The sequence below is a fragment of the Megascapheus bottae genome, chromosome 6, assembly GCF_031878675.1.
Source record: "Megascapheus bottae isolate mThoBot1 chromosome 6, mThoBot2.hap1, whole genome shotgun sequence".
Lineage (NCBI taxonomy): Eukaryota > Metazoa > Chordata > Mammalia > Rodentia > Geomyidae > Megascapheus > Megascapheus bottae.
Genome location: NC_143514.1, coordinates 41,678,939 through 41,751,027, shown reverse-complemented (window position 1 = coordinate 41,751,027; position 72,089 = coordinate 41,678,939). Strand labels below are relative to the sequence as shown.

Here is a 72,089-nt window from a genome sequence, read left to right as displayed (position 1 = left end):
CCTAAGCAATATAGCATGAAGCTGTACACATCTATCCTCTTGTGGATAATAAATTCCAGGGACAGTCTTTGGTTTCACTCTGTTTTCTTTATTATTTCTGAGGTGCTATTCTGTGCATGCCAAAGGTCTGGAATGCTTGGCCAGGCTAGTCTCTCGAGGGCCAGTCCTCCTGTGAGAAGGCGCATGTGGTTTGACAGTCATGTTGCCAAGGAGCTAAAGTCCCTGCAATCGTAAAACAAAAACAGTGAGCATAGGAGAAATTCTTCCCCCATCTCTTTTGATTTCTTTTTTTTTTAATGCCAGTGCAGGGCCTTGAACTCTGGGCCTATGCTTTCACTCATATTTTGCCCCAGGACTTGTACCCTGTCACTCTAGTCATGCCTCCAGTTCCAGTATTGTGCTGGTTGATTGGAGGTAAAACTCATGAATTTGTCTGCCTGGGCTGGCTTCCCACCATGATTTTCAGACCTCAACCTCCTGAATAGCTAGGATTACAAGTATGAGCCAATGATATCCAATTATGATCCTAGAATCATAATAATAATTGTCAGAATACTGTTATTGTATGGCCTTTTTTGTAGCAGGCATTATAGAAAGGACTTTACATGTTACCTCATTTAATTTTTTTGGGTCGGTCATGGGGCTTGAACTCAAGGCTTAGGCACTATCCCTGAGCTCTTTTGCTCAATGTTCTATCAGTTTGAGCCACAGCTCTACTACTGGTTATTGAATGGTTAACTGGAGATAAGAGTCTCAGTGGGACTTTTCAGCTCAGGCTGACTTCGAGCCTCAGTCCTCAGATCTCAGCTTCCTTAGAAGCTAGGATTACAGGTGTGAACCACCAACACCTGGCTACCTCATTTAATTTTCCAAATAACCTATGCAAGTTGTCTCCTTTGTACCACTGAGAGAAGTAAAGCATGGGATGTGCATAACAGCTCTCATATGCTTAGTAAGGAGCAGAGCCAGCATGTGAAAAGAGTCTGGGGCTTCGAAGACCTGCATTCCCTTAGCCACAAAGCTCTCTTCAGAGTGCTTTTATTTGGGCATCATATTTTCACCATCTTTTTACTATTGAGACCCTTTACTATAAGCAGTAACTCACAAAACATGAGGTTACCATGATTAGAAAAACCTTAAATAGAACATTCAAATGACTGCATTTGTAGGACAGGGTTAAGAGGAAAGCTGATGAGGGCTCATAATCCTCATCTGTGTTCTGGAGACAGGCTGAGAAGGACAGGAGGATACTGTTTGACAACTCCCATCCATTGTTAAAGATGTTGCTTTACAGGGTTATTTATGCGCAGCAATAAATTAATTGTTAAGCAGTGTATTTTGAGTCAGGCATTATCAGTGGCTTGGGCCTGAAACCCTAATAACTTAGGAGGCTCACATTTGGAGGATTGCAATTTGAAGCCACCCCAAGCATACACTACAAGACCCCTTCTCAACTCACAGTGGCATGTGTTTATCTTCATGAGATGCTGAGACTGGTAGGATCCCATTTCTTTGCCAGCCTGGGCATAAACCCAGGAGACCCCTCTCAACAAATGGCTAGGTGCAGTGGTATGGGGTTTTCATTACATCTGTATGAAAGAGCAAGACCAAGCTATAGCAGGAAGCAAAACAATAGGAGGATCATGGTCCAGGCACATGCCCAGGCTGGAAGCAAGAGTCTATCTCACAATGGCTGGTATTAAAAAAAAAGACCAGAAGTGTTTCTCAGCTGTTGAGTGCCTACCTAGCAAACATGAGGAGGCCCTGAAGTCAAACCCCAGAACCCATTCTTCACAAAATAATTGTTTTATACTGCAGCTTGACCCTACTGAATCCCAATCTCAGGTAGAAAAGTTTGGACTCAAAATGCAAAATTCCAAAAGAAAAGAAAAGAAAAGTTTTGACTCAGTACTCTTTTTTTGAGGCAGAGTTTCACTCTACTTCATTCTACCCAGTGCTGGGATGACAGATATGTGCCACCATCCATGGCATTTTTTAACGAAATTTGACTTCGAATCCCTACGTTGAAGAGTTCATGCATGGGACCTTTATGTTTCTTTCACATCAAGGATCTCCTGTGAGCTATAGAAAAGTGTCCTGAGTTGGGCAAATCATGATTGTCTCCATTGTGAAAGGATAGAATCGTGTCATCAGGAGATTGAGTTCCCCAATCAGGAACTCCACAGTGAACCATTGCAGATAAACAGCTAGAGGATCTACAATAGCCACAGCTAGGAAAGTATAATTCCACCTCATTCATTTATTTGTTCATTGTAATACTGAAAATGGAACCCAAGGACCTGGGTCTCGTAAGTATATACTCTACCACTTGAATCATGTGCCTAGCCTTTTTCAGTTTTCCTTTTGGTTTGGGCACAAGGTCTTGATAGCTTTGACCAAGCTGACCTCAAACTTGACATCCTCCTATCTTTTCCTCCTGTGTATCTGTGATTAAGCAGAAAGAAAAATCCACTGCTAGAACAATGGGTTTTATTCTCTACTTTCTGTCATGTGCCATGCATTGTGGTAAACACAATGGGAGGTAGGAATTCAGGCAGGATCCTATCAAAAGGCTTTACATTCTATCTCCAGTAAGTCATAATCAAGTCGAAAGCAGACTTCAGACATTTTAGAAAAATTAAAAATATATTTAAGCTAATGTTTAACTTAAACAGTTCCCTACATTGCTCATTTCTTTCTAGGAAAGTGTAAGATAGATGCCTCCTTTCAGTCATCCATCAGTATCTTACAGTATCTCATGTGTAAAGCATTGCAGTACATACAGACAACTCCCCTCTCTCCAGGACTGGATCACATGCTTAAGCAGCGAACTGTCAGTAGTGTTGGGAATGTGTGACATTTTATGAAAGTGATTTCTTGATAGGGAAACTTTTTCCTATCTCAAATCTCTGCAGCATTCTAGATTTCCCAGTAAGCAAATAGGAAAGAGTATAAAATTATATGTGTGTGTGTGTGTGTGTGTGTGTGTGTGTAGTAAGAGTCATCACATGAGAAAGCAGAGCTTTGTAGAACTTGCCTGCCTGCCTGCCTTCCTCCCCCTTGTCCTGTTTCCTTCCCTTTCTGCCTGTGCTTCTCCTTTCTTACCTTCATCTTCTCCCTTACTGCCTAGTTTCTCCCTTCTTCTCTCCCTCCTTCCCTTCATTCTCTGCCTGTCCTTCCTTCCTTCCTTGCTTCCTTCCTTCCTTCCTTCCTTTCTCTCTTCCTTTTTCCTTTTACATGGTAAGGTTGTTTTCCAAGGCTCTTAATACTCCAACCCTACTGGGCAATGTAACTCAGACCAGAGCTAAAGGCTTGGTTTAGATGGCTTGTGATTTTTGCCCAGAGAAAATTCTTTCCTCCAAAATGGCTACTAAGATATTTGGGAGGCAGAGTTCTTGCAAGGAAAGGAGACAGACAATGATGCCATTCAGAAACTTCTTCTGAGCCTCGTCTTCTATCGGGAATCTTCGGTTGCCAGTTGCTGCCATTCCCTAATGACTTCTTTACCACAAACCTTCTTGTGTTTTTACTAAAAACTTCTCTCCCATAAGAGAATGTTTCGTTTTTTAAGAAGTAAACTTAAGGAAGCAAATGAGCGTAGAAATACATTTGGTTGTAATTTTTGTCTGCGCTGTCATTTGACAGGATTGGAGGATCCTTCCATTTCTCCTGGGCTAATAGCTTTTCTATCTGCTGAGATCTGCAAGAGCTGGAACAACACTAGAAGCCTGCAGCTCAACCCTTGCTCTACATTTAGCTTGTGCAGTACCTAAAACTGGGTTTACAAAAGGAAAATAACTTCAGGCTATTCCAGTTGACTTCTAAGTAAATTTACTGTTCCCAGGTTCTCATTCTCACTGTCTAAATGAACTCAAGACAGCTTGAATCATTTCCCACACTTCTCTGGGATATTCATGAGTATGTGAGCCTCGACAGTGGTGTACTGGTACCTTGCAAACCCTTAACTGTGGTTCACAGACTGGGATTCTTGCAGCCTTGGCACACTGTTCATAGCCCATTGTGACAGGTCAGGCCTGGAAATAGGTGCTGAGAAAGTAGCCTGGGGCAGATCATCATTCATTCCTCTCTCTCCATCTGTAAAACACTGGAAGAAATGAGGTGCCGCATGGAGGAGGAAAAGTAGAATTAAATTCTCCGAACAGAAACCCTGCGGAATAAAAACCTGTGATTAAAAGTAACCAAATCTTTGTATGTTCTTTTTTTCCCCTTTTGTTACCATGTGCTTGATCTGGGATCATTTTCCACAGCTTACTAACTAGTCACATGTGTTGGGTTTCATGATGTGTTTACAGTAGTTAACCCAAAGCTCATCAATGAAAACTCCTTAGATTTTCCAAAACTGGTCAATTTTAAAGCAAGAGCCCTGGATTGTGTGCGTCCCACAATGCACCTTACCAGGAATGGCAGCCTTGAGCAAGATTTTCATCATGAAGCTGTTAGTATCCTGTATGAACAGGAGCTTGGCAGTGAGGAAGAAAGGCTGCTCCAACCTGTGGGCCTCCGTTCAAGGGCCATGAGTTTCGAAAACGCATTTTCTATGGTGAAATTTTCAGTGTGTGATAGTTCAGCTGTAATGAGAGCTTTGCTTCAAGTACCCTTGTAAGTGCTTCTGTATTGCATTTATCGGCTTCTCCAGTCATGTAAGGCTGTACAGGTTTTATCACCCACTAAGTCCCTGAAAGAAAACCTCGGTTGACCAAGTTACGTGGCTACCAAGTGGGAGACCTGGAATCCTCACACAAGGAGGGAGGGAGGAGAATCATGGTTTCTAGTAGCCAAGAATCACATGGTTAAAGTGCTGACTCAACACACTGCCCAGAAACTCTCCTTGATCAGTCCAGAGCTTTCTTCTCAGTCACCACCATGTTTTATAAGTGGACCACTGCTGATTTCCCTGTCATCGCTCACATTTTTCATTCCTTCTCCACCTCTATCTTTTTAATGTGCCTTTAATGGCTTCTCTTCCTATATAAACCTTGTATTTGTGGATTCTTCACCATTTATTATCATTCATGTACCTGGGCAAGCTCATCCATCCCTATAGTGCCAGCTATGGGAGTATGACCAGTTTGTCAGCCAGCCCTTCTATCTTCCTGAACTGAAGACTGACATTCTTGGCCTCCTACCAGACCTAGTCACATTAACCCAGTTACCTGGCACAGTACCCAACACAAAACAGGCCTGGGAGAAATAGCTACTGGGTGAGAAATGACAAAAATAATGAAGCGGTTGTTTCCTTTCAATTGCTTTTTCCTAATTTACCCTCTGCTATTTTCTTAGGTTCTCTTACTTTTCTCTCAGAGCCCATTGGGTTGCTTTTATTAGGATGCCTTTTTAGTTTCCTCTACTTACTAGTGGTTATTCATGCTAATACCTTTTTCAAGAATGTACATACCGTGGCTCATGTCTAAATCTTAGCTATTCAGGAGGCTGAGAACTGATGATTGCAGTTCAGAGCCTGCCCTGGCAAGAAAGTCGATGAGACTCTCATCACCATCTAACCATCTAAAAACTGGATATGGTGCTATGACAAACAGTGATAGAGTGCTAGCCTGGAGCAAAAAAGCTTAGGGACAGAGCCCAAACCCTGAGTTCAAGCCCCAGAACTGACAAAAGAAGGGGGAGGGGGAGGAGGAGGGGGAGGTATATTAAAGCAAAGATTTCATTTTCTTCATCTGTATCCACTAAATGATATTCACAACAGACTTGCAAAGTGGGTAGAATGTGGACTCATTTTCCCCATTTCACAGATGAAGCAGCTAAAGCCTTATGTAGGGTAAGAATCCAGAGCCTCACCATTTAAAGTCACTGAGTCATTCTTAAGATCCTAAGCTGAAGACAGATTAGCCATCTCATCAGTGGCCCCCTTCTCCTCATGGATCCTATACTACCAATTGGGAGAAACAGAAGAGAACTTTGAAGAGAAAGCTGGCATTTGGGACAATTATAAATACGCCCAATTTGTTATCCAGAATTTATAACCATTCACCCCATTCCATGACATGTCAAGGACCCTACCGCTTGTGAGAGTAACTTACTAACTTCAGAAGAGATCTAGCTAGCAATTTATTCTGGGGAGTTCTGAGTTTCAGTTGCCAGAGTGAAGATACTGAGGCTTAAAAAGATCCAAGGATTTTTCTTTTGGGATCTGACAGATCTGATTTAGAGGCCCATCTTCAGTGCTTAATAACCACCCTTCCTCCCATCCATAAAATGGAAATACCGTGACTCTCAGCACAAGGAAGTCTACCCATTTTCTTCCTGTGTCCCAGTACTGTGCCTTGGCCTTTAATTGTTTCCACATATGGGATCCTGACAGTAAAACTTGGCCAAAATGAGTCTCACCTACTTGGGGAAGAGAGAGGAAATACCAAACTGACGGCTGAAGCTGAGAAACGTGAGCTGCTTCTTACCCAGTCACTGCCCTAATTAAGCCACTTCAGACCATCTCCAACTTGCAGGGTGATTGCCACACTGTCATTTATCTCAGACTGTTAGAATTCTTTGGCCTGATATGCCATTTGTTCATCGGTTCCCACCCATGTGATTCTCTCCATGCAAAATGTTGAGAAGCAAGAGCTTAAGGGCTTAATTTGAGAGGAGAAGGAGCCATTTCCAAAGGAGAAGATGATGGAGAGGGTCTTACTCTGTGAGAGTGTGAAGGTGTCCATGCAGGTGTGAACAACACAGCTGATTTCTTCAGATAGCTTAAAAGAATGCCCTGCAGGACCCTAAAGAAAGGGTGAGGGAGACATGCTTAAGTAGACTTTTCTCTATACAGCAGGGCTCAGGGTGTTGACAGTGCTGACAGACTCATTGAGAAGTTGTTTGGAATGGCATTAACAAAACTGGCATGTTTCCCATTCTGATTGACAAAATTCGAATGGGTATCCACAGCTTTTCAGCACCACTGAGAGGTGGTGAATGATGGCAGGCTCGTAGAAGTGTCCAAGTGAATTCCTGTAGGAACCATGATTCATCTTCATCTTATCCCACCTCCTTTTTTCAGAGATAGGAAATAAATGTCTCCCACATCTTGAGATGGCTGATGGATTCCCTAATTACCAGAATATTGGTTAACCAGAATTGTTTGCCTCTTATACTCCAATTTCTGTTAATAGGTGTAAATCAAGTGAAAATAAGATGGTTAGGATTTTTTAAGTAACTGAGATATGCAGCTTTTTATCTGGTTCCTTGATCCAACATTTAGCTGAAAAGACTGTCCTGAACAATTTTTTATTGTATTTTATTGTCGGGATGATGTATAGAGGGGTTACCCTTACATTTGTCAGGTTGTCGGTACGTTACTTCTCGAACCTTGTCACACTTTCTCATGTTTTTGTCCCACTTTCCCTTCCCCCTCCCACCCTAGTCGCCTTGTTTTCCCTTTCCCTTCCCTACTTCAAATAAACAAATAAGTATATATACAGTATAGCAGTATAAAAATTAAGATACAAATGAGGGACGCAATGGAGCTTATGCTCCTTTGGTCTTGCCTACTTCACTTAACATGGTTTTTTCTAAGTCTTTCCATTTCTTTCCGATGGCAGCATTCCATTGTGTACAAGTACCACATCTTCTTGATCCATTCATCTACTGAGGGGCATCTGGGTTGGTTCCATATGGTAAATAGTGCTGCAGTGAACATCGTTGTGCTGGTGGCTTTAGTATGTTCTTGTTTTTTGGACATTTGAGTAAATGCCAAGGAGTGAAATAGCTGGATCATAGCAGAGCTCTATGTTTAGTCTTTTGAGGAATCGTAATACTGCTTTCCATAGTGATTGAACAAGTTTTACACTCCCACCAACAGTGTAGTAGTGATCTCTTCTGGCCACATGCCTGCCAGCATCTGTTGTTAGATTTCTTGATCATGGCCATTCTAACTGGAGTAAAATGGAATCTTCAAGTTGTTTTGATTTGCATTTCTTTTATGGCCAGAGATGTCAAGCATTTCTTCATGTATCTATGGGCCATTTTTATTTCCTCTTCAGAGAAGTCTCTCTCTAAATCTTTAGCCCCCCTTTTAAGAGGGTGATTGTTTCTTTGAGGATTTGTTTTGGAGATTCAATTTTTTCAGCTGTAGGTATATTTTAGATATGTTTGGCTAGTGAAGATCTTCTCCCTCTCTGTGGGCTATTTAACTTGCAGGTATGTCCTTTGCCATACAGAAGCTCTGCAGTTTAATGCAGTCCCATTTGTTGGACAATTTTTATAACTTCTACTGGTAACAGAGATTAAATTTAGAGCCTCATGTTACCCAAATTGCTTGTCTGAGTGGAGCTCTACCACTTGAGCCACATCTCCAGCCCTGCAAGCAATTTTGAAGATGGATTCTCAAGAATTTTCCTGCCAAGACGATCTCTGAACTGTGATTTCCCAGATCTCAATCTCTTGAGTAGCAAGGGTTACAAATATGAGCTACTACTACCTATGATATTTTATAATTTCTTCTGTGGATCTCAGTTTAATAATCCATGTAAGGAAATCATAATGGAATGAAAATTTTGCTGTGTTCTTATCATCCTTTTCTGTGTTGCTTAATAAACATTAAAGTTGAGGGTCAGGAGTTTGGCCTAGTGGTAGAGTGCTTGCCTAGCATGCACAAAGACCCGGGTTCGATTCCTCGGTACCCCACATACATAGCAAAAAGCCGGAAGTAGTGCTGAGGCTCAAGTGGTAGAGTGCTAGCCTTGAGAAAGTCCAAGGACAGTACTCAAGCCCTGAGCTCAAGCCCAGGACTGGGAAAAATAAAAATAAAAAAATAAACATTAAAGTTGAGTAGTTTTATTAACTGAGGATGACAATTTGAGCCCAGGTATTATGTGCACCGGGGTGCAAACTTGGAGAATTGCTTTATTTCTTTAAGTATCCATTGCTGAATAGAAATGATGGTGGTTGATCCTGGCTGTCAACTTGATTGAGTTGAGAAGTGCCTAAGAGATTTTTAAAGCATACCTCTGAGTGAGCCTTTGAGGGAATCCGGAGATGACTGACTATGAAGGGAAGACCAGCTTCATCCCATAAACTGGATGGAATAAGAGGGGCAAGGAGAAAGCTTGTTAGTCCAGACATTTTGTGTGTATCTGTATCTGTATGTTTCCTGGTCCCTGGGTTTTGTGTTGCTCTTCCACATTCTAGCTTTTCCAATATGATAGACTATAACATCTGAAACAATGAGTAAAGATACATCCTCCCATCTTTAAGTTGTTTACTTGATCATTTTGTTATAGTGATGATAAAGAAATAGCAGAATGATATGTGTCTTTCACAGTTCCTGTTATGATGCAAATAAGACTGAACTTGTAACACACACATGCCAGTAAATGGTCAACATTATCATGTTTACAGTGAGAATTCTGCAAACATGCTGGGTGCTGGTGTTCACTCCTGTAATCTTAGCTTTTCAAGTAGCTGAGATCTGAGTATCACAGCTCAGTCAGCCCAAGTAAGAGAGTCCATGAAACTTGTATCCCCAGTTAACCACTTAACCACCAAAACACCAGAAGTATAGCTGTGGCTCAAGTGGTAACATACTAGCCTTGAGCACAAAGTTTAAAACAGTACCCAGGCCCTGATTTCAAAGCCCCAGAATCAGCACAAGAGAGATGGGGGCGGGGGCAGAGAAGGAAGGAAGGAAGGAAGGAAGGAAGGAAGGAAGGAAGGAAGGAAGGAAGAAGGAAGGAAGGAAGGAAGGAAAGAAGGAAGGAATCTTATATTCTCAAAACACTAGAAAATAAGAGCTCATCAAAGTCATCATTTATTCATTTATTTTTTGAAGACTTTTTCCATTCCAGACCCAAGTTTGGCACTGGGGACACAGATTTACAGTGTGTAGAAACAAGAGTGTTTCTCATGAACTCTCAATCACTATGGAAACAAGACCATCCCCTTCCACTACACTTTCAAGTTAATCCATACTCTCCTGCAGAAGCTTGACATTCCTGCAGTGGGGTGGCTGTGTTTCATATCTCTGCAGATCAAAAAGTCTTTCTATGAACAGTGATATTGGACATTAAGCTGGCTGCCTCAGACTTGAAAGGATGCTACATTGATTTTGTGTCACAATTTTTAAATGCTATGCCTGATTTATCTGCACATGGTAGATATAAAGAAGGTTTCAAAAGGGGCATCTTTACTACTTGGGCTTTTAAATTGCCAGGCTACATTTTTTTAGAAAGCCACATGAAAGAATTGTTCCTCTCTCTCTCTCTCTCTCTCTCTCTCTCTCTCTCTCTCTCTCTCTCTCTCTCTCTCTCTCTCTCTCTCTCTCTTCTCTACTCTTCTACGCTCTCTCTGAGTATTACCTCCAAAAGAATACTTCCTGTACCAGAGCAGTATATCATTCAGAAGGCTAGACCTCAGTGTTTTTACTGATATTGTGATGGTCATTTTGACTAGCAGATGACCATTAGGTAAGAAACATCCACAAATGTCCTTCTCTTGTCAAAATAGGAGCAAAAAAAAAAAATGAGAGCAAACCTTGTACCAAGTGGCTTCTAATCCTAGCTATTCAACAGTTTGGGAGCTGAAGATTGTAGTTTGAAGCCAGCCCAGGCAGGAAAGTCTGTGAGACTCTTCATCTTCCAATTAACTATCAAAAGCTGGGAGTGGCAGAGTGACTCCTCTGATAGAGTTCAGCCTTGAGCAAAAAAACATTTGCTAAGGGAACAGTACCTAGGCCTTGAGTTCAAATCCCAGTACTGCAAAAAATATTAAAGTATTTTTTAAATTGTAAGCTACTCTTCCTTTGCAAATCTACCTTGTTGGAAAGCCCACCTCTGCCACCAGTGGCATTTTCTTTTTGTTGTTGGAAAGGGGATGTACAGAAGGATTACACATGCCAGGTAGTAAGTACATTCCTTTTGTTAACAGTGTCACCCCCTCCCTCATTTTCTGAGATTTTTTTTTCATTAAGCTTATCCAAGTTAGATTCTGTGCAGCATGACAACACATGGCTCTCTAGTTACCTCACCATTTTATATTAGCTCTCTCCAGAATGATTTCATGCTCCCTGAAGATAGAGCTCAAATTTAATTTGTCTTTCTAACTGTTCCTTTGATCAGTTAGGGCAGTACTGGAAAGGATGTCCTTATCAACAAAGGAAACCAGTGTTTGATCAATGATCTTAAATTGTCTTCTGCCAAGACTTTTGAAAGGGCCGGAATAAAGAGGGTGGGGTAGTGGAGATAGTCAACTCAGAAGAGATTAAAGAAAAACAGATATTAACAGATGTACTATTGAGCCACCACTTTGTCGATTAATAGCTGGAGTATCAAATAAAGGCTCTGTGATCTCTTCAACCTCATTTTTCTCATTTTTAAATCATCCCAGTATGATCTAGAGTCTAATGAGATGATATATGGGAAATATTTTCCATGCAGGAATTCATTTTATAATGATATTCACTACTTCAACTTGCAATTTGGTTTGGGTAAAAAACAAAGGATATTTTCTTTTCTCAAACCACAAAGGGAGAAAAGACATGATAAAAATCAACTTTTCCCAAATGAATCATGCTTGTGTAAGAAATTAAGTCTTCAGTGTTGGCACTATTTTCAAACAAACCTGCCCACTGCTTGTCACACTTCTGTGGGTCTTTCACAAGCCTGTACAGTTCTGTAATTCACAACAGCATGCAGAATTCCCTTGAATGCAGGCAGAATTTTTATTTTACCAGTGAGCAACTGAGACTCTAAGAGGCTGAGAACATACACCCCTATCCCCTGGGTCCTTTGGTGAGGTGGAGAGTGCCCAGTTCTTCTGTTTTTTCTTCTCACTGGGCCACATTGTCTCTGATGTGTACAAACATCAGTCATTTGGTTCCAGACATCCTCCACTGTAAACATTTCACAGACTGCTTCCTAGTCCAAGCGACCAGTTTCCTAGCATATTGTCCCCAAGATGCCAAAATAATGAAAGCATTTAAGCTGAAATTCCATCCAATAATGAGCCTCCCATATTCCATAATTCCACAACCAGATAAGACCAGGTGCCCAGTGAATGCTGGTTGAATGAAGACAACAATAAAGTAATTGGAGGGTATCTTCTGTGGCTGTTCCTATCATGTGCATAACTGACTCCGATAAGAAGTCAATACATAATTTTTAGCTTATTCTGTTTTATCAGAACTGAGGGAAAGACTAACAAGATTGGCTCTGGTTTATGAAGTTGCTTATGGGCCAGGTGAAAGAATTTGTATTTTACTTTAAAAGCAATAGACGCCAACATCAATGTTTAATAGATGGAACTTTAAAGATGTGATTTATTGATGCAAGACTATGAAAGAAAAATGCTTAGCCTTTCTGACTTCTATATTCTAGGCATTGAGCATTTCCCAATTTTATTCAGCCATGCTGAGGGCATCATTGATTTACTCTATCAAATGTTCCTCCTGAGTTCCTATTTTGATGTTCATTCATCATCTGATTTAATTATGCAGCCTGGATGCTGTCCTTGAGCTTTTGTATTCAAGGCTCTAGCACTCTACCATTTGACCCATAGCTCCTCTTCTGGCTTTTTGTGGTTAAATGGAGATTACAGTCTCATGGACGCTCTTTCCTAGGCTGATTTGTAACCATGATTCTCAGATCTCAGCCTTCTGAATAGCTAGGATTACAGGCATGAGTTATTGGTGCCTGGCTAAAATTATATTTTCTGACTGTACAGTGTCCTTTGTGCCAGGATACTGATGACAAAGGGAGGAATAAAGGACATAGAGATGTCCTTGTAGTCTTTAAAAAGAATATTTTCAAACTTCCTACTCCAATCTGGGCTCACACATATAGTTGCTGTATTTATTCCTCTTGTGGTATGATTTCAGGTTTCCTTTTAGTAAATGGAGTTTAAGTCCACTATTCTCAAGGAGAACTGGAGGTCATTGAAATAATATACGCTATGAAAGTGGTTACTGGGCTACTGTTTTGTCTCTACATTTATTTAAAGCACAGTTTTCTGTACATATTTAAATCAAAGACCAAAGAGATGATTGATAATCCTCATGGAAGAGCACAGCACTTTGTTGTACTGTTATAAATTCTCTTGGCTCTGTTTTGGTATTCAGTGGATTTGTCCTTTTGACATTTTGGATTTAGAAACATTATTATTCTTAGAATTTAGAAATTCTATGTCATATAGTTGGCATGAGATGAAACTAACTCAGAAACCCCAAATTTGAATTTTATTTTGTCACTTAATTAACTTTATGCTCTTGGAAAAATGGTTAAATCTCAAAATGTTAGCTTCTTCAGAAAAAGGAATAATGCTAACTGTTCGATGGATAGAAAAAAATGTATAATACAGGGAAAGAATGTACATAATAATGAATACAAATGTTTTACCAATATGTGAATGCATAAGAATTTAACTTAACAAAGGATAAGAGGGTCAGGAGTTTGTCCTAGGGGAAAGAGTGCTTGCCTAACATGCACAAAGACCCGGGTTCCATTCCTCAGTACCACAAAAGAAGCTGGAAATGGTGCTGTGGCTCAGATGGTAGAGCTCCAGCCTTGTGAAAGCCCAAGGACAGTGCTCATGCACTGAGTTCAAGCCATAGAACTGGCAAAAAAAAAAAATGGGATAACAGTGATAACATTTAGTAGATACTTGTTAACAGTGAATGTAGAAAACAGATACTTGCCTACACTGAAGTCAAAAATACAAATTATAACAATTTTCCTGTAAGAATATTTGGAAATGCAATTTTTAAAAAAGCTTAAAATTTTGCATACTTTGACCTAAGAACTTCCACTTGCGACTTTTAGCCTAGAAAAGCAACCATAAATATATGTAAAGATTCATAGAGAAGGATGTTTGCTTCAACAATTTGGTAAATAATGACAAGTTGCATGCAAACTAAATGTAAAATGCACCTACTAAAAACCATATTTTAAAAGAATTTTAATGCCATAGGAAACTTATTTAAGAGATGTCTAGTCTAATTCCAATTTGTAAAACAACAATTGTGTTCATATATGTGCATAAAAATACCTTCCACATGTAAACTATGATTTTGTGTGAATTCGGCTATAGGTGACACTCTTCTTTCTAGTTCTCTCTTTTCCAAAATTTCTGCAACTCTTCTTTATTTTTAAATGGTATAATGAGAATGCCTTTACATATCTTATAAGAAAGTATTGAAGGATGTGTGGTATTGCTCAGTAGCAGAGAATTTGTCTTGCATGCCTTGGGCTCAGTCCCTGAACAGGAATGAAAGAAAAAAGGAAGAAGGGGGGAAATCTAAATTTAAATGATAATACTATTAGTTATATTTTTGTTTATTTTTTTCATTTAATTTGGTATTATGCTTATCTCAAATATAGGCTTTTTTTGCCAGTCCTGGGGCTTGAACGCAGGGCCTGAGCATGTTGTTGGGCTTTCTCAAGGCTAGAGCTCTGACACTTGAGCCACAGCACCACTTCCAGCTTTTTTCTATGTATATGTTCCTAAGGAATCGAACCCGTGTCTTTGTGCTTGCTAGGCAAGTACTCTACCACTAGGTCAAACTCCCAGCCCCAATAGCCTTTTTTCTTTTTCTTTTTCTTTTTTAAACATTACCTCCTTTTTCTCTCTTCCTCCTGCCTACTCTCCATCACTCTCATTACTTTACTCTGCTTTCCTCTTGCTCTCTAGGCTCTGCCTTATTCCTGTTCCTTTCCTGAGCATTGCAGTGGGGCATTGCTAAGTTGTCACTAGCATGGAGAGTAAGCAGTTTGCTCCCCTGATCTGAAGCTCACTTGATCCAAACTGAGCAAGAAGTGAACAAGTTTCTTGCATTTCCTTCCAGACCTGTAGTAGCCTTGACACACATCCTGGACTAATCATGATTGTGGAGTATACTTCCACCAGGGCAGAATTGAGCTCTTGTCATAGAGGGCTGAATTACCAGATTCTCAAAACATGCTGTGGCTGGGAGGGGGTTCTTTTCTTCTATACCCCAAGTGTTGGACATTTCTGTCTTCCAACACTACTTGAAAATAGCTTTGTCAAACAAAACATGAACACTAGGAGTTTCCTGACATATTCATAACTACGAGCATGTGATTTGCAGTTCATATTGAATAACGATGTAAGAAATCTGCCAAGAAAGCTCCAAATACTATTTCCAGCACTGGTTCCTAACCAGTTACAGCTGCCTCCCTGTAGAATGTGAATACAATAGACTGCCATGTCCCCTGGTTCTGTGGCTTACAAAGTTTGAATTGAGTTACTAGGAGACACATTAATGGGGGAAGTCACTCTCTCAGAATGCATTTAAGATGAATAAAGCTAAGGGTTTAATGTACTAATGAAAAAATTTGTCAATATTTAAATCAAACATATGAACACTAAGCATTTTTACATGTGCTTGCTACAGGGGTTTGACTCTGCAGACAAAAATGCAGTAGATAGATGCACTGTTACACTCTCAAACAATGACAAAGAAAAACATGGGGTAATTGCTTCACTCAAGACCTGCCAGAAGATTAATTGCCTAAGAGATGTATGCCCTGTCCAAAAACTGCAGAATCTATGGGAGTGCCTTGCTTCTACGAGGAGAAAACATGTGTCACCTCTCACCAAAGATGTTTATGTATTTTTACAAACGTGTCTTTTTTTTCAGCCTAAAAATATTTCAACTGGAAATGACTACAAAGCCAGGAGATGATAGGTCAGGGGTGTTTAGTAATGCTTAGAGTAGTAAGTGCAGCATCAGATATGATTCTGTACTTTGAACCCTATAAAACACAAACCTGGACCCCAGGACTGACTGTGGAGTCTTTGCATTTTGGGTCAGAGAAAGCAGTGGGAGGGAACAGAGCATAGGTGTCTTGTCTTTAACCTGCCAGCTCAGAAAGACTGCATGTGAGGTTGCAAGACTAAAGGGTGGGGGCTGAGGTAGGCAAGCAAGGAATGGAGTTTGGACCCTTTTTCTTCCACCTTTGGGGCTATATTCAAATGAGGGCTTGCTGAAGGCTGATAGTGTTGGAGCCTGCAGATGTCTGTGCAGCCATAACTGAGAACCACAGAATATCATTTTATAAGCATTTATTAGTACTTTCAATGAAACAGGTTATATGTACGAGGCTCTGCTAGGAGTGAGATGAGGAATGGATTAGGGGTGCAAAGAAAATAAGAACAGCTGCTGCTTTTCAGGAACATTCTGCCTGATAAGGGAACACACCTCTCAACAGATAATCATGGTAGAATGAAGTAAGTGTAGGATGCTGAATTGCCTGTCTCCACATAGAAGTGACGCAATAATATGGAGCCAGGAAAGCCACTTAAAGTGGAGACTGAAATAAACTGAAAAGGTGAGGGAGAGTGAAGCAGGTGAGAGTGGATTTCTTAGAGCTCAATGGCCGAGGCACAAGTACCTGTGACAGATGCCATATTAGCAACTGCCTGCTGATTTTTAATGCCAGTGTCTGAAGATGGATAGGAACAATGGCAGGAGCCAAAGCTTAGTGAGTAAAGATAGTTCAGGAGCCCTGTGGTCCGTGTGAGTGTGCCAGGACTGTTACCAGTACACTTCATGTGGCAGAGAGTCATTCAACAGTTGTTAGAAAAGAGGTGATCTACTCTCTCCATGAGGTAGCTCCTTCTACTTCAAGCTTATGGAGCCAAGAATAGAGTTTACAATGGCCAGCTAGGAGGCTGTGGCAGCCACCTTGGTGAGATGTGAGACTTTAAACCAGAGTGACCATGAGGCATTCAGTTTGGAAAGAACATTGGAACTGGAAAGAATATAATGTCGTTCAAATTCCATAGTACACAAATTGAGTAACTAAGGACAAAAGAGAGTGACCTAACCAAGGTTGTATGGAAATAACCTTGTTGGCAGCCAAAATGAAAGCAAGACCATAGTCTTCTGGTTTCCAGCCCAGTGACTTTTCCACTTAGGGATGCCAAGTTTGGTCCCAGCATCCTGCTTCACTTAGGTAATGCCCTAGCAAAGCTTGAAACTTATTTGGCTAGCGTGTTGCCTGTCAATAGCTAGGAAGTGAGAAAAGTCTATGCTGGAGGAAGGGACCCTGCCTGAGGGGGAATCTTTCTGTCCATTGTCTTTCTATCCATCATCTTTCTACTTTTGTCTCCCTCTTTTCCTCCTTCAACAAATAAAAAACTTTTCCAGCTTCTGCTTTCAAATCTACCTCCCTGCCTCCCCATCCTTCCCTCTTCCTCCCCCTCCCTCCTCCCTCTCTCCTTTCCTCCCCATTACTTCTCTCTGTTAAGTTTAAGCAGTGCAGAACTGGAAAGATATCACACCTTCAACAGAGTACTGCCTTTCTCTGGTTTGTTTCTTCAGTTTGTTCTTCTTTCTTTCTTTCTTTCTTTTGTCTGTTGTGGGTCTTGAACTCTAACTACAGAAACATGGTTGTGCATTCAGACAATGTTGAGGATAAGAAAGTAAATACAAACTGTTTTCATCTAAATCCCTCCCTCCTCTAAGCACACAGAACCATTGTACATGGCAGTGCTACTTGCAAATATGGTTTCACGCTTCTTTTCCTCTAAACATTAAGTGTACACATTTTCTTTTATATTGCTGTTAGATTTATAATGGAAACAGCAGGGAATTTGGAGCAAGCACCAAGATTTAGGGCATGATTCTTTTTTTTTTTTTTTTTTTTTTTGCCAGTCCTGGGCTTGAGCTCAGGGCCTGAGCACTGTCCTTGGATTTTCTCAAGGCTAGAGCTCTACCACTTGAGCCTCAGCACCACTTCTGGCCTTTTTCTATGTATGTGGTACTGAGGAATTGAACCCGGGTCTTCATGCATGCTAGGCAAGCACTTTAACCACTAGGCCAAACTCCCGGCCCCTAGGCCATGATTCTTAATCTCTGAACTCCACTTTCTTCAAGTATAAAACGAGGACTACCCTACTTCAAGAAGATCTTGGCACAAGTTAGGAACTCATAAGTACAAAGCAAGGCTGTGCACGGTGGCTTATGCCTGTAATCCTAGCTACTCAGGAGGTGGAGATCTGAGGATACCAATTCAAAGCCAGCCACTAAAGTCTGGGAGATTCTTATCGCCTCCAATCAACCACCAGAAAACCAAAAGTGGCACTGTGGCTCAAGGGGTAGGGTAGTAGTCTTGAGCTGAAGAGCTCAGGGACAACACCCAGGCCCAGAGTTCAAGCATGACGGCAACAACAACAGCAAAAATAATAGTTACCAGAAACAGCATCTACCTGTGCTGTAGCCTTGGAATTTCTAGACTCTAAAGTAATGAAAAATTAATTGCTGCTTTTAAAATAGATTATCCAAAGATGAAGGTGAGGAGGAAGAAATCTGAAAAATAAAATTTAAGTTCTCTCCCATGCATTGTGCAGAATAGTAGATGTTTCGTCAATTTTGTATGATCATCTGAGTGTTTTCATTTTGTGAAAATGTTACTCCCCCAAAAGCAAGGTAAAAGGAATGTTCTTCATTTAGGTGATGAACTAAACACTTTTGATTTCTTGAATGGCATCGTGTCTTTATCGGAAGTTGGGTGGCATTTTAGGGAAACAATGGAAAAGATGAACCAGGCATTGCAGAACACTGCAGAACTTCTGTATCCTGAGCATTCACCTCTGTTTTGTTTTTGTTTTTGTTTTTCAATGGCAGTCTTCTGGAAATACCTGCCCATGGAAAACAAGGGTCATATTCCCTCTCCACCTCCTCCCCACTGCCCTGCAATTGTCTCTCTTCTTATTTTTATTTTGTCTTTTTGTCATTTTTGTGGCTTTGGATCTGCATTCCACATAGGAGATAAAACGCCCATATTTATCTTCTTCAGTCTCTTTTAACACTACCTGTTCCATCCATTTTCTTACTGACAACAGGATTTGCTTCTTCTTTATGGTGAAAACACGACACATTTTCTTTATCCACTCATAATCTGTTGATCACCTGAACTGATTCTGTAGTTTGGTACTACCACATTGAGGGCTGATCCATTCTGAACTGATTTTCTGGGGGAGGGGTCATTTGTTTATTTGTTTGTTTGTTTTATACAGGATAGGAACTAGAAATCTAATTACACTCTTCGACCCAGGGATATCCAATTTTTTCACACCATTTATTAGAAAAAGCTGTCTTCTCTCTGGTGTATATTTTTGTCTTTGTTGTTGAGAATCTGATATCTGTAGTTTGTTGGGCTTAATTTTGGGGAGTCCTCAATTCTATTCAATGGTCTACATATCTTGCTTTCATGCGAGTTCCATGTTTTTTGTTGTTGTTGTTGTTGTTGTTGTTGTTACTGTGGCTCTGTAGTGTAATTTGAAGTTATGAAACCTCCAGCATTGGTCCTTTTCCACTGCATTGCTTTGACTGTTCTGACTCTTTTGGGGCTTCCTTGTGAATTTCAGTGGATTTTTTCAGTGGGATTGCATCAATTCTTTGGATCAATTTTAGTAATAAGCCATTTCTACAATTTCCAAGTTGCTGGTCTATAAACATCGCAGGTCTTCCCATCTTCTAAGGCCTTCTGCATTTTTCTCTTCTCTGTTTAATAGTTTACACAGTAGAGTTCATTCACCTTAGTGAAACTCATTCCTAGCTATGTTGTAGGTTCCTTTTTGTTTATTTGTTTTGAGGTTATTAAAATGGAATTATTTTCTTGGTTTATTTGTCAATGTTTTAGTTATTGGCATAAAGAAAAACTATTAGTTTCATATGTTAATTTTATATGCTACCACTTTGCTGGATGAGTTTTCTGGTTTAGTATTTAGAGTCTTTTTTTTTTTTTAAGGATCTTTTACGTATAGAATAGTGTTCAAGTTCTTCCTTTTATATTTTATCCCTTTTGTGCATTTTTCTTTGCCTGATGTTCTGGCTAAAAATTTCAAGCTTGGGTTGTTTAAGAGAACAGAGATTAGGTACCCTTGTTTTATTCCTGATGTTAGAGGAAATTTTACCCATTTAATTTTTGCCTATTTAATGCAATGTTAACATAGACTTTTCAATTATAGCTGTTTTATGTTTAAGTAATTTTCTTCTATTCCTACTTTTCTTCAGGAGTTTTATAATGATGTCAATTTTGTCAAAGACTTTGTCTTCATTTCTGATATATTAAGTTCAATTTATGTACTGTGTTGCATTTATTTGTATTAAGTGAATCATCCTTGTATCATTGGAATGAAACTAACTTGCTTGTGGTGTATAACCTTTTTTAATGTGATATTGAATTCAGTTTGCAAGCATTTTTTGAAAATTTTTGGGTCTATGTTCACCGGGAAAATTAGTCTATGGTTTCTTCTCTTTCTTTTTTTTCTTCTTATTTGTTGTGATATTGGGTAAGACTAGCTTCATAGAATGAGTTTGGTAGCATTTCTTTCATTTTTGTTTAATGCTGTAGTTTGAAGAGCATTAGTATTATTAGTCCTTTACAGATCTAGTAGAAATAAATCGGCAGTGAATTTATTCAGTCCTTGATGCTTCTTAATTGAGAGACTCTCAGATCTGATTGCCTGATCTCTTTAAGTTGTTCATGGCTAAAAATTTATTCATTTCTCCTATAATTTACAAAAATAAAATTCTATCTCCAATTGGTTAGAATATAAATCTTCAGAATAGTCCTGATAATTCTTAGGATTTACCTGACAGATATTTTAACATCCCTCTTTTCTCATTTCTGGTTTATTAATTCATGTTTCATGCTTTTGTTTGTTTGGTTGGTTGGTTTTTTTTGCCAGTCCTGGGCCTGAGCACTGTCCTTGAACTTTCTCAAGGCTAGGGCTCTACCACTTGAGCCTCAGAACCACTTCTGGCTTTTTGTTTTTTCTATGTGGTACTGATGAATCGAATCTGGGTCTTTGTGCATGCTAGGCAAGCACTCTACCACTAGGCCAAACTCCCAGCCCCTGTGCTCTTTTTTGTTTTAGCTAAGAGTTTGTCAATTTTGTTTATCTTTTCAACCAATCAAGTCTTATTTCATTAAGTCTTTGTGTTGTTCACTTAGTCTCCATTCCACCCTGATCTTCCTTCTTTCTCTCTAATTACCGATTTGGGGTTCAGCTTGATCCTGGTTTCTAAAATGCTTGGAGGGGCACTGTTTCTTATTGGAGATCTCACTGGATTTTAAATGTTGGCATTGATGTCTGAAAATCACCTTAGAACTGTATTTGCATCCAATTGTTCTATTTGTCTTCTGTTGTATTTTCATTTTCATCTTATTATGGGAACTTTTTCTTAATTTCATTTCTGATTAACCACTCAAAAGTATATTGTTCAAGCTACATGTGATTATATAATTTTTATAATTTTTCTTGCAGTTGATATCTAATTTTATTCCATTATGATCTGACAAGATAAAGGAAACTTGTATTTGTTTAGACTTCCATTCTGGCCTAAAATGTGATCTATTTTGGAGAAATTTCACACTCTCAAGTAGATAACCCTTCCTTAATTCTCAAGCACTGGGTTTTAGTAAAACTATGGGCTGAAAAAGAGAAATGGAAAAAGGAAAGGAGGAAGGAGAGAAGGAAGAAACAGAATGAGAACAGAGAGTATTCCATTACATGTATGCCCTGCTAGACTATAAACAGATATTGCACCTTTGATGTCTGAATGCTAGCATGTAAGGCCTCCCATCTGTGACATGTGCACTTTCCCACTCTAGTCTACTTTTCATTTTGCCAAAAGAACTCCTTGGATTTCACAAGTCTGTCCCCGTGTCCCCTTTTTAACTGATATTCCGACATTTCTATTCTGTGCATCATATATTAGCCCTCATTTTCACGTTCATTTCTACCTTTGCAATTTTTCAAATATGAAAGATTCTAAATCTAATGCAGATATCTCTGTGCTGTGTTTGAGGAGGCTAGGAGTATGAGTAGGGATCTCTACATGCGGGCTGGAGGTTAGGGTGTGGGTCTTGTATAGGCTAGGACTAAGGGCTGGGGTTGGGGTTGGTATCTCTCTGTTGTCTTTTGAGATGCTAGATGGGGTTGGGAGTATCTGTGTCGAGGCTAAGGGCAGAGGATTGGAGTAAGGGCTCTCTGTATTATCATTAGAGGGCTGGGAGCTAGAGTGGGGGGGTCTCTGTAGAGGCTAGGGGCTAAGGTTTAGGGTGGGGATTGGAGATCAGAGTGGGGAATTTCTGCATTGTCTTCTGTGGGGCTGGAGGGCTTGGCAGTGGGGGTCTCTGATTAGAGGTTGAGGGCTGGGGTGGGGATTTCTGTTTTGTCTTTGGAGACTAGGGTTTAGGATAGAGGGTCTGTGTTTGGAAGCTGGAAGTCTTTTGTACACACCATGTGCAGGAATGGAAGACAAAGATAGGGTGAAACAGAAGAGCAAGAATTGAAGATTAGGTTTCATCCCATTTCTGAGTAGTTAGATGAAATCAAGACTCTCCTAAGAAGTCCCTACATTCCATTTACCACTCTTGCCACAAGCCTTCTCTTTTTTCAATCCATGGCCAAAGGCATAAAGAAAAATAGCAAAAAAAAATATCAAAGCATTTGTGGCAGAAAATCTATCTAGATTGGTATGTGTGAGTTTCATTTTATTACAAAGTCCCATTATTCTCAATGGGAAAATTTAGGGGGTGGTCTGAATGCCTGATATTTGAAGAACTGCCAAAGCATATCCTCAGAGTTTCTGATGAGAAGCTTGGGCTTGGCCTATCACTGTGTCTGCCCTGCTTCATCTGACCTGAGGGGACAAGCCGGCCCTTCAACATCAGGGAAAGCAAAAACATCCCAGGCATTTTCAGAAGGTGTAAGGCCACCCCTACCACAAAAACCTCACCAAAAATCACTCATTCCTTTTATGAACAATCTTTCCTCTTCTTGTAACTGTCATGCTAGTGCAGTCCTATCATTGCAAGTATGTCTTTAAATGGGTATAAAATACATTACATGCCTAATTTTCCTTCAAATTACATTTGTGAGATCCAAGCTTGGATCATTCTGCTCATCTTCTCCTTTACTTTTCCCAAATGCAACACAACCCTTGCGTCCCCAAGTATCACCACGAAGCTAAGCCAACACCTTCTCATTGCTAAGTTGGACACAAGTAACTATTCTGTGCTGCTGTGGAAACTATGACAGAATGTTATCCATGTGTTTGTTTTAATGGTTCCTGGCCAAAGGAGGAGAGAAAAAAGAAAACCTTGAAATTTGATTGAATTTTTTTAAAGCAAAAAAAGAATGTGTGTGTGAGACCGACTTTTTAGTTAAGGGAATAAATGTTCTCAGTTGTCTGCGTCCAGCTGTGGGAACTACACAAGCTACGTGACACAGTCACTTCAAAAATCACTTGTGCTTACAAAGGCATTCCAGCTAAACACAAAGGGATATTCGGGTGCGCAGAATTCTCAGCCTCTTAGACTTAAGTCTTCTCTGTGAGTCATTGCTCCTCTGGGTTGACATGCTTTGATTGGCTTGCTTTGAAAATTGACCTTACAGGTCAAGTATGCTAACACGTTGCCAATTGGTCTTTAGAAACCAGTCTGTGAGATAACTTTGGGATCACATGTTTCACCTGTAATCCCTTCACCACACCCAGCCTGAGGCAAGGTCGATTTCTGGGTTTCTTCACAGCCCTCCATGCAGCTGGCTCTTTCCAAGTCTCTGCCGGTACCTGTCCGAGAGCCACTTCACCCAAAGGCATCATTCTGAGAGGAGGTGCAGTGAAAGATGTGCAGCCTAAAATGACATCCTGGGTGCCAGTAAGCTGAGGATACTTCCAGGCTCAAAACTCTCTTAGGAAAAAGATCAGTTTGGATAAGTGGTAAACTCTTGAGACCACATCTGATTACAATCTGTTCTTATCTACATCTTAGTAACCCTGACTTTGTTCTGTTTATGTTAGGATAGTTATGGCCCCTTGAGAACCTCATATTTTATTATGTATCCTCCTTTGAATAATTATTTCACTGATACATAATAGTTATACATATTTACATGGTACACTATTCTGCCAACACGTGTCAAATCAGAATGTTTGTGTTGACAATATTCAATATCTTTCTTAAGCCAGTGCCAGTGGCTGCCACCTGCAATCCTAGCTACGCAGGAGGCTGAGATCTGAGGGTCGTTGTTTGAAACCTTCTCAGGCAGGAATGTCTGTGAAACTCTTATTGCCAACTAACCACCAAAGAGAAGAAGTAGAGGTGTGCCTTGTGTTAGAGTGCCAGCACTGAGTAAAAAATTAAGCAAGAAGCCCTAAGTTCAAGTCCCAGTACCAGTGTGTGTGGACGCATACCACACACGCACACACAGACACACACATCCTTTCTTCTAGCTATTTTGAGTTATACTATAACTGTAGTCACCCTACCGTTGTGTGCAAGAGAACTTGTCCCTTCTATGCAAATGTGACATATACACAATGGACCTTGCCTTCCCTTTGCCATTCAGTCTGTCCAACTCTCCACTGTATGAGATGACCTCGTTTAGCTTCCTCAAAGAAAGCGCCTGCCTTATTTAATAGTGTGCCTTTCATTTCCCTCCAGCTTGCCACAAATGTTAGGATTCGATTCCTTTCTTGCATGTGAGCAAATAATATTTGGATGGGCACATGTATCACCTTCCCTTTACTCATCCATCAGTCAATAGCCTCCTTCACTGATTCTGAATCTTGGCTGTCCGGCTCACTCTTTATCGGCAGCATTGTGTTTCCTTTTCTTTGGCTTTACACCCAGCTGTGGAACTTCTGGGTCATGATATTTCTATGTTTTATTATTTGGGTAACCTCCATGCTATTTTCACCTTCTAACGTATTTTCACCAACACTATAAAAACCTCTGCTTTTCTCTGCATCATTGATGGCAGTTGGTATTTTGGGGTTTTAGTTTTTAGTTTTGTTTAATTTGTCCTGGGGCTTGAACTCTACTCCTTGATCCACAGCTCCATTTTGGCTCTTCTGGTGAGTAATTGGAGATATATGTGTCATGCATTTTCCTGCCTGAGCTGGAAGTTCTCAGCTCTCAGTTTCCTGAGAGGCTAGGAGTACAGGCGTAAGCCACTAGCATGGGGCTCTTTTTTGTTTTGTTTTGTTTTGCTTTGCTTTTTGTCCAGTCCTGGAGCATGAACTCAGGGCCTGAGCACTGTCGTTAGACTTTTTCCTCAAGGCTAGCATTCTACCACTTGAGCCACAGCACCACTTCGGCCTTTTTTCTGTGTATGTGGTACCGAGGAATTGAACCCGGTCTTCATGCATGCTAGGCAAGCACTCTACCATGAAGCCAGACTCCCAGACCTTTTTTTGTTGTTTTTTTTTTTTTATGGTAGCCATTCTGACAGAAGTAGGATGATATCTCATTAAAATTTTCATTTGCATTTCCCTGATCAACATTTTCATTAGCCATTTAATGTCTTCTTTTTTTTCTTTCAAGAAACATCTGCCTGTACAATTTTCCAGTTTTTAAATCAGATTATCTGTGGTTTGTCATGGGGTTGTTTTGAGCTCCTTATATATGCTGGATAGTAATCCCTTATAGGATGAACATTTTTCCAAATGTTTTCTCCTGTTCTCTTTATTATTATCTAACTTATTCTGGTTTTATCTCTTTATTATTTCTTTATTCTGATTTCTTGACTGTGCTGAAGATTTTCACTTTACCCCTATCCATTTATCTATCATCATCTTATTTGTGATAACTGTTTCTCACCTCCAAGTGATTTAACTGCAGCCCCTTCCCCCCAGAACCTGCCTCAGAGGTGAGAGGCTTCACACATCGCCTCTGAGGTTTTCAAAGCTTCCATGTGGCTTTGCTTTTAACCAGAGTGGCAAATAACTGGCCTGTTTTCACATTTTTATAAAGGATACCTTTCATCCAATTGTGGTCATGAGAGTCTCCGGGGGAAGCAACTGGCAACTTGTTTGGCTTGGGTGCAGAGAGATTACTGCCCTCCTGCCAGGAAGCAAGCCACCTTGTGAACTGCTCCATGAGCACAGTGGCAGACACTCCAGCTCTTTGAGGTGGATGGTGAAATTCTTTCCAGGTCCATCTTCTGCATCCAGCATACCTTACCTAGCATCATCTGTGAATGGTCATTGAATTGTTTCCACCTTTTGCTATTGTGAGTAGTGTGTCCATGAATGTCTGTGCACAAATACTTGTCTGAGGACCTGTTCTCAATCCTTTGGCTTAAATTGCGTAAAGAGAGGTATGCATTTTAACTGGTATTATTACTCCAAAGGGAATTTTTAGGGCCCAAATCATCATGAGTTAGTTTATCTAATTATGTCCATTAGGTGTGCCTATGTCTTATATTATTCTGATAAAGACAAATATGGTTCCTAGTTTGAGGAGTAGTTCTGGTATAGTTTCTGCAGTCTGTTACAGTCCTGTTTATCAGTCAGTGAAAGGGAAAGTATAATACAAAAAGACGGTGTGCAGTCAGAAGCCTGCGTGGGAGTTCTGATGGGAGATGATTCTTTCTTGGGAGAGTTTAGAGTATCTAGAGACACCTGAAGATGAGAAGATAGACAGAAATGGTGGCTCACACCTGTAATTCTTGCTTTTTTGGAGGTAGAGATCAGGATGATCAAGATTCCAAGCCACCTCAGGCAAAAACATTTGCAACTCCAATAAAAAAAAAACCAGATGGTTATGTGTCGTATGTCTGTTATCCTAGCTACACAGAAAGCATAAAATAGCAGGATAACAATCTAGGCAAAATAAAATGTGAGACCCTCTGCAAACTAACCAAAGCATCTAGACTTAGGGATATGATGCTCAAAGGGTAGAGCCTTTGCTTTGGCAAATAGGAGTTCAACCCCCAGTATTTCCAAGAGGGAAAAAGAAGGAAAGAAAATGAGAAGATGAAGGGGGTGTGGCTCATTCCAGGCTCAGGAAGAGTGTGTTCTAAGTGTGGAAGCATCAAGGACTTGCAAGATAAGTAGCAAGTCAATATCAGAAGATTCCTGAGCTTCCCCTGCAGGAAGGAAGCAGGTCCTTCACCTCCCCTGAGCCCAGAAGAGCCTTCTTTTCCCTTGCTCCTCAAAACTTCCTGGAGGGAATCCTCCTAGGCTCACAGGGTTCTGGCCCACCCTCTTTCAGGCCAGCTCTAGCATTTTTCATCAGTTTCTAACCTAGGAAAGGAGAAACTGTGGAGCTGGAGGGCAAAACTGCATCTGCTTTGTCCGATCTCACCAGAGAATGGGGAAGGTTGTGGAAGCTGGACACGTCGTAACTTAATTACAAGAAGTTTATGAGAAACAGGCTACTTGCCGGTCACAAAGCTCCCTGCTCCTTGACATCAGGGTGAGGTGGCTGGTGCCAGCCGCTGTGATGAATGGCTGCGTTTCTACACCATAGGATGCAGCTTTGGGCACACTCAGTGTGAGAGTCCTTGCACTTTTGCAGCCTTGCTGTTTCATGTTTCCAATTTATGAAGCATGCAGCAAGGCAGGAAGACATCCACAGTGAAAGAAGTGCTGGAAAAGAACACAAAGCTGATTGACTTGTGGGCGGCACTTGTTCTCTTCCAGCCTGCACAAGCAGAAACAGGAAAGCCAGGAAAGGTGACTGTGATTTAGCTTTAAAAGAAACCCTCAGGCTGGGAGTTTGGCCTAGTGCTAGAGTGTTTGCCTAGCATGCACAAAGACTCGGGTTCAATTCCTCAGTACCACATATATAGAAAAAAGCCGGAAGCGGTGCTGAGGCTCAAGTGGTAGAATTCTAACCTTGAGAAAGTCCAAGGACAGTGCTCAAGCCGTGAGTTCATGCCCAGGACTGGCAAAAAAAATAAAAAATAAATAAAAGAAACCCTCAGAAAAACAAAATAAGTGGGAGGGGTGGGAGGCAGGAAAGTGGGAGAAAAACATGGGAAGGGGTAACAATGTTTAAGAAGGAATGTAACTAACTCCTCTGTGCATCACCCCAACAATAAAATTAAAAATAAAGAAAAGAAAAGAAACCCTCAGGACACAGTATACTCCAAAGAAACCTTCTCCAAACTATGTGGAAGCAAGCTATAGAAGGGGAAACAGAGTCACTGTAAGACACATACAGCTCTTCTATTTGTTCTATAACTATGGCTAGTTCATGGTTCCTGGCCCTCAGGTTTCTCATCATTATACCTATCGCCTTCTTTCTTTTCCTTTTTCTTTTTCTTTTCTGTTTTTGTTCTTGTTGCTGTTGTTCCAATACTTGGGACTTGAACTCAAGACCTGGATCCTGTCCTTTAGTTTTCTCACTCCAGGCTGTTGTTGAACCACACCTCCTCCACTTCCAAGTTTTCAGTGGTTAACTGGAGAGTTGAGTCTCAGGGACTTTTCTTCCTAGACTGGCTTTGAACCATAATCCTCCAATCTCAGCCTTCTGAGTAGTTAGGATTACAGATGTGAGCCACCAGAGCTCAGCACCATCACCTTCTTTATAACACTGTTGTTGATATTAAATTATCTGATGCTGTTTTGTAAGTATATGAAACTCAACAGAGTGGAGGCTCCTTATGAAGTCTCTTGTTTCTGATTAGAATGATTCAATTAATAGCAGCCTTGAGAAACAAAAACATCATTATAGATCTAATTATATGATGTAGGGCCTGTTTGCATTTTCCATCTAAATACTAGGTCTTCCACTCACTGGGTTTTGTTGTTGTTGTTTCGGTATTTATGGGGCATTTTGTGTAAATTTAAGCAAGTTACTTAATTTTTCAGAACTGGAGCATTTGTCTCTGTGAGCTAAAAATGAGAAAAATACCTCATCAGGAGGAGCTTTAAGAAAGTACCTAAAGCCAGGCACAGTGGTATACACCTGTAATCCTAGCTTCTTCCTAGGTGGAGGCAGGAGGATCATGGTTTGAGGTTAGTAAGACAAATGCACAATACTCTACATGCACAAATAAACTAAAACAAAAGAAAGGGCTACGGACATGACTCAAGTGGTACAGCAATGGTAGAGCACAAGGTGCTGAGTTCAATCCCCAGTACAAAGAAAGGAGAGGAGAAGAATGAGGGTGGGAAGAGGAAGGGGAAGAGAGAGGAGGGGATGGGAAGGGTAGAAGATGTGGGGAAGGAGGAAGGAAAAACCTAACACAGCATCCAGTAAAAAAAGGAGGAGAGAGGGAGGGAAGGAGAAAGGGAGAACCTAACACAGCACCTAGCACAGAACGGCTGTAGTTATTGTGTGTTTTAGTGCTGTGGTTCTCAACCCACGTTGAACTCACATGAGAGTTTTTCACACACAAATACGTGGATCTGCCCCCTGCCCCCTGAGAGCATGAGTCCACAGGTCCAGGTGAAACTCAAGCGCTGGTATTTTTGAAAGCTTCCTGAAGAGATGTTTACAAGCATGCAGGGCTGAAGAGTATTCCCTAGCAGATGACATTGCATACTCATTTGTTTTTTAGTGTGAGTTTTTTTTTTTTTTAACGTCTGTCCCTAAGAGACTGGTCAGAAGAGCAAGAATTCTGGGCATCATCAAAAATTCAATCCACCTGCACCTCCAAGCCTTTGATAAGAAGTAGGCAGCCAAGGACTTGCAATCCATTTTATTCTGACAAAAAAAAAATAATTCAGAGTCCTTTTTTTTAAGAGTCTTGAACTGGAAAGGTGGTAAGAAGTTTAACCTAAGCCTCACACATAAAATATGGGAACTCCCAGTAGATTAGGGATTTATATCTGGGGTAATTCCAGGGTTTTGTCCTCCCAAGAGATATAAATTGAGGCCTTGAGAGTTTAATGTCGGGGAGGAAGAAGTGTTCTCCTAACGACACATTAAATGTCAGGGCTCTGCTAACGCAGAAGGATAGAAAAGCACCTTCCAGAGAACAGCGGGTGGCGTGGGGCCTGGGGGTTGATTCAACTCTCCCAATTTAGGTTTCCAAGCATCCAAGGCTAGGTCACTGAGAACCTTCTTTTTCCCTATAGGTTTATGGTATTAGTTACCCAATAAAAGTTGGGTTAATTTTACAACCCAAGTAAAATTTAAGCCAAAAAGAATTCAACATTGCTGTAGGATTTATGAAAGTAAACATATGGAGTGCTTGCAGGATTGGGCAATGTTAAAATTTCAATGTCTTTATGTCAAGTATGTGATATATTCATTTAGATGTGAACTGAAAGGTTAATTTTATTTTTAAGGGCTTTGCAATAGAGACTCTTTTCAGGGCTAAACTGAAGATCCTTTCCCATCTCCAGCTTTATAAGCCTGTATCAAAGATGGAAGCTATGGAAAACTAGTATCTCATCAGACATTTTTCATTTCAAGTTTCTGCCTTCCTGGGCTGTCTAGACTTTGTAGACTGAGATTCCTACACTAAAGTCCCAGCAGGAAAGGGGAGCACCAGAACTCAACCACAGTCCATGTTACAAAGTAAGAGCTTCGTAACTAACTTTTAAGTAAACATGTTCTTGGATCAAATTCTTTAAAATGATCCATAGCAGCCAGGCATGATGATATCTGATTGGAATCTAGCCACTGGAGAGGCTGTGAAGCTGGAGGATTCTGAGTTGGAGGCCACCATGACAAACATAGTTGAGATCCTCTTCAAAATTAAATATGGGGTAGGTGCTGGTGGCTCACACCTATGATCCTAGCTACTCAGGGGGCTATGGTCTGACAATTGCCAACATGAGCAAGAAAGTCTATGAGCCAGCTGTGAGACTGTGGCTCAAGTAGTAGATTCCCAGCAGAAAAGCTAAGGGAGAATATTCAGGCCTTAAGTTTGAGCCCCAATAGTGGCACTAAACAAATAAGTAAATAAATAAATAGTAGGCTGGGGTATAACACAATGTAGAGAACTTGCCCAGCATCTTGGAGGTTTTATAGTATAAGCTAGAATCATCATGACTTTTACTTGGAAGCATGCTAGCCTATTACTACCTCTATTTAGTAGATAAGACATCTACCTCTGTAATCCTGGCTACTCAGGAGGATGAGATCTGAAGCTCTCAAGTCAAAACTAATCCAGCAAATAACCCCAGAGATTCTTACCTTCAATTAACCAACAACAACAACAAAACATTATGTGTGAGTAAAAGAAAAAAAGCACAGGTAGAACACTAGGCCCTGAGTTTAAACCTCAGTACCAACACGCACAGTGTCTGGAGAACAAAATTCCTTTCTTGTTTAACACAGGGGCACAGGCAGATAAGCTGTCACTCCTGAGCCTTAGGTTTCTTTGTTAGTATGTGTGTGCACTCACACATGCTACAGTGTGCATGCAAGCCAATCCTGGGACTTGAACTCAAGGCTCAGGCATGTCTCTGAAGTTTGTTTGCTCAAGGCTAGCACTCTACCACTTGAAGCATAGCTTCACTTCTGGCTTTTTGGTGGTTAATTGGAGATAAAATTCTCACAGACTTATCTGCCTCTACTGGCTTTGCACAAAAATGGTCATATCTCAGCCTCCTGGTGTAGCTAGCATAACAGGTGTGACCCACAGGTACCCAGCTTCTCCTCACTTTTCACGGAGAAAAAAGCAAATTGTGCCAGGGCGAGGTGACTCATGCCTGTAATCCTAGCTACTCAGGAGGCTGAGATCTGAGGATCAAGCTTCAAAGCCAGACTGGGCACAAAAAGACCTGAGACTCTTATCTGCAATTAACCTCTAGAAAATGGGAAGTGAGGATTGGCTCAAGGGTAAGGCCTTGAGCTGAAGAACTGAAGGACAGTGCCCAGGCCAAGTTCAAGCCCCATGACCCACACAAAAAAATTATATTAGGGAGGTGGTGTGTAGACAGCGGCCAGGTAAGCCACCCAAGCCAGGTGTGTCACCCAGGCAAAAGTCAGCCCTCCAGGGTGGTGATCGCTGCCCTAGGGACTGCTGTGTTCTGCCCTCCGCATCTTGTGTTCCTCGTTGGCTCCCGTGGGAAGTCACGGCTGCCCAGCATCCTGTGGGAGGTTATGGTTATGGAGATGGCTTCTTTGCTTCCTGTCGAGTCTCATCACCTTGAATCCTAAGTTCTACTGTTTCCAGCACCGGCCATTCTGGCACTCCCATGTTCTTGAGTCCCTCTATGTTCAAATCCAGATCCACTTCCTTGTTACTTATTATTGTAATTTTGAAGCAGCAGAGTTTTAAGAAGGCTGTTTTCAAAAACTTTTAGGAGGCCAGGAAGGCAAGGTTAAAGTCCTCATTCTCTTGAGCTGTCCTTGGGTTTTCGGTGAGTCGTCTTCACTCTAGGCTTGTATCTTACCCCAACCATCTTTCTGCAGGGGAGAGATGGTGGGTGTTAACCAATGGGTAAGGAGCTACATGATCCAGCTGCCCTCTGGCTCCTCCCAGTGGTACCTAGCTTCTTATCCTGTCTCCCCACCCCTGTTAATTGACATGTCAAGCTGAATAAATCTTGGGGCCGATACACCCACGCCTTTGTAGCAAATGAAGCAGAAATAATATGTGCTTAAAAAACAAAAAACTGTACAATATGTGCCCAGATTTCCAACTCATTTCCTCTTTACTCTTACAGCTACATCATCTTCCAGCCCACCACCAGCTGCGAAAATAAAAGCATTTTTTCCTCCCATATTTAAGGATGATTTTGTGCTTCAGGATGACTTTCCGGGGGTATAGGAAACTTGACCAACATAGCCAACAGATGTTTTAAGTGATGTTTTGGGAACTGAGCAAAAAAAAAAAAAAAGCCTTATTCTTTAATATATGGTACCCAACTGCGCCGCCTAGTGACTGTGTTGGGTATTGCTCATAGTGGACTCTGATGTCTGTCCTAACTGCTCTGCTTTACTCTGCATTGCTTTTAGAGATGAGTATGAAGAAGACGGATTCTGTCAGCCATACCGAGGGATTGCATGTGCTCGATTTATTGGCAACCGTACTGTTTACATGGAGTCTTTGCACATGCAAGGGGAAATAGAAAATCAGATCACAGGTGGGTGACACCAATGAGAATGATATATCTTTCCCCCTTGCATAACTTTTTCTCACCTAAACTTTTACTGAGCTGTGTTTCTCTTGACAAAGGATTAGGCTAAGCATGAAGGTGGAGAACAGGCCAATGAAGAGGCATGAGATGTGATCTCTGTGCTTTGGAATTTACATTACAATAATCTATTGAAGGTTGTCCTGAGAGGAAAAGGAAGCTTTGAGGAATCTCACATTCATTCAAGCACTCAATAAATATTTTTGGAGTGCTTTTTGGTGTTCCAGGAACTTCTGTGCACTGGTGATACCATGGTTGGTAAATAAGCCAGGTATGATTCTGCCCTCACGGAGCTTACTATGTGAAAGCAGCTTGAATGTGGACTGAAATGACTTTAGAGTCCAGAGGCAGGACTCTCAGCACAAAGCTGTCTTCATAGTTAGCATGTCTTGGGGAAAACAGTTTACTCAGCAAGAAAATCTCATCTTTACCTCTGACCTGACTGACTGACCCTGCTGATCTTAGGTGTCTCCTTGCTGTACCTTGCATTATTTATTTGAAACTGGATTTCTTTGGATGGAAATCTATTGTGTAACTACTCCTATCATGCATGAGTGAGGGAACTATAAGACATCTTTGTCCCATTTCATAAATATGTTTGTTGTGCCTGTGTGCCACCTGCATTAAAGCAGCCTTTATGAAATTCTAATGCAGTGACCAGATTCAGCAACTATAAATATAGGACACCTTGTTACATTGAAACCACAGACAACCAGCAAACAATTTCTAACAGAAGCAATGCATGTTTTTTTTTCCTTTCCTGAAATTTAAATGTAGCTGCTTATAGTTTATCTGACAACTTAAGGAACACAGAATGGCCAAAGATCCAGAGCCTATGTCCTCTGAGAAATTTGAAGGAACTGAGAGGAAGTTTGGGGGAAAGGGGGAAGCAGCCGTTTTACCAAAAGAAGGAGCTAGAGGAGATGTCCAGTGCCACTTGCTGAAACCCTCAGGCTTTCCAGAATAATAAGACTGAAATTTTCAAGGGTCCACACAGCACTGGTGGGGAGGAGCTGTTGAAGTCATGCCTCAAACTAAGAACATTTTAACATACTTTTAACTAAGAATATACCTAAGTAAATGGTGTTCTGATTTTTTAAATTGCTAATCCAATAATGATAATCATTTCTTGAGTCTGATCATCCAGCACCAATTTACTGGAAAGTATTACAGTTTTGTTTGTTTTTTTTTGTTATCTTATTGTTGTTGGGGGTTTTTTTGGTTGTTTTTTTGTTGTTGTTGTTGTTGTATTTTGCCAGTCATGGGGCTTGAGCTCAGGGCCTGAGCACTGTCCTAGGACTTTCTTCAAGGCTAGAGCTCTACCACTTGAGCCACAGCACCACTTCCAGCTTTTTCTGACTATGTGGTACTAAGGAATTGAATTTAGAGCCTCATGTATGCTAGGCGAGTTTTTTACCTCCCGGACCTTAGAGATTTTATTTTTATTTTTATTTTAATCCATCTATCCTTGCTGAAACTAGCACTTCTCTAATTTATGGGTAGTCCTGGTTTCTCACAGGCTATTACCTTTCTACAGGATCACTATCTTAAGGAATACTTAGGGAAACTGGTCGACCTCCTGTGATGCCTTGAGAGGCCAGTGTTCTGCATACGATAATCTCATTAGGTAGGAGGTTCGTAAGCTGAAGCACATTCATGATATGTGCTGGAGCAATCGAATTGTGGTCTTTGCGAACTTCCAACTGGGCTGCCTCATTGTGAGAAGATGAGGCAGAAAGTATTCAAGCCACAAAGAAATCATGCAAGTATCCCAGAGCCATCCAGCATTCTCTGCCATCTGGCAAGGCACAGAATTAAATGTTGCACTGGGTCTCGAGGCCTAGGCTGTCTAAATGTCTCAGAAACCTCACCAAACTAATAAAGAGGACCAGAGGAAACATGAAGTTCCATTACTCTGTAGTAAAAAAAAGAAAAAAAGAAAAAAAGAAAAATATATTGTCCTTTAACCTAATTAATTCTTTTTTATTAGGAAATGGCACTTATGTAATTTAATCCTGTTTTTTTAACTTTGTAGTCAAAATGTTTTTTGTTTGCTTTTTTTTTTTTCCCCCTCTCAATCCAGTGAAAGTAAAGCTGCTGAGACATCTGAAATGAATCTCTGTGTCAGGCCAGCAAATTCCTCCCCATGTGTATTTAGATCTGATCTCTGTTGACTAGATAACAGAGCAGATAAACCCTGGCCTCTGGGAGTTAATAACTATGTTTGCTTTGCAGCCGCTTTCACCATGATTGGCACCTCCAGTCACTTATCTGATAAGTGCTCCCAGTTTGCCATTCCTTCCTTGTGCCACTATGCCTTCCCATACTGTGACGAGACCTCCTCCATCCCCAAGCCCCGGGACTTGTGTCGGGATGAATGTGAGATCCTGGAGAATGTTCTGTGTCAAACAGAATACATTTTTGCAAGATCAAATCCCATGATTTTGATGAGGTTAAAACTACCAAACTGTGAGGATCTTCCTCAGCCAGAGAGCCCAGAAGCTGCAAACTGCATCCGGATCGGAATTCCCATGGCAGATCCTATCAATAAAAGTAAGTGATAGCCTTGGGGCCAGCAACCCTTTGGCACAGTGATAAGTGTCAGCACACTGGACATCGATGCATGGTCATTCTTCCCATGGGAACAGTTTCCATGAGCAATCACTCTGCCTTCCAGTGGGCTAAAGTCCGCACTTGAAGACTCAGTGAGGGATGAGGAACAGTTACTGGTATCTAGTATAGCTATTTAAAAATACAGAGTATAGTTTCTCAAAAACTTCAACATAGAATTATCATGCTGTCTAGAAACAATAAATAGCTCATATAAGATTGTTCACAATAGCCAACAGATGGAAACATACCAAATGTCCATCTGTACATGAGTGGATGAAAATTATGATCTATCAACATAATGAAATACTATTTACCCATTTAAAAGAATGGCAAAGCAGATACATGCTACAACTCTGCTGAAACCTAAAAACATTATATTACATGAAAGAAGTTAAATACCCCTTATAATTCTCTGTAGATGACATTTCCAGAATAGACAGTTGCATTGTGATTGATAGGGGGAGGTTCTAGAGATGTAGCGGGTATGGAGCTTCATTTTGAGATGACAGAAGTTCTAGAACCTATTAATAATCAAGTACCACAATAGGGACAACTATTTTATGGCACATATATACTCTTGTACCAGTTTAACAAAAATGTATGTGAAGGCCTGTCCTCATCCTGTACCCTTTCAGCACTGCCAAACCAGAGACAGCTCCTCTGCACCTACCTTTCACAATTAACTTTCACAATTAGTCCCTTTTGGACTAATTAATGAAACTAATAAATGCACTTAAAATGCTCAGACCTAGCTCAGTGCATCGTGACCATTCAAAAACATCACTATTACTGCCATCGTGATTTCTGTGGTTACCTGTCCAGCCCAGCATCACAAACTGCTCTAACACCCACTAGAAACCCAGAAATTAAGGAAGTGACTCTTGTGCCTCTAGGACCTGCCCCAGTTCTGATTTCTTCTGTGTTCAATATTAAAAAGTCCTTGTAGAAGACTGCTTTCATTCCTGAAGCCTAAGCTTGAAATCCTCCCAGGAATGTAACGGCAAGGCAGGCCCCTGTGTCCTGGCCCAGCAAGCAGGGAGACTGCCCAGCAGACAAGCCTGGCCTCTAGGTGAAAAACCTTTCCTCCCTTCACCACCCCCGGAACTGCCATCTGCCCCCATAGGCATCATCTCTGTTTCTATCTAGCAGTCTGGGTTTGTCTTTTGTTTTTCAGATCACAAGTGTTATAACAGCACAGGTGTAGACTACCGGGGAACTGTCAGTGTGACCAAATCAGGGCGCCAGTGCCAGCCATGGAATTCCCAGTACCCCCACATGCACACTTTCACCGCCCTGCGCTTCCCAGAGCTCAATGGGGGCCATTCCTACTGCCGCAACCCAGGGAATCAGAAGGAAGCACCCTGGTGCTTTACTTTGGATGAAAACTTGAAGTCTGACCTGTGTGACATCCCAGAATGTGGTAAGTAGAGGTCACTGCCTCTAAGGGGTTCAGTAACATTGCAAAATGTCTCTGCCCTACCACGTTCACTTTGGAGAATTCTAAAGAGAAGGCAGAATTTGATGGATGGGATTTGCTTGATCTCTACCCATTTCTAGAGTCGATAAACTTTGCCATTGCTGCACAAAACACCACAACGAACACCAAAACACACTCATGAGAAGTAGCTCCATTTATACCTGTAGACATTATATTTGTGGATATCCGGTGGCACAGGTGAGACACCTTATCATAGACATCACTGTGGAACAACAGTGTTGTCCTTGGAGGTTCCTGTCCAGGTGTATCCACAACAGGTATGCAAGAAGAAAGCCATCCGTGAGAACCTTCAAAAGGCAGGAGGAATCTACAACTATTGCTAAGTGATCTGGGGAAATCTGGATAAACTGTCCTTTGTGTCACCCAGTAATACAGTGTGGGTATCTAGAAAGAGACTTCAGTTACCAGATCATTTGGTTCTAGGACATGTTCATAAAGTAAGAAAAAAGGAAGGAAACTTTTGGTGAGGGAGTGGGCCTCTAACTAGATGGTTATTCATTCAGTGATATTCTGTGATCCAGACAGGAGAAGAGGCAAAAAACCTTACATGAGTCATTGGTTTTTTTGCCAGTTACGGGCTTGAGCTCAGGGCCTGAGCACTGTCCATAGATTCTTTCAAGGCTAGAGCTCTACCACTTGAGCCTCAGCACCACTTCTGGCTTTTTTCTATGTATGTGGTACGGAGGAATCGAACCCCAGTCTTCGTGCATGCTAGGCAAGCACTCTACCACTAGGCCAAACTCCCGGCCCCATGATCTCACATTTTTAAAGGATAACTTTGGCATCAGGGTTGAGATTAGACTCGAGGAAGGATGCCATAGCAGACCACTGGGAGCTCCTGTGATCATCAAGTGGCAAGCTGTGGTGGACTTCAAGGGAGAAGGACGAAGAGAATACGTCAGTGGACAGACACAGGTTATATTTCAAAAGTGGAGCTAACAGGGATGACTGGCAGATTAAATATGGAATATAAATTCAGGAATGATTCCAGAATTTGGAACTTAGATCAATTTTTGCTGAGAGGAAGAAAAAATATAAAGAAAGAAGTTCTGTGAGAGCTGAACCAAATACTCTAAAGAATGGGTGCATTGTTCACTCCCCTGGGCCAACAACATTGCCCTTTGGGTGGACTTCCAACCCTTAGTTCTTAGTTAATGCCCCTCAGAAGAGAAATAATTTCCCCCACACATTGGAAAAGTTGTTGATAATCTGATCAAATGAGTGAAGCTCTATTACAATTAGTTTAAGTAAAATGTAGGCATTATATATAAAAGGCATTAATTTTCATTCCAGTGGCTTTTCTAAAGCACTTTCAGTAAACTTGAATTAATAGGAAAAGAAGCCATGAAAAGTCTTTCAGACTGGGTAGAAACAAAGACCATGTATATCTACAAAATACCTATGTGTAGATAGATGGACAGATGGATGAACAGACAGACAGAAAGACAGGTAAATAGATAGGTAGACAGACAGACAGACAGATGATAGATAGATAGATAGATAATTGAGGCAAAATCTTTCATTTCACAATGAGGTACTCTGTGCCTATCATAGTTATCTCCATTCAGAACTTAGAACCGTGTTTTGGGCTAGTTTTTAATGAATGTGTTCAGATAAACACATTAGCCTGACTGAACAGTAGGGCCTGAAGACTTAGGTATATAAGTCACAGAGCCATCCACCACTGGGGTTAGACCTTGAGCCCCCATCTGTCAACATAAAGCTCTGAACAAACTCAAGGGCCATGAGTTTTTCCAAACACTGCTCTCACTTAAATGAATGCAAGAAAAATAAAGAACTACCATAGCCTCGACCTCTGGATTTCTTCACACTGGCTTCCCTTAGGTTATATATCAAAAATATGTCTCTGCAGGGTACTGGTGGCTCTCTCATATAGTCTTAGCTACTCAGGAGGCTGAGATCTGAGAAGAAAGGTTCAAAACCAGACAAAGTTGTGATATTGTTATCTCCAATTAGCCAGAAATGAAGATATGGATTACATGGTAGAAGCTATTCATAACCAAAAAAGAGTTAAGTTAGACAGTGAGGCACTATGTTCAAATACACACATGTGTGCCTATGCACACACACACACACACACACACACACACACACCACACACCAAGTTCCTTTGCTAATGAAGAAAGCTATTGTAGTTTTCTCAGCATCTTACTGATATTATTATTATCATTATTGGATTAATCAGTTCAATGGTATTAAAACCTCTCAGAATATTCCTTCCTAAATACCAATCTGTAGAGGACCAATTTCGAGGACCAGCTAACTCCAGTCATATGAACAATGGATTTAGATGTAAATTAAAACTAGAGATGACAAGGCAATGTTTACCACTAGGATTATTATTATTATTATTATTATTCCAGTTCTGGGCTTGAACTCAGGGCCTGTGCACTATACTTGAGCTTCCTCAAGGCTATCGCTCTATGACTTGAACCACAGCACCACTTCTGTTTATGTGGTACCCAGGAATCGAATCCAGAGCTTCATGCATCTACCACTAGGCCATGCTCCCAGTACAAGGATTATTTTTTAAGGGCATTCTCATTTCATTTAGAAAGAAAATAGTTCTTGTGTTCTTCAAACCAAGCCACAAATACATCCATTAAAGGAATAGGGAATTCTTGGCATGGGATCTACAAGAGGCTGCCGAGAGAACAGTGTAAGAAGAGAGTGGGTTAGTGTCTGCTCTAAGGCACTCTTGGCTTCTCAGAGTCACCCCTGAGCAGCCTACCACTGACAAAATCATCACAATGGAATCCCGCTCTTATAACTTCTACAGAATATTTGATGTCCTTCGTCTCCTTTCATTGCCCCTCAAACTGTGAGATGTAGGAATCTGCAGTGCTATTTTACCAGAGGAGAATGCCAAAGTCCTGAGCAATGCCTGGGACTCACTTCCCATCACCAGGTAGTTTAAAGCCTCCTACCATGAGGACCACAGTTTTTCCTCTGCACCACTGCTTCTCAACTCATAGCACAATTCCCCTCCAGGCTAAAGCCAGCAATATGACCTAGGGAGGCTGGAGGATGCTACTAGATGTGTAAAATACCCTTTAATATTTGCAACACCCACAGAGGGATTATCCAGCCCAAAGTATCTATAATGCCAGAGATGAATAACTTTTCTACACTATACAATTGTACACTGTAGAACAACAATAATTTGAAGTAGTCATGATCATTTATTGTATACTCAGTAGATCAAAAATGATGTTGAGAATAATATGCATTGGCTCAAGATTTTATGCCCCTAGAAAGAGGGTTTTATTATCTGTATGAATGAAAAGCATAACTTAGAGAGGTTAAGTAGTCCAAGGCCACATATTTTACCAAGGACTCAACCAAGGGCTCAAACCCAAGGCTTGCCTTTCAAACTGTGACTTATGTATGCATGTTGATTGATTAGATATATGGACAGATGATAGGTAGGTACATAGGGAGAGGGGGGTGGAGGGAGAGAGGGAGGGAGAATTAAACATAGTTTTTATCTCACAATAAGTTTTCTTCTTTTTTTTTTTTTTGCCAGTCCTGATGCTTGAACTTAGGGTCTGAGCACTGTCCTTGTATTTTCTCAAGGCTAGAGCTCTATCACTTGAGCCACAGCACCACTGAGTCCTTTGTCTTCTCCATACCAAATGAGATTAGAATGTTCCTGTGTGTGTGTGTGTGTGTGTGTGTTTATGGCATTTGGGTTCAAAACTAGTTTTCTACCACTTGAGCCACAGAGCCACATCTGGCTTTTTCTGAGTAGTTTATTGAAGTCTCACAGACATTCCTAACTAGGCTGGCTTTGAACTGTAATCCTTGGGTCTCAGCCTTCTGAGTAGCTAGGATTCAGCTTCCTGCATACTTTGGTTAGGTCAAAGTTAAGGAAATTTCAAAATTACCATGGGGTTTCTCATTGTTGGCACTGATTAATTTTGTTTTACCTCCAGTTAAAAAAGGCTAAAGGTTAGATTTAACTAAATAGAAAAATGTTCATGTACTTTCTAGAATTAAGGCACTTGGAGAACAGTTACCATTTTTTTTCATCTGAAATCTAGAACTGAATAAAGATATAAGTAAAACAAAATACGGCTGCCGTGAATTCTGGAAATTAATTGACTAGGATTATGTGAAAAGATCCAGAATATGCTTAGAGGAGGAGGAAAAAAGGAGGATAATTTGAGCAACACCTGTCCTCTTCACTTTCCTGTATGTCTTACACTCTAGGCATCTGATCATGAGAATTATTTATTTATTTATTCATCCATTCACAAAATCCAATGCATGTTGACCTTGTACTCTGTTTCAGACTCTGTGAATAAGCTAGACTAAATCAGGCCCTCATGGACTTTACTGTCTAGTGAGAGAACCCACTGTACAAAGGCTGAGTCACATTAAACACTGCCAAATACTCCCCCACATCTGCCCCTGTGTGCTTTCACAGTGGTGGCTATTGCTACTTATTGAATGCAGTGCTACATTAAAAAAAAAAACTTATTCATGTAGCTTATTTACTTCAACATATCTGTAACATCATTTCAAATTACTATTAATACAAAATATTAATGAGATTCTAAAGATTTGTGTTCATACTCAGTTTCTGAAATCTGGTGTATAGTTTTCAACTGATGTGCATCTTATTTTGGAAAAATTCACATTTCAAGTGGTAATTGGAGACGTGTAGCTGATGACAGCCACATCGGGCAGTATGTACTTGATTTCAACTAAGTGATCACCTAGAGGAATAGTCTTGCCCTATAAGAACTCTGATATATTAATCCTTTATCAAGCAAGTTGGTTACTTAGTTTGAGAGTTTATTCACTTTCATATTTCAAACAATCTGATGGAAACTGGCCATAGGAAGATCTAATATCTTCTATATTTTGTCTTTCTTCTTCTTTTTTTTGGGGGGGGGTTGGTTAAGGGGCTTGAACTCTGGGCCTGGTTGTTGTCCCTGAGCTCATCAGCTCAAGGCCAGTCCTCTACTACTTGAGCCGCGGTGCCACTTCCAATTTTCTGATGGACTTTCATGTCCAGGTTAGGCTCTAAACCATGATCCTCAGATCTCAGCCTCCTGAGCAGTCACTGGCCTCTGGCTGTTTTTCATTTTTAATGAAGAGATTCTGTTTCAAGGATCTCTAATGCATGAAAAAAATTAAGATCAGTGTTATATAAAAAGTCACAATAAATGTGGTAAATGAACTGAATCCTCACAGTATTCATAAGTTTGCAGTATTGTTGTCATTTTATTGATGAGAAAGCAGAGGCATTAGTGCATTTACTACAGTCAAGATCTAAACCAGATCCCAGAACTCTAGCTCTCACACTATCCACAGTGCCAGACCTATTATCAGATGAAATTCTGGTTTGTATCAGAGAAATAAACATCCCTTGATCATTTTCTCTTTTTTATTTCTTTTTATTTCTTTTTATTTCTTTTTTTTTTTTTTTTGCCAGTCCTGGGATTGAGCTCAGGGCCTGAGCACTGTCCTTGGACTTTCTCAAGGCTAGAGCTATACCACTTGAGCCTCAGCACCACTTCCGGCTTTTTTCTATGTATGTGGTACCAAGGAATCGAACCCAGGTCTTCATGCATGCTAGGCAAGCACTTTAACCACTAGGCCAAACTCCCGGCCCCTCTTTTTTATTTCTTTTTAATCCATCATGTTAACTCTCTGGGTCTCAGGTATGCTGCCCATAGGGTTTTCTTGTTCATAATTTGAGGGATTCAGGAAAAGATCCCTCTAGCTACAAAGACATCTTCAGAAGCTCTAGGATGTTCCATTTACTCAGCTCTAATGTGGTCCAGCTCTGTCCAGATCTTCCTGTGTTTTTGCTTTGTTCCTTTTTGTCCCATCTGCCCTGCTCTCCTGACAGCCTTTGATCTCTAGTCCTCAAAGCCAGCTATCTTTCCAGAGATCTTGCCTGCCCAGCATACTATTAGGATTTTGGTCATCCTCTAAGCTTCGTACCTTGGACCACGTGGAAACTCAATTGAGAATTTTCTTTTTATCTGGTATGCAGGCACTCCTCCCTGATTTGCCATTTCACTGTAACCTTTATCAATGTTCTAACCAGCTCTGAGGCTGGAGCTCCTTCTGCAATGCTCTGGCCATTTTACTTGGACTGTATTCTGCCCAAATGATTTATGTCTCAATCTTCTGCTGGTTGAGATCCCAAATAGAGACAAAATCCTGTCTGTGTTTTCGTTTTCAAGACTTGACCCATTATTTTTAGTTGATCAAGTTTTATGGCCATGTTTCTTCTAGCCATACCAAAGTTACCTCTTCTTTTCTTTAAGTAAAGGTTCCTTCCTCTCTTAAACCATCAAAATTCCCAAGCAGCGGTATTGCTTTCATTCCTAAACCAGCTTCACCAGGGTTCCCACTGAAACTATTTGGAGATTTTATACCTCACTTTTATATTTCCTTTCAAGACCTGGCCTTGCAACAATTTGCCAAAGGGCACATTGCCCACTTCTGTGCCTGAGTAGCCTCGACTTGTCCCACAACTTTACAAACAACCCCCACTCTGGGTTGTGCTTTGCTACAGACCATTTTCTACAGTGGAAGTTTACAGTTTGGGGTAAGGCAGCTGTTTTCCAGATTGTGAACACTATAGTTTTTAACTCACTCTGTCAGCAGTCTTCTCCCATATTTCACAGCAGACCTGTTGTAAGGCAGTTTGTCTTTCAGCCATTTCTTCAAACTGAAATTGAACAGTACAGTGAGTGGGAGGGTGGGAAGGGGAAGAAAGGAAGGAGTCGAGCAGTACTTTGTATAGCTTCAAGTTTTCTGGAAGTTATTTTTATGCTACAGACATTTCTAATATGTATTTAAATGCCCAGTCTGTACATGTTTTCAACAAAGCATGGTAGTGACTTATAGCTTAGTCATATCCATATATGGTTTTTTTTGCCAGTCTTGGGCTTGAGCTCAGGGCCTGAGCACTGTGCTTGGACTTTCTCAAGACTAGAACTCTACGACTTGAGCCTCAGCACCACTTCCGGCTTTCTTCTATGTATGTGGTATGGAGGAATTGAACCCGAGTCTTTGTGCATGCTAGACAAGCATTCTACCACTAGGCCAAACTCCCGGCCCAAAGTTTTCCTTTAAAAAAAAATTTATGTCCCCAGCATACATTCTATCCTTTCCCCAGTGTGTCAGCTGTTCTTGAGATATGCCACCACTTGAGTAAGAAATGCTCGCCCTTGGGTGACAGAATTCTGGTATAGCACTACAATGAATGTAGCACTTGGCTCTATTCAAGAAACAAATGGCACAAGCAAAAAGAGGGATTTTGTGAAGAAGTTGTTTATGAAGATGCTTTTCAAGGCATTAATAAGAAAAAATACAAGTCAAAGTGTGAACCACAATGGAAGGTCTTACCGCCCAGGTTAGTAACTTTAGTTACCATAGTAACCTTACCCCCATAGAGTATAGACAGGGTATGCTACACCCTTTGGTAGAGAAATGCAGCCAGCCATCAGCAACCCTGTAAGGAAGAAGCAAAAGGAACAAACATGTCAGCCATACACTTCCTGTCACCATCTCCTGCCAGTGGCTCCCGATGGCTGAACATAACTAGAAGCTAGAAGCCAAGTGTTCACTGGTGCTATTCACAGTGGTCAGACTCAGCATTAAGCCAGAGAGAAAAAGACTTAAAGCATATGTGGTGGGTTGAGAGATGCTTGGGAAAACATTACTGACTTTATTCTCTTACATAAGAAAGCCAAAAATTTGACAAAGACCTAAATAAGTATGTTGTCTCAGTGCATTAAATTGTCATTGCACGTTCCATTCTCAGACTTTGTGAGTTTGACTCTTCCAGATCTCCTGTGTAAGTGAAATAAATGAACTATGCATCTTTCTGTGACTGGCTTACTATTAACATAGTATATTCAAGGTTGATCAGGTGGTGCATGTAACAGGACTTCTTTATTTTTGAAAATGGAGTAATATTCCATGGTACACATACCCCCATGTTTTATTCATCCATTTTATGGCTTCTAAGTATTTGTCCAAGAGAATTGGAAACAGGATCTTAAAGAGTTACTTTCATGCCCATGTTCCTTGGAATATAATTCACAAGGCTAAGAGTGGAATCAACCCAAATAGTTATGAATGCCAGAACTGAGGAGAGGAAGAAATACAGAGAGCTGCTCAATAGATAGGACTTTCAATTTTGCAAAAGCAAGCTGGTTACATAATCATGTGAATATACTTTACTGATTATACAATTAAACATGGTTGAGATGATACATTTTATGTGGTTGTGTGGGGGAGGGTGTGTGCGCATGTTCCAGTTCTGGTGCTTGAACTCAGGGCCTGGGTACTGCCCCTGAGTTTTTTCACTCAAGGCTAGCATTCTATCTACTTGGTCACAGCTCCACCTCTAGCTTTTGTGTGTGTGTCGGGTGGGGGGGGGGGACTTAATTGAAGATAAGAATCTCCACAAACTTGGGGATAAGGGAAGGGAAAGGGAGACAAAAAATAATGCACAGCCAGGCGTAGTGGCTCACATCTGTAATCCTAGCTACTCAGGAGGCTGAGATCTGAGGATCAAGGTTCAAAGCCAGCCCCAGCACATAAGGACCTGAGACTCTTATCTGCAATTAACCTCTAGGGGAAAAAAAATGGGAAGTGGGCTTGGCTCAAGGGTAGGGCAGTAGCCTAGAACTGAAGAGCTCAAGGACAATGCCCAAGCCCAGAGGTGGGGTGATAGCCTTGAGCTGAAGAGCTCAGAGACAGCTCCCAGGCCAAGTTCAAGCCCCATGACCCACAAAAAATAATAGTAATAATAATAATGCACCCATTGAGGAATGTAACTGTAATCCCTCTATACATTACCCCAACAATTTTTTAAAATAATTAAAAAATTAAAAAAATAGAAATCACAAACTTCTGTGCCAGGGCTGGCATCAAATCATGATCTTCACATCTCAGCCTCCTGAGTATCTAAGATTATAGGCATGAGCCACCAATACCTGGCTTATGATAATTTTTAGTCACCATCTGTCAGTTTGTACAAGTGGCTATGGGGGTATTTTAATATTCATATGTATATGTATATATATGTATATATATATATGTAAGGCATCTTGATCAGAGTCACCTCCAGTGTCATTCCCCCTCCTCCCCTTTCTTCCCTACAAGAACAGTCGGTCCCTGCGAACGTTATTACCCTCTTTTCTCATGTATACATAAGTATTTTGGGTTTGGGCTTTTGTTTTGTTTTTATGCATGCACTGGCGCTTGAACTCAGGTCCTTGCATGTTTGCTTGATCTTTTTGCTCAAAAGCTAGCACTCTGCCACTTGAGCACAGGCTCTTGGATTTGTTCGTGTGACCTGGCTTCAAACTGCCATCCTTAGATCTCAGCCTCTTGAGTATATATGATTACAGGTGTGAGCCACTTGCTCACACAAGTTCTGTGTTTTTTTATAATTAAATATTTTTCTAATTATCAAAAAATATTCATTTAGGCTGGGAGTTTGGCCTAGTGGTAGAGCGTTGCCTAACATCCACGAAGACCCGGGTTCAATTTCTCAGTACCACATACATAGAAAAAAGCCAGAAATGGTGCTGTGGCTCAAGTAGTAAAATGCCAGCTTTGAGGAAAAAGCCCAAGGACAGTGCTCAGGCTCTGAGTTCAAGGCCCAGGACTGACAAAAAAAGAAAAAAAGTTCATCTAATTTTAACAAACTCGTATAGATTCTAGTTACTAAGATTGTTCTCTCAAGTGCTCATAGTGCCATTTCTGCAGAGAAAAACAAATGCATAGCCAGTGTGGCCTATTCAACAGTTTTTGAAGGAATTAATTTGAGACTAGGCAATAGATATTAAAAATCTACTTCATACTTCCATCAGCAAGTAAAGAGAATAAACAGCAAGGCTCAGCATGCCTGAAGGCCTAATTCTTTCTCCTTTCTTCTTGGGCTTTTGGAAGTGTGCTTAAATAGCACTGGGACAGCCCAATGTGGGCTACAGACCCACTTATTTTAGTTTTCATATAATAAATGATAGCAATTCCTGTTCTCTTTAGTTTTAATTTTTTTTCCCCAGACAAGATCGTAATTTAAACTTGTTTCATTTCCTTGGAATTCTATGGTTCTGTAAGATTCCTTCCCACCTTTGCCATATTTAATATCAGAGCATTTTCTTGTTTTAACTCAAAGTAATATCCCAGATGATGTTTCACTTTACAAAAGTACCCCTTGAATAAGAAATCATGTTTACCTTCCTTTAAGCCCCAGGGTAAGAAAAGAGTATTTTTGCTCTATTATATTTAATTACTAATCAAAGTATTGAATATCATTGTAAAAATAAAACCAGAATGTCAGATGTGAACTGTGATACCAAATTGTTGATTTTTTAAAAGGAAATGAATCATGTGATCTGGACTAAATTGTTGGTTTCAAAAATTTCAAGTATTGAACTTGATGTAACTAATAGGCACGTTTAACTTTTAAATGGTTATTCCAAATAGCAAAAAGAAACTCTTCCCTATGCTAATTTCCAGCCAATTTTCTGTGCAATACACTGGAGGTTTCTTTTCCCCTCACAAGTGAATTTTACCACAATGCCCATTGTGCCCATGTATGTCATTCTCACATAGTGTGAGTCTCTGGGTATTGGAAAGGGAACCTTGAATTCTATAGAGAATGAGGAAAAACATGTTTATTCACTCTTTGAGGTTCATTCTTTATTAGAAATATCATTTTCAAAACTTAGGCTCACTTCTATCTCACATGCTTGGCCCCTCATCCCTTCTCAGCCTTCATTTCTCCACGTGTAAAGCTGTGGTAATGTGCTGAGCTCAACAAGGAACAAAAATGCTTGGATGTTTAAAGGGGGACTTGGCAAGAGTTAGTTTTCTAATTTTTCATAAGTAAAGTCTTGTTCTTCTATGAAACATTCTTTTTAAAAGAAGAGAATGAACCCCTTCTGGCCAACCACACCAAAGAGTCTTGTTGTAAGGAAAGAGACCCAGAATAGACTTAAATTTGTTTTCTGTCACTTCCAACATGACTTCACATTATCCTGCCTCATTATTTCGCTTGACACGAAGACATTATGCCTGTTGTCCTCCTTTACATATCCTCCGTGTAAGCAATAGGAGCCAAGTTTGTGTGTTTAAAGGATTTAGCTTCTTGAAGTTTGTTCTCCCCCAAACCTACAGGGGTTTGTCCCAGACCACCCTTTTACAATAAAAGGCCTTCCGTGGATAATCTGATAGGGAATGAATTCAGAATAGTCGCCTTTGTTTGCCAGACAGGTGAAACCTTACTTTCTGTTGTTGCTAAAATTCTAGGCTGAAAAAAAACGACTAGCGTTACATTAGTCCTAAATTAGGGTCATTCCTTCTGTAATCATTATGCTCATAATGATTTCACAGAAAAATCCAAGAATAACAAGAGATCCTATCCCATACTGAGAAATTCTATCATGTTAATAATATATCATCCAACAATCCGATAGTAATTTTTGATTATCCAAGGTTCTTTCATGAATTTGATCTCATTTGATTCTCCCATGAGCTGCATAAAATTGGAAGAGCAGGTATTATGCCTGCTGAATAAAGGAAGAAATTGAGATCACAGAACATTTCTTGCTCTGGTTTTTTTGTTTTTTTCTTTTCTTTTTTTTACTAGTTCCAACTCAAGACATGGCAACAGGTATGAGAATAGGTGCATTCCACATCATTGTGTTTATTGTCTGTTTATTGTTTACAACAATTCTATGGCATAGGTATTATTCCCACATTGTAGAGGAGTTTACTCAGAGTGGCTAGGTGCTGGCCCATGTTCATGTACGTAATGACAAAGACAGAATTCACCAGTTCTGATTTTAAAATGCATACCCCATTGTCTCTAACATGGGGTATGTGTTTATGTATGTATGCTGATGTGTGTATTTATATGTGTGCTTTGTGTATGTGTGTATAATATGTGAACTTACCTGCCTGAGGGCATATATTGTTCACTCAAAATTCTTTCCTGTCTATTCCCAGACATGCAAATGCAATCATTACTAGAGAAATATGCCATGATTAATATGGTCTCCAGAGATGCCTGGATTAGAAAGCTCTCTGTGGTGGTGGATACAGTAGGAGATCAAAGCTTCAGTGTTACTTTCTACCTTTTAGACCCAAGTCATCATCCCTACCTCCATCGAGGAAGCCCCCCCCAGCATAGATACAAAGTAGCAAGTGGTCTTCTCTCATCACTGCCAGTGCTAGAACAGTAGCCAAAGCAGAAGCATGAATAAAGCAAGACTAATTTGGGAAATTCCAGGGTTTGACTTACTAGCTTAACCTTAATCATGATGTCTGTCCCTCTGATCTTCCACTGTAGAGATGTGGGGGATAAGAGCCAAGTGTCCCACACCTGCAATCCTAGCTTCTTAGAGAGCTGAGATCATAGGATCCCAGGTTGAAAGCCAGCTAGGACAGTTAAATCTAAGAAACTTACTCAAATTAACCACCAAAAAGCCAGAAGTGGAACTGTGGCTCAACCTTGAGCAAAAAAGCTAAGGAACAGAGCCTAAGCCCTTAGTTCAAGCCCCAGGACTAGCACTGAGAGTCAGAGAGAGACAGAGATGTCACTTTGAAAAGCACCTGGTACATATAATAAGGGTAGCAAACTTGACTTTGTGATTAAATATATATATGTATAAATTAAATTAAATATATATATGTACACAAACACACAGACACACACACAGACACACAGACACACACACACACACACACACACACACACACACTAGTCAGTTTTTCTCCTTTACATACCCTCCGTGTAAGCTCCCTGGGGCTCTTTTGCTCAAGACTAGTGCTCTATCACTTTGAGTCACAGTTCCACTTCCGATTTTTGGAAAATGAGTCTCACAGACTCTTCTGCTCAGCCTTCTGAATAGCTAGAATTAGGTATGAGCCCAAGCACCTGGCTTCAAATAATTATTATTTTTATTTTACTCAATAACTCCAATTCCCTGTGAGAATCCACCTAGAGTGCTCCTTCATAATGTATTCAGACTGAGTCTGTTTATGTGAAAAGAAAGTAAAAACATTATTTATTACTACTATATCTTAGTGGAAGTGAAGGTTCTTGAAGGTGTATGTAAGTAAACATTATTTTCACTTACATGTACTTGGGAACTGTTACTTTAGGTGCTCTATTTTATGGAACTTTTGTGATCTTTCATCATTCTGTTCATACTTCCATTGTCACATTTAAAACATATTGCAATCATTTTTCCCTCCATTTCTTCACAAGCTCCTTAAGGTAAGGAATATATTGTGATTAATTTTTTTCATTTTCACTAATGAGGGTAGTGCTTGGCACTTAGTGGCATTTGTTTATTGACTTGATGAGGATTTAGATACATGCTAATTCTCTTAATAGATGCATGCTAATTCTCTTGCAAAGTAAATAATCATCTCTAAATTTTCTGTTCATCTGAATTTTCACACACTACAGTTTCCTGACAATGGTTGATCTTGCTGGTGAGAGGATGTCATCATGTAACCCCGCTAATTACCATCTTATAATCCTTATGTTTGTTTTACCAGTTGAATAATTTATTAATGATCATGCATGTTTTAAAGTTTTGGGCTTTAATGGTCTGACTTGAACCTATAAAAACAAAAGCATACCTCATGCCCTTCTCTATATATTATATTCTTTGGCAAGCAATGGTAAAGTGAGTGTATAAGATTTCAAAAATACACTTCAAAGTGTTAGTATTCGTGATTATTAGGTTCATGTGAAAGCATTTAAGAAGAATTCTGAGGTTTCAAAAAAGTGTCAAGTTATACAGCACTTCCGTGCGAGAGGGAATTGTAGACATTATCCAGAATATTCATTTACTTCCACACATGAGAAGTGTTCATATTGCACGGATCATCAGCAATTGATGTGACACTGGCTTCAGGCACTCTTATTCTCAGGCCATCAGCTTTGGGGACACTAGATCCAGGATTCTTCAACCACATTTTCTCTGAAAAATGAAGAACTGGTCCCATAAATCTACACCAGCCAAAACAAGGGCAGCTTGTCTAGTATACCATGTTGTGGTATGTGACGTGGGCTGACAGCCAATGGAAGGAGAGTCCTGTGGTCCATATTAAAGATCTTGGATGTATACAGTCCGTTCACAGGGTGTTTAACTTTTAAGGTGTTAGAGAAATAAAGGTCTGCTAATTAAGAGAGGAAACTTATCAGAGCATCCCACACACATGCAAAATGTTCATAATGTCTCCCCTCAATTTTTAAACGTTTGAACTCTAAACTTTTAAACTTCAATAAATTATATAGAGGATTTGAGAGAAACTATAATAAGCAATGGATTCTTTTTTATCATACATTTGTGTATATTGAGGTTACTTTAAACTATGCAATATAATATTGTGGATGTTATTTTAACAAGTATAAATTCTTTCTCTTTTCCTTGTCTGTACCCAGATTCAAAGGGTTCCAAGGAAAAAAATAAAATGGAAATTCTGTACATTCTGGTGCCAAGTGTAGCCATTCCCTTGGCCATTGCTTTTCTCTTCTTCTTCATCTGTGTCTGCCGCAATAACCAGAAGTCATCGTCACCACCAGTCCAGAGGCAACCGAAACACGTCAGAGGCCAAAACGTAGAGATGTCGATGCTGAATGCATATAAACCCAAGGTAAGCGAGAGATTCCAAGCTTCAACAACTCCAAAACTTCAGATTAAAGTGAAACATCTTAACCCTTCCAAACTTAGAAATCAAATTATATCAAATCATATTTCATATACACTAGATTTTGTTTTCAACAAATGCAAAGACTAACCAGCCACCTAGCTCAACCTTTGCCTGACTCAGCTTAAACATGTTCTCATAGTGTATCCTGTCCAGTGGGGCTGGGGAGAGGAGGGGGACAGAGGAGGGAAGTAGACCATATCCTTGCCATAGAGTTGTTGGCCTAGAAGGTATTAGTAGATCATCTCAGTCAGGAGGTATCAGAATGTAAAGTTTTTCTTTTGCTTTTTAATTTAAAAATAGGTAGCATAAGCCAGGGGCTAACTACTCAAGAGACTGAGATCTGAGGATCCTGGTTTGAAGCCAACCTGGACAGGAAAGTCTGTGAGACTGTTATCTCCAGTTAATTATCAAAAAGTCAGAAGTGGAGCTGTGACTTAGGTGGTAGAGCACTAATTTTCAGCAAAAAATAAAAAGTCCAGGAACAGTGTCTGGGCCCAAAATTCAAGCCCTGGGGAAGAATTGGTGAAATATTATGGCTTTTCTTTCTTTCCTTTTTTTTTACTGCAATAAAAAAAAATAACCCTTGGTTGGATACATCCACTCATGGTTATAATCCCAGCTACTTGGGAGACAAAAATATGGAAGCTTACAATTCAAGGCTATCCCAAGAGAAGTTATCAAGATCCCATATCAACCAATAGTTGGTTGTACGGTTGTCTGCTTGTCATCTCATCTACACACGAAGTGGAAATAGAAGGTTCCCTGTCTTTGTCGACTCAGCTTAAACACAACACATTAACCCCAAAATAACTAAAGTTAAAAGAAAAAAAGAAAGGATAGGACCTGGCTCAAGGTTCAAGTGGTGGTCTATCTTGTGAGCATAAGGCCCTGCATTCAGCTCCAATACCATTTAAGAAAAATGTCTGTTTTAGGCTTGACTTCAATCCCTTTTTCAGCATAGTTTAAGAAAAAAGCTGTTCTAGCAGTCTTTGAATGCTATTTTATGATAGGCCATACCCACCCCCACCAAATCAACCTGCCTCCTTTTGCTTTTCCTCCACATCTTTCAACATTTGGGTGCTTGAAGTCCTGGCAAGGACCCCAGGGTCACGGCCTTACTTTGAATACAGCTCTCCCTACTGCATCTTGGAAGTGAAGCCTGACAAGGGCTCTCTCTCAGGAAAGCCAGCTGCTGGGTCCCAGGTGGCTCCACAGAGAGATTCATTTCAGTCATTTGGGGTTCTTGCTTCCAAAAGCTTGTTCCAATGTAAGAAGACTACATTTATTCAACAAATATCTATCTTCTCCATGGGTTAGTCACCAGATTATTCTTTTGTCCTTCACAGTAAGACTTTAGAGAAAATAAAATGTCTTCACACTGAAATGAACTACTCTTCTTTCCTGATAAGCGAATACAATAATAGGGAGTATTGAAATTCATTTTATTTCAGTTTTCTGTTTAGATTTTTTTAAGTATTTCAGATATCTTGAAAAATATTTTTGCTGTTACAAAGTCCTATTTTTTGGTTTGGGGGTTTATTAAATGTTAAAAAAAATGGATATTCTGTCTCAAGGGAAATAAATATTTTCTTGCTAAATGTGATTTGAAAAAAGACAACATAAAACCAAAAAATCCTAACAGCTTGAAAATATTAGAATTCATTCAGTAGATTAAGGGATAAAGTGAAGTTTCCATTTTTTTAAATCTTAGGTCTGCATCACTAATTTGCGTATAGCATTTAATGTATTATCATTCTCAGACCTTATATTTATATTATACTATTATATTATAACATGTAATGTGTTGTTTATATTACAAAGGAGAAGAAAAGAGAAATAATATTACTGCACATTTACAAGATAACACTTTGTTGGCCTTAAAGGTACCTTTACATAGCCCATGACTTTAAGCTTTTAGTACAATAGTCATTGCTTGGGAGATTCTTTCCATTGTTTTTACTAGTAAATGTTGGGATGCCTGAGCGGAAGAAAGAACAGAGGAGGATAGGCCCTGAAACCATGCCATGCTGAAGCTAATGTCCTAGAAAGTCATTTCCAGTGTGGAAATTTCCAGTGTGGAAATGACTCCATTTTTTTCTTTTTTTTTTTTTTTTTTTTTTGGCTTGTCCTGGGTTTGAACTCTGGGACCTGGGCACTGTCCCCAGACTTCTTTTCCTCAGTGCTAGCACTCTACCACTTGAGCCACAGCTCCACTTCCAGCTTTTTCTCTTCATTTATTAAAGGTAAGTCTCATGAACTTTCCTGCCCAGGCTGGCTTCGAACTGCAATCCTCAGATCTCAGCCTTCTGAGTATCAGGGATTTACAGGCATGAGCCACTGGAACCCGGTCTTAATTTTATTTTTTAAATTTTATTTTTATCTTTAAGTAGTTGCACAAAGGAGTTGCCATTGAACCAAGTAGTATATTGAATGCAATGATCATCTGATCAGTGTGACCCTTTTCATCATTCTCTGCCAACCCTCCCAACCTCACACCTTCCTTTGATCTGAATTTTTGCAGAATATCCATTGAATTTTATAACTGCATTTCCCCCATTACTTCCATATTTAGTGCAGACCTGTTTTATAACATGAAATCCAACAGGCATCCCAAGGAAGACCTGAGAGCATGCATAGAGAAAGCCATGTTCATTGACTGATGCAAATTACCAAGTATAAAACAGGAGTGTTTGCGACTTATTTTCTCATTTAATCTTTATAGCTATGAAGTAAGATTGATATTATCACTGTTGTACAAGCAGGGTAACTGAGACATCCAACAGATTAAGTTTATCTTGTTGAAGATCAAAGAACTAAGAACTGGTAGCCATCAAATATAAATATAAGATTTTTCACCTCTAAATAAGGCAATGTTTTCACAAAATAACTCACATAGAAAAGCAGAAAAGGGGTCAGGTTAAAAAAAAAAAAACAATGGAGTATGATTCTTTTGCCCAGCCTGCACAGCACAGTTATCCTTATAGCTTCTGATAAAAACCTTTCCCAGGCCTGGATGACAGTCACAAGCCTGAAGGATGCAGCTCTAGCTTTGCCAGGAACTTGTAAAACTTGACCAGAGTAATAGCAGTTCCCTATTATCCCAGACCAAAGAGACAAATGTAAAATATCCTGGCCTGAGACGTAAGGAAACAGATGTCGTTGTCATAGTTTCTGGCTTATTTCTGGGGTGTGTCTCACAGAGCCTCCCAGTGGGAAGATTTCTCTTTCTAGGACATAAAGAATGAACTTAACCTCAGTTGAAACTCACCAGCCCTTCTGAACCCAGCCTGGAAAAGTGGGAATAGCTCAAGTATTTGGCTCAGTTGGTAGGCAGGGAGGAGAAGTGGGGAGGAGGGGTGAAAAGGAAACAATAAAAACAAATGCTATCTCCCCCCCCCACCTCTCTCTCTCCCTCTCTCTCTCTCTCTCTCTCTCTCTCTCTCTCTCTCTCTCTCTCTCTCTCTCTCTCTCTCTCTCTCTCTCTCTTTCTCCTTAAGAGATTTGGCTCTGATCAAATTTGAGTTATTCCGTTGTTTGTTTTGGTTCTTACTGAGTGCCTTTCCTGGAAACAGCACAAAGGACTTTGTAGACCTTAAAGAAAATTCCTAAATGTAAACAGTCAATCTCTAAAACTGCTTTGAAAGGTTACTGCCACATAAATATTACATGTACCTATAAAATCTAAAAGGAAGGGACGCACAGAAGAAAGAAAGGGAAAAGCCCTGAAAACAAACATTCTCCAGAATGAAAGCAAAAGGATGTTTGGAAGTAAAAGGAATGAAGGATGGAAGCTAGCCTTTCCTTGCCTTATTCTAACTTTTCCTTGGCCTCTTCTAAAATCAGAGACACTAGGGTTCTTATTTATCCGAATGAATGTGTCCTTCAGGGTTGAAACTATCTGTTTCCATCTTTCTTCACTTGCTGAGCCACTCACATTCCCCTGAGTGTTTGGATTAAGAAGAAGCTCCTATGAGAGATTAGAAACTGATACCCTTCTTAGAGGACAATAGGCAAACGGCTGCAGACAAATTGACTGCCGAGGCCTGCCTTGGGCCCCCAGAGAGGTAGTATATGTATAGTGCACTTGCAAAAAAAAGAAAAAAAGGTTTTTGATGAGACCCCAGTAGACCCCAGTGAGGAAGCCAGGGGACCAGAGAAGCAGTTTAGCATAGATCCATGGACAGACAGGAGATAGGGCCATTCTCCCTGGACATGGTGATTCTGAGAAGCCATCTAACTTTTCACCATTCAATTCTCAGCTGTTCAGAGAAAGAAGTAGACTGTGACTATATCCATGTCATAAACTGTTGTATGTTTCCCTTTTATTGTTGTCCAGCAAAAAAAACAAAAAAAAACAAAAAAAAACCAAGCTATTTAATGCTCTAATGAGTATTCCAGGGATGCTGGAATTGAGGGAGCATTTTCTACATCCCATTAAGAACTTTTAGCATTTCAGTAGTGTTGTTGATACCATGAAAATGAACCTTTTCAAAGGAGCCTGGAATCTTAATTTCTCCTCCCTCGGATTCTCTTCCTTTGCTTCTCTTTCCCTACCTCTACCTTGTTAAATCTTGACCTTGCAAAACTAGGCATTCTTACATGTGTTTGAGTAAGAGAGAAGGGGTCTAGTATCTGCCCCTTAAGAAGGGTGGAGGAGGAAGAATCTCCTCTCCAAAGCATGGGGTGATCCCCAATAAGCCTCTCACCTCCCCCTCTACCTGAGTATAAGGTACCCAGAGAAACTATGGGAATCAAGAGTTAAAGTATGGTGACAGCAAAGCAGGCCTGGGGTGATAGACTCTAGCCAGACTTGACCCAGCCCCATGGTTCTAACCCCTGTAGTTCCTTCCTGATATAAGCAGATCAGGATGTTTGGCTGGGGAGAGCAGGATTGATTAGCTCTTTGTATTTTATTTCTCATTTCTCTCACATCTTGCCAATTTCTTTGTTTCTTCCTTTCTGGGTAATTCATTTTTCTTTTCTAGCCAATCATTGCTGGATGTATTGAAACCTGTTCATATTCTTAGGACTGATTCCTTTTTGCCAAAAAAGGAATCTTTAAGATGGAAGCTCTGTGATAAAGCAAGGTGTTGGTGTCCCACTGCCTGAAATCCTAGCTACACAAAAGGCTGAGAGCTGAAGACAGCTCAAACCCAGCCTGGACTCTTCTGTCTAATTAACCACTAAAAAGTCAAAAAGTAAGCTTTGGCTCAAATGGTAGAGCACTAGCTTTGAGCCCAAAAGAAGCACTGCAGCCCTGAGTCCAAGACCAAAACTGGCATAAATAAATAAAGAAACAAACCTGCTGCTGTCTGGCTACACATTTTGAATACCTTTCCTTACCCAATGTAACCAAAGTTTCATTGCTAACGTTGTCAATTACTTCTTTACTTCTTAAAACTGTTGTGTCTCAAAGATTAAAAGTTCATTATTGTATTGACATAGGCCTTTTGGGACTCACAGATGATATCATTTAATCCAGTGACCGTTTCCAGGTCTTCATTCTCTTTCATTTCTCTGGAGTATTTGGTATTCTCCCTCATCTTGAAACACTATTTCCCTTGGCTTTGGTCCTATCATTCACATTTCCTTCCCTACATCTTTTAATTCCCTACATGGGAAACATCCTCTCTTGCTGGTTTCATCTTCTGGCATCCATGTAGCGTCCCACTTTGAATATTAATAACTCCCCAACTTGGAAAAAACAGATTCAAATGACAAACTTCATTGCAGCACTCCAGTGTTTGGGCCCAACTTACCTTTCCAGCCACATTTTTCTCGTAGTCTATTTCTAAGTTTGATCATCTTCAAAGAACTGGGATTTAGAGGTAGAAAGATAGGATTACAAATCTTGGCTCCATTGTCTACTGGCATAAGATCTTAAGCAAATAGCTTTCTTAACTTATCCAAACCTTTATTTTCTCACCTGTGAAGATAGGATAAAAATAATACTTAAGAGGGATATTTTTGACACTTTTGAGATAGTATATATGACACCTAACCCTTATTCAATAAATAGAAATTATTCTTATTTTTGTTCTGGCAATGATTGCACATCTTTTAATAAAGCCAAATACTGGGAGTAGGACAATATGGGTTGAAAAAGAAGCCATAGGATCCACCAGCTCATGGAATTAACAAGTGGAAACAGAGGCAAGACAATCTTCGCCAATCTTTGCTTGAGTGCCCCTAACCCACAGCTACTCATACTCTAGAGAGGTTGATGGCTGAGACAGGTACAGAGTCTGAGCTTACACCCTGTCTATGCGGAAAAAAAAATCTTATAAATGGGAATTATAAATGAACCAATGTGCTTTACCATTATGATAATGCTTCCTTAGCTCAAATGAATCTCTATGAAGTCACTACTAATCTAAGCCTGATTTTTTTTGGAGTAGGGAAAAATCCCCAAGGCTTGAAATTAAGATTTGCCCCATTCCATAGGTAGTCAAAAGCATGGCAAAACCTCAAACACGGGTCTGCCCAGGTCCAGAGCTCATTGCATCCTACCTGCTCACTGCTTTCATTTTCAGGTTGGCTAAAACAGAAGCCCAAGTTAGGAGGACATTATGGTCAATCAAAATCACTGGCATCTGTCCTGTCCCTTTCCAAGAAGAAAAGAGCCCCTCCCACAGATGTTATAAAGAAACTCCACCCCAGAATGAGCCCTGGTCACCATTAAACACTCCCAAAGAGAAATGTTTCGAAAACGAAATCATTTCCAGAGAAGTACAGCTGAACTCTGAGCAAATGTGGAGACATATGGGTCAAAGCTCCCCCGAGCATTCGATTGTGTAAGTCAGAAGAAGGCTATGGTCTTCGAACAGGTCCATAACCTCATGAAATAAAATGGCTGTGGCCACTAAAGCATTTAAAAGGAAGCCATCTCTGATTATGGGTAGAATCAATTGGATCACCAACTGAACACTGTTTACCTGAAGACCAGTGAAAGGCATAAGAAAATAACTTAGGTTTTCCAATTAAGCAGACGACAGTCAAGTTTACATAATAAGAAATCTCACATTCACATATTCTCATGTCCAAACCAGAGAAAGGGGCCATTGATTGGTAAGTTTGTTTACTCAGCCAGAAACTAACATATTGTTAACCTGAATCAGAACTGTCTCAGAAACTGGAACATTCTGTAACCTTGGACATTCCTCTAGAACCCCAGTGCTCCTCATGCTTTTAAATTGAAACTTTGTACTCTTCCCAGAAAAGTGCTCTAACAGTGGGATCACATAAACACACACACACACACACACACACACACACACACACACACACACACATATTTAAATCTCTTCATCACCATTTAATAGTTATGTTTTTAAGGCAACTTTTACTTAGCTAATAAATGCCTTCAAATTTTGATCCTTAAAAAGGAGAACTTGTATGTCTCTCCAAGGATTGTTGAGAGGAGCAAATCTGTGAGCCAGGACAGACAGAGGAGCATAGCATAGTCGTTGGCAAGACAGGGTTAGGGGTCAGAATTGAGCATCTGTCAGCTTGGAACCACTTAACTACCTTGTCCCTGAGGATCTCTATTTAGGGGCTAGTCATAGTTACATGGGGTTACCCCATATCATTGGGTTATTGTGAGGATGGTAGGGATTAGGTACAGAATTTGTAGCTTAACATATTAGCATTATATAAATATTCATACATATATCCACCTAATCATAACCATTATGATCTTAGTGTTTTCTGCATGGCAAGTATTCAATATATGGCAGTTATTAGTAGGTTCATGTTAGAAACATCTGGGCAAGTCTGTGTCTTTTCTTTATGGCTCTTCACATACTACTAGGCATGTATTCTCTTCAGTAGATGGCAATTACAGGACTAGTGGCCACCTGATGCAATCTTCTACTACAGTGTATCTGGATCTCCCTGAAAATTGTTGGTGTGGCTTAAGCAATAAGAGTTCTATTTCAGAACTTTGAGTCTCATTAATACCATGCAGAAAATAAATTCCACCAGCCAATGATCCTTGCACTTTCCTTCAACTTGGCATTTCCAGTGCACCTCTTTAGGCAGAGCCTTACTTGTATGCACAGCCATGCTCTTTAGACTGTAGTCCTAATCCAGAAAGACAGCTCCATTTATATCAGAAGTTTTCAAAGTGCAGACTGCAGGCCAGGAGCTTCCCACTTACCTGAGGGCTGTCAGAGATGGAGAATCTCAGACCTACAGGGTCAGAAACTGGGGGTGAGGACTGGCAGTTTTCCACATCTGCTCCATAGACACTCTGTTGGTCAGCACTTGAGATCCAGAGAAAAGCCAGTCTCCAATGAATACAGATTTCCAAGGAAAGGGTGCTTCTGAAGATGCGCCAGCACCTGGTCATTCCCTCTTTCCACATCATACTATCAAAAATACTCTGCTCATTTCAGCAGGGTCATGTGCCCACTCACCATTCATCTGATAAGTGAGGACAGATGCCAAAACATAGAACTGGCTCTTCCTCTGCAGGTAGTTGTGTCCTGCTAGAATTTCCTTCAAAAAATGCACAGATGGGGTTGGGAATTTAGCCTAGTGGTAGAGTGCTTGCATAGCATACATGAAGACCTGGGTTCGAATTCTTGGTACCACATACATAGAAGAAAGCTGGAAGTGGTGCTGTGGCTCAAGTGGTAGAGCTTCTAGCCTTGAGAAAGCCCAAGAACGGTGCTCAGGCCCTGAGCTCAAGCCAATAAAAAAAAAAAGAAAAGAAAAACACAGATTTATTTTGCTTAAAAAAAAATAGTCACAGTCAGCATGGTCACCAGAGCATGGAAAATGACCTGACCTTGAGTGACAGGACCTGCCGGGAGAGGTTTAGGGGGACCCTGCGAGCATGAACATCTGTCCTTTTTCAGCACTTGCTGTTAGAGTGCCTTCCTATGTCAGAGGACAAACCTGGGCTCCATTTCTCCACCTGAATGTAACTCTGCTTTTTATCTGTTCATTTACTTCAAGCTGAACTCGAAAGCTGAGCAGTCTTTCCCATCCAAAGGTAGAGGTGAAAAGTGTCTAAGAAGTAAGTCTTCATGGTGTATACAAATGTTGGTGGCAGTCACAAAATACTCACCTCATTTCTTAGGGTAATTACCACATACATAAAGTGAGCAGAAAAGAGCAAGTCAGGAGTCATCTGCTGTAATGGAAGCTCATTTCAAATGTGTCATTACCCAAGGTGTAACTTCGCTAAGATAGAAAGATAAAGTCATCAGGTTGACCCTTCACATCCACCTATAGCCACTTCCTACTTAACACTTTTTCAAATGCTACTCATGGTTCATTGATACCATATCTAAAGTTAAGCATGAGAAAAGCGTCATCACCACTGTTTAGTGCTCATAACCTAGGTGGAAGCCCACCAACACCGTCCTGGCTTCTCTCTCTGCAGTTAATTCACTTACCCTTCACCACACAAGGCTCCCTTGTACCTAAGGGACACATTTGAAATGTTTTCCTTGACTCTCCTTCCTCGCAGAAGGAGAACATTTCATACTGAAATGCAAGCTTGGTATTAGAGGATCCTGATTGTAATCCTAGCTACTCAGGAGGCTCAGATCTGAGGATCACGGTTCAGAGCCAGCCTAGGCCGAAAAATCCATGATACTCTTATCTCTAAATAGCCAACAAAAGCTAGAAGTTTAGGTGCAGCTGACATGGTAAAGCACCAGCCTGGAGTAGAAAAAGACAAGGAAGGGCACAAGGTCCCTGAGCTCAAGCCCCAGTATCAGCACACACAGGAAAAATGAACAAATTAATTAAATTAAAAATCAAATAAACACAGTGCAATTGCCTTGTAAGAGAAGAGGCACCATCAAATCTCTGACCAATGTATCAACTTCTAACATCAACTTTTGTGCCCCTCCCCATCAAAAATCATATCGTTTTTATAAACTGTAGTGCGGCAGATGTGTGTTTACTTTGAGAAGTAAAAATGTTAACATTTAAACTGAAAGCCTGTTTCAGCTTTAAGGTACTTAATTGCCTTACAGCATATAATAAACGGAGCCCATCTTGTCATTCAACTAATGGAAGCAGTGATAAAGAGATAGGAGCCTGGGACCCTATTCATCCCACTGTGCCTTTGTACTTGGTTTATGTTGGCAATGTGCCTTGTGTGTATTTTACACTTCTTTACATTTTGTACATCCCTGTATGACAAATACTTGTCAAACAAAAACTAAACAGATTTATAACCCCTTAACTTGAAATGAGCCAAAATTGAACTGCCAAAACTTTATGACTTCATTCTCTTTCATACTTTTCCACTGCATTGGTTCAAACAGACAAACCCCACTCAAGGTCAAGCAGAGGTCATTTCACTTTCATTACTAAAATATAATTTACAATATGCCAGACCTAAACAAGTTTAGCCTAAAGGGTTTGTATAATGTAAACCATCTGTTCCTCAACAATACAGCTAATTTCCTGCCACACGGTACAGTCTACTGACTGCTTCTTTAAGAGGTTTTATGATTTTTTAACTAGTTCAGGATTTATGTAAAATTTGAAAATGAATCTGTAGTTAAGACTCATTTGTCCCAAGTAGCTTGAACATTTTTAAAATGCAAATTACAGAGTCCGTGGCTTCTCTGAAGCCAAGCCCTGAGCAAGCTTTTCCCCTCCCTTATCATGTTTCTGTCCCTGCTGCTGCACAGGTGTTCAAAAGAAAATGGTGCAGTTCTGACATTTTCGTTGCTTTTTGTACATCTTCTCAAAGGCCCTGCCAAATTTGGTTTTGAGTGACTCTAGAAAACTTTACCTTCTTTTATAGGTTGGAGAAGACCTGGGGATCTACGCTACCTAGCCTATGGGTGTTACTGAGATACAGTAAGACATACTTTGTGTCTGTGAACAGGGAGGGCAGATAAAGCATTATAATTCCATGGCATGTCCATGCCCTGGGGGCTGACCTCTTCACTGTGTCAGGCCCCAGCTTGGCCACCTGAGCTTGCTGGCCAGCATCCTTCTCTGGTTTCAAATAGAATGGTGCAGCCCAGACCACCAGACCGTACAGATACATATGACGCTCTTTGGGCTCTCTCAAAAATTCTCCATTTTAGCCTCTTTCTCCATCTGTAAAATGAAAAAAGAAAACTAATTTGCTTACCTCAGTGAAGGGGAATGCAGCCAACTCCAAAGACCCTGGACCATGTGTCAGACTGGTGCCAAGGTTCTGTCCACCCCTTCTCTGCTTCCCATTCCCAGAAGGTTGGCCTGGTTGTCTCTGTTCCATCTGCTACATTCAGTATTCCATGTGAGTCTTTCTGCCTCCATCCAAATCTCAGAGGAGAGTCCCGAGGGTACTCAACTTGTCACCGACCTCAAGGCTCCAAAACAAATTCTTTATCATGTCCTAGGAATTTAAAGAGGAAAAAAAAAAAAAAGGAAGAAGGAAGGAGGAAAGGAGAGTAGGGAGGGAAGGAAGGAAGGAAGGAAAGAAGGAAGGAAGGAAGGAAGGAAGGCAAAACAAAAAGATTAACAAGAAGAAATGTAATCATACTCCTTAAAAACAGAGGGAATTGGAAGGGTAACATTGATTAAGATAGTACTCATAATGTGACTTTTTGAACTGGCCAAAATAAAATTTAAAAGAATAGGTAATTATATGGGACTCCCTAAAACTACTTAAGGCTGTAAATGTATCTAAATCATCTGTGTTTGCTTCACTTCCTGAATGGCTTCCCTTTTAAGGATAATTTAGAATGATTTAAAGAGCACTTATTAGGTGGAAATTACTCTGATACATTGCTATATTTCGTCCTACTGCAACTGCCCAAACTCAGTATTGTTTCATAGATTTAGAGAAATTAAAAACTCACTCAAGGCCAGTTGTCCTCTTCTACAAGATTGTTAAATGAGTTAATATTTGTGACGTGTTTAGAGCAGTGAACAGCACAGGTGTTAAGTTAGTATATGCCACTATTATTAAGTAGAAAAGAGCAATTCTAAGATGCCAATTCAGATTTGTATGGCTCCAAAGCTCACTTGGTTTGAATTATACCATCTATGGCTTCATTTCAAACAGTGGAAGAGGAGATATTGGCTTTCTAACTCATTTTATCAATCAAATATCTGGTGGTGTACTTCCTAATTCCAATTTGCCCAACCAAAGTCTCCTAACCTTTTCTATCATCAAAAGCTTGGCCATTCTACAATGCTGTTCAAGAGATCATCACCTCCACTGGATTCATGTACAGCAGTGGCAGACGTTATTATTATTGAAATCCATAATCTGAACACCATGCAGATAAAATTCACCTTAGGTTACTCTTGTCAGCAAAAGTAAAATCATCCAAGTGCTACCAGAAAAAAAAGCACCAGTTCAACTGGTTGCCTTTCTTATATCCCAAACCCACAAGAATCCAGACCCTACAAGCTGGGGCTATAGCTCAGTAGTAAAGTTTGCTTAGCATGATTGTTACTATGGGTTCAATTCTGAGCACCAATATTAATATTAATTATAATTATAATGTGGACCCTGTAAACCAAAGAAAATAATGGATAGACCTGTAGTTTTATATAGTCAGATGGAAAGATTGATCTTGTATTTTTTAATTTAATTATTTGGATTTTAAAATTAACCTGGTACAAATATTGTAAAATATAAAAAGGCAGCCAGGTTCTAGTAACTCTCTCCTGTAATCCTAGCTACTTCAGAAGCAGAGATCTGAGATCTTGGTTCAAAGCCAACCCTGGCAGCAAAGTCTGTGAGTCTTTCATCTCCAATTAAACATCAAAAAGCCAGAAGTGGAGCTGCAGCTTTAGTAGTAAAGTTCTGGTGGCAAAGCTCTAGTCTTGAATGAAAAAGTTAAGAGTCAATGCCCAGTTAAGGCCAGGTTTTAAGTTCAAGCCCCAATACTGACATTACTAAGAAAACAAAGTATAAGAAAAAACAGCAAAATGTGAAAACTCTACCTCTGTTTTCTTCTAATTCCCACTCTCATACTTCCAATAGCCACTGTTGTCTCTCTAGCTGCCCTTTATAACCTTTTCCAGTTTACTTATCAATATGTAAAATATGGTCATATTCATTATTTTCTTCTATACACAGGTAGCAGAAGCACTGTTTTTTCTTTTTCATGTTAAACTGCAGAATAAGGTTTTGAAGATGTTTCTATATCCTCATTCATAAAGGCTTCTTTGTTCTTCATGGTAACTGTAGTTCATGCCGTTTGCTCATTCACTTATATATCCATTCTTGCCGGGAGGTGGAATCCAAGATGCTTTTGTAAGGGCAAGTACTCTACTACTGGCTTTGACCGACTGCTTTTGACACGGGGTTCCCCGCTCCTTCCCTCTCCCCAGGGGTTAAGATTCCAAATATCCACCATCACACTGGTCTCTGCACACCAAAAATTTTTGTTCTTTGCCTTTTGAGGTCTCCCCGACACACACCATAATGTTTTAATCAGTTTCCTCTATAGGAAGCATTTAGGTCATGCCAGGACTACATACAGTGAACAGGACAAAATGAATAGGCTTGGATCTATAGAAAAACATAAAGAAACAAATTGCCATTACTGTAGATGGAATAAATATTCCACACCTTAATAGAACCTTTTCGCTGTGTCCCTCTCCTTTCAGATGCCAGGATGTCTCCACTGCTTTAAGCTATACTTTTCCTTTTCTTTCCTACAGAGCAAAGCTAAGGAGCTGCCTCTTTCTGCTGTGCGGTTTATGGAAGAGCTGGGTGAATGCACCTTCGGAAAACTCTATAAGGGCCATCTCTACCTCCCAGGCATGGACCATGCTCAGCTGGTCGCGATCAAGACCCTGAAAGACTATAACAACCCCCAGCAATGGGCAGAATTTCAGCAGGAAGCCTCCCTGATGGCTGAACTGCACCACCCTAACATCGTCTGCCTTCTGGGGGCCGTCACGCAGGAACAACCCGTGTGTATGCTCTTCGAGTATATGAACCAGGGGGATCTCCACGAGTTCCTCATCATGCGATCCCCACATTCCGACGTCGGCTGTAGCAGCGATGAAGATGGGACGGTCAAGTCCAGCTTGGACCACGGTGATTTCCTGCACATCGCCATCCAGATCGCAGCCGGCATGGAATACTTGGCTAGCCATTTCTTCGTGCACAAGGACCTGGCGGCTCGCAATATATTAATAGGCGAGCAGCTCCACGTGAAGATCTCAGACCTCGGGCTCTCCAGAGAGATCTACTCCGCCGATTACTACCGGGTACAGAGCAAGTCTTTGCTTCCCATCCGCTGGATGCCGCCCGAGGCCATCATGTATGGCAAATTCTCCTCGGATTCCGACATCTGGTCCTTTGGGGTGGTCTTGTGGGAGATTTTCAGTTTTGGACTCCAGCCGTATTATGGATTCAGTAACCAGGAAGTGATCGAGATGGTGAGGAAGCGACAGCTCTTACCGTGCTCCGAAGACTGCCCGCCCCGAATGTACAGCCTCATGACCGAATGCTGGAATGAGATCCCTTCCAGGAGACCCCGGTTTAAAGATATCCACCTCCGCCTTCGGTCCTGGGAGGGTCTCTCCAGCCATACCAGCTCCACCACTCCTTCAGGGGGCAACGCCACCACACAGACAACCTCCCTCAGCGCCAGCCCAGTGAGCAACCTCAGCAACCCCAGATTTCCCAACTACATGTTCCCAAGCCAGGGTCTTCCAGCACAGGGCCAGATCGCTGGCTTCATCGGCCCCCCGATACCTCAGAACCAGCGCTTCATCCCCATCAATGGATACCCAATACCTCCTGGATACGCAGCTTTCCCAGCCGCCCACTACCAGCCACCAGGGCCTCCCAGGGTGATTCAGCATTGTCCTCCTCCCAAGAGTCGCTCACCAAGCAGTGCCAGTGGGTCGACCAGCACTGGGCATGTGACAAGCTTGCCCTCCTCAGGCTCCAATCAGGAAGCTAATATCCCGCTATTACCACATATGTCCATTCCAAATCACCCAGGTGGAATGGGCATCACTGTCTTTGGCAACAAATCTCAAAAACCCTACAAAGTAGACTCGAAGCAACCGTCATTGCTAGGAGACTCTAACATCCATGGGCACACTGAATCTATGATTTCTGCAGAACTGTAAAAGGTGCGGCTTGTACAAACGTGGTATACAGGACAGGTTGGAAAACCATAGGAAAGATTTATATGCAATCCTTTTCTTTTAAGTAAAGTAAGGTTCTCAGCAGACATGACAACAGTATCTTCTGTGAAGTTTAACTGTGCAAGCAGAACAGGACAAGAACAAGGGGTTTTTCCTCCATCCGAGTACATGGCATTGGGATAGGCACTAAAAAACTGAAAACCAGTGAAAAGGAAAAGAACCTTGTGATGAACCATCAAATCAAAAGGAGAAGTCCAGTGGTGCTTTGTGTATTTGCCTTTGGTCACCATGACTGTTTCTCTCTCCCAAAATGTATAGACCGTAGCATTTGTCTATCTGCTGTCTTTTCTCCAGGACAACTGTTCAGGAATTAATGTTGATTCCATTGGGATGCTACACATGTATGAATGGAAGTGATGTTCAGAGGCAAGGAAGATACTTTAGGCCAAATTTGAACTCATGGATGGAAATGAGCCATACATAGGACATATACCACAGCCTCGGAAGTCTCCATAGCAAGGCTTCTTTGGGAAGGTGTACAGTGTGCCTCTTGGTAAACCTCCTCTTCAGATCATGAAGGCCTTTTCCACATTTCTTTTTACACTATGTGTTTACACGAGCCCTTAAAAGAATGCGTGGCATAGGATCCTAAGAAAGCTAGAGGCAGATGTTAGAAATGATTGTTGATGGATGATGTACCTTGATGCTTTAGGAATGAGGTGCCAAAGGAAGCACAGCCAGGAAAATGGTCCCTTCAGCCTAGCCCGGCATCCATAAGAGAGGAACAAGGTTCCCATGGATGTAGCCTCCACAGGCGCTTCCTAGGGCCATTAACAGTGACAAATAGAGGTGTGGCTGCAAAGAGCATCACCCAGGCCTTGCAGTTTTGTCTCTCACTTGTCCAACAACACTTAATGTCAGTGGACTCTAGTCAAGTAGGAAACCCTGTGATGATACCAATAGTTAGTAAATTTGAACTCTGTTCTTTCTCCCCATTCTTCCCCTTCCTCTCTTCCTTCCTTCGTTTTATCTCCTCCTTCTTCTTCCTTCCTTCCTTCCCTCTTCTTTTTTTTTTTTTGCCTTGTACGCTGGAAATGTTCACAGATTATGTTCTAGTCCCAAGAATTATAGCAATTTATTCATAAAGCTAGTTGCAATCCAAAGACAGCACATTCGAATTGGCAAAACATTACAACATATCCAAAACCTAGTACTGAGTTTTCAGTGGTTATGGAGAACTGAATTCTTTAAGTTAGCAAACGAGTAACATGAGCCTTTCTGCTCTCCCTAGAGAGAGGTTTCAAATCCCTCTCTCTTGGCCTGTCCTGGCATTTACCCGCTAAACATCTTTACGACTTCAGAATACTTAAGGGTTTCCAGTTCTATATACAAGGGATTTTTTATATTTGATTTTTCTCTTGTTAAAAAAATAACTCCTTTTATTCTAAGAAGAGTGTCTCTGCATCTCATTTTATTTTAAAGCTATAAGTGGCTTATGGACTTACAGGACATCATGTAAATCCTGGAAATATTTCATGAGAAAAATGTAAGACAATTGGAAACACCTTGACATTTCTGTTTTTGAAAATACAATAAGCATAAGAAATAGGAGAAATCACCAAAATATGCTGCAAATATCCCAAACCCAAGTCTTCAAACAATAAGTGTGAATACGTCTAGGTACTGTGAACTCAAAGAATTGGCTGTGTTCAGATATACTGGGTAATTTAGTCATGTTTTTGTGGCATGGTTAAGCTGATTCAATTGGTACAGTTTTTAGCTTTAGTTAGAGGAGAATATTTGTAACCTTTTGTTGCTATGCAACTGTTTAATGACGCTTCAAACCACAATTTTGTATATCATATGACAATCATTTTTTCCAAGAATATTTATTATTTTAAGTAAACACAATTTCAGTGAATCTGAGTTTTTTGTAGGAATCCCTTAAAGGGAAATTAGCATTCCATGAGCCAGTAAAATACCTTCTCTGGAAAAAACATTAATACAGTTAAAAAATAAATTCAAATTCATTTTTATAAAGAACTGTAACATTTGTTTTAAACATTTTGTAATAACTAATCAATTTAGGTGAGCAAACTAAATTTCAAACCACTTGTAATTGTGTATTTTATAATATTACTGTGATATTACATAAAGCAGTCTCTTTTGTATTAAATAGTATTTTTTACAAACTGAGAAATATCTTTTGCTTTGTTGACAATGTTTTGTAAGATGACTTTATTTTCAGATTTCTCTTTGCACAAAACTATGTTTATGGTTTGTATCACAAAAATATATTTCTGCATTTTTAATCTGGTCTGTTTTCTTGTTTCCTTTGTCTTTAACTTGATCTAAATTTTCTTTGAATGTATGATGGCAATATTCACATAGCTCACCTTACCATCTCTTTCCTCATTTTCACTGCATGCATTTAATCACTGTATTACTTAATGTTTGATTTATTATGGGCATTTCAAATAGAAAAGCTTGGGCTTGTAATGACCAAGAGATGGTTTTTATATGCAGGGTAAATGCATTTGTATTTTACACACCAGAGATGATATTAAACACTGATTATTTTATGCTGCTGTTTATTAAAAATGTTTACTATAAACTATTATTTTCTGAATATTGCTCTCATGCAGGTACTTGAGAATTTTTTAATACTGTTTCTCATGTTGATTAGCATCTTATAGCGAGAGGAGTAAGAACTCCAGTTTGTTCTTGCTTCACTGAAATGATTTTTTAAAGTAGACTATTAAAATAGACTTGGGGTCTGGGCATGCACTCAGTGCTAGACTACTTGCCTACCATGCAGAACATCCTGGGTTTGATCCCCAGCACCACAAAGCTAAAATAAAAATAGTCTTAGATATTCTTTTTCTAGGGACCTTAGGTAGAAGGAAGAATTCCACTGATTTCATAACCATATATTATATCCACCTATATAAGTCAGTCAAGCTTTGAATGTTTAAAACCCCAAAATATATTGAATAATTACTTTACAATCAATAGAGTGTTAAAAAAAACAGAAATGAGAATTGAATTGTATTCCTCTCTGTCTTAATGTACCCATATGAGCTTAGACAGCCACTCCCATGTCTTAGGGCTCTAAAAAGGAGAAAAACGCTTAGATTCCAACCCTATTGATAAAAGAGACAGTCATTTTTAATTGTCACAGCTTATCTTTATGACTTTATTAGCTCAAAAGAAAAGATACTTCCATCTGGCAATTAATACACACTGTCAAGGAAAATGAGTATCATTATGAAAGTTCAAAGAACTTGTCCATTTCTGCTGTTTAATACAGAAGAGAACACAATAAAACCTTCAGGGTCTTATCCATCTGTTTTAGGTACAGCTCTTGTCACCACCTCACGATCAAACCCAATAAAGCAATCACTCCACATGGTAGTGAGATCTCTGTCAGGTTGTGTTTCTTCCTCTTGCTCGAATTCCTCAATCTGCCCTTCACTCTCATTTCCTTCTTATTCCTCTTTAGGCTCCTGATCCTCCCACTATCCCTAAAGCTTTCAACTCTGAGATTCTCTTCATTCCCTCAATACACCAACATCTGTAAGCTACTAGCATCACTGTCTCATATTGTCTACTGCTGGGCCCTGATACTGAATAAAGAGTTCGCATGAGTATTACCTGCACGGGTGATAACCAAGGATGATTACCTATCTCTATAGTTCTCAAACGGAGTTCCTGGAGCAAGGTCACAGCAGCACACCAGGAATTGGTTAGAAATGCAAATTATCAAGACCCCACCTCTATGTATTAAATCAGAAATTCTAGGCATGGGGCCCAGAACATTTCTGTTTTAAGAAGTCTTCCCGATGATTATGAAACCAAAGAGAAAGAACCAATGAAATTTAGATGGGGCGGGTGGGCATTACATCTTTAGTCATGTAATATACATATATAAGCATTTAACAGTATTTTGTGCTCTTCTCTTTAAAAACTGTACAATAAAAACTGTACTCTTTGTTTAATAATTTGTTATATTCCGAGCCAGGCTGGGTGTAGCTCAGTGGCAGTGTGCTAGTCTGATATTCTCAAAGTCCTTCTCCATCTGAAGAAAGGAAGAGAGGGAAGGACAGAGGAGGGAGAGAGGGAGAAAGGGAGGGAGGGAAAAAGAAAGGGAGAAAGGAGGAAGCCAGAGAGTACATCAAGAATATACCTCTTAAAAATTCCAATGTGATGTTAGTGTATAGGTGTGTCACTAAATATATCTGTGGTAGGAGACTAACTGTTGCAACTGCTTCTCCTGTGTAAGAAGAACCAAAACTGGTTGATTCTTGTTAGATTCAATTTTCTTTTCTGTAAACAAGGATTGAAATATTAAGCTTATTTGTTCTGTCTTTTCTACTTCTAGCTCACCCAAGACTCACAACTTTGGAAAGGTACAAGTACTTGGATATGGACAAACTCAAAAAAGCAAGTGTTTTAGTACACCTTATTTTTGAAAAGAATTCTCCATGTTGCACCTTAATAGAGTTCTTCCTCTGCAGAGACTTGGGAAGCTTCACTGAGGCTTTTGCTCTTGCTGCAAGTCCTGGTACTCGGAGCTTCCTGCCACCAGCTGCACTCCATTTAGTCTTGGGCTGTCTGGGAACTTTTCTGTTTAAGCCTGGCTCCCCTCCGCTTCTCCAGGGAGGATAACTCAAAGGGAGGACAGCAAGAGAGACTCAGGGAAATGCTAGGGTAAAGCTCATATTCTTCTTAATTTATAAGGATTTTTTTTTCCAGCCAATCATTCAAATACTAAACAGGAAGTGTTACATTAGACAAGCAAGAGGAAAAGGAACATACATAACAAAGGGTTTGTTTTGTTTTGCTTTTTGCAGCCAAAGTAGTACTGCAAATGTCAAGAGTGTTAATACACTAGGAACCCGGGAAGTGGGGGTAAGAGTGAGGGAGAGCTTTACAAAGCATCAAAGCATACAAGGTCCCTATAATTCTCTGGGAAATTGGACTGGGAGAGCTTAAACACATGGAGATGTACAGGGAGGAGGTCTGCTGACATATTTATGACTACTTGAATCCTAAGCACCCATGAATTGCTTATTCACAAATGAGTACCATAAGAATGGCAGATGGGCCTGGCAACATGCAGATCCTTATCAATGTGAAGGGATGTTCTCATCCAAGAACAACAGGGTAGGAAAAAAAATGAACCTAACTTCAAACTACATAGGGCATTGCTTAGACCCTTAAAGAGTATAGCACGACAGGCTAAAATTAAATACAAAAACAACTCAGGAACATTCATATAGAAGAAAAGAGTCTACATGTCAATTTTATAATTTGTGTTCTTGA

General features: G+C 40.4%; 1 protein-coding gene across 1 annotated transcript; it reads left to right on the top strand.

Annotated features, from left to right (window-relative positions):
- The first annotated feature begins 27,334 nt into the window (after positions 1-27,334).
- On the top strand, positions 27,335-69,150 carry Ror1 (ROR family WNT receptor 1). The gene is made up of 7 exons (XM_090333979.1): positions 27,335-27,460; positions 30,326-30,448; positions 32,584-32,776; positions 35,063-35,380; positions 36,615-36,860; positions 51,409-51,620; positions 65,319-69,150. Exons 1-7 carry the CDS (start codon positions 27,335-27,337, stop codon positions 66,744-66,746), a joined length of 2,646 nt encoding a protein of 881 aa, XP_090190105.1. The 3' UTR covers positions 66,747-69,150.
- Positions 69,151-72,089: the final 2,939 nt, after the last annotated feature.

Bases quoted from the DNA above. Each gene is read 5' to 3' on its own strand.
- Ror1 (XM_090333979.1), top strand. From the start codon at position 27,335: ATGCAGCAAGGCAGGAAGACATCCACAGTGAAAGAAGTGCTGGAAAAG. The intron at 32,777-35,062 runs GTGGGTGACACC...TTTGCTTTGCAG, and splicing joins AATAGAAAATCAGATCACAG to CCGCTTTCACCATGATTGGC. The intron at 36,861-51,408 runs GTAAGTAGAGGT...GTCTGTACCCAG, and splicing joins GTGTGACATCCCAGAATGTG to ATTCAAAGGGTTCCAAGGAA.